At 36.6% G+C, this 56901-nt stretch overlaps 5 protein-coding genes across 10 annotated transcripts; 3 read left to right on the top strand and 2 right to left on the bottom strand.

Moving 5' to 3' along the window:
* The first annotated feature begins 3664 nt into the window (after positions 1 to 3664).
* Positions 3665 to 12642, top strand: LOC103715290 (probable U6 snRNA-associated Sm-like protein LSm4). 2 transcript variants are annotated; one of them, XM_008802873.4, is made up of 8 exons: positions 3665 to 3784; positions 3925 to 3947; positions 4148 to 4189; positions 4311 to 4409; positions 4511 to 4588; positions 11590 to 11632; positions 12054 to 12209; positions 12321 to 12642. In XM_008802873.4, the coding sequence occupies exons 2-8, from the start codon at positions 3945 to 3947 to the stop codon at positions 12341 to 12343; spliced, it is 444 nt and encodes a 147-aa protein (XP_008801095.1). In that variant the 5' UTR covers positions 3665 to 3784; positions 3925 to 3944; the 3' UTR covers positions 12344 to 12642. The 2 variants fall into 2 exon arrangements, with proteins under 2 accessions (XP_008801095.1, XP_008801092.1); XM_008802870.4 differs by having other exon boundaries at positions 3665 to 3947.
* A 7213-nt stretch (positions 12643 to 19855) lies between these two features.
* Positions 19856 to 29399, top strand: LOC120110227 (ubiquitin-like-specific protease ESD4). Its single transcript, XM_039124575.1, has 9 exons — positions 19856 to 21094; positions 24760 to 24836; positions 24925 to 25018; positions 25153 to 25251; positions 26230 to 26322; positions 26425 to 26544; positions 27086 to 27189; positions 28438 to 28510; positions 28832 to 29399. The coding sequence occupies exons 1-9, from the start codon at positions 20291 to 20293 to the stop codon at positions 28892 to 28894; spliced, it is 1527 nt and encodes a 508-aa protein (XP_038980503.1). The 5' UTR covers positions 19856 to 20290; the 3' UTR covers positions 28895 to 29399.
* A 1232-nt stretch (positions 29400 to 30631) lies between these two features.
* Positions 30632 to 34815, top strand: LOC120110228. Its single transcript, XM_039124576.1, has 3 exons — positions 30632 to 31048; positions 34250 to 34371; positions 34486 to 34815. The coding sequence occupies exons 1-3, from the start codon at positions 30715 to 30717 to the stop codon at positions 34591 to 34593; spliced, it is 564 nt and encodes a 187-aa protein (XP_038980504.1). The 5' UTR covers positions 30632 to 30714; the 3' UTR covers positions 34594 to 34815.
* A 1169-nt stretch (positions 34816 to 35984) lies between these two features.
* On the bottom strand, positions 35985 to 47540 carry LOC103715293 (kinesin-like protein KIN-13A). 3 transcript variants are annotated; one of them, XM_008802876.4, is made up of 14 exons: positions 47357 to 47540; positions 47200 to 47270; positions 46903 to 47124; positions 46218 to 46439; positions 44233 to 44412; positions 42722 to 42826; positions 42263 to 42340; positions 42025 to 42106; positions 40731 to 40893; positions 39542 to 39871; positions 39186 to 39404; positions 38519 to 39083; positions 38324 to 38389; positions 35985 to 36308 (listed from the first exon to the last, which is right to left on the bottom strand). In XM_008802876.4, the coding sequence occupies exons 3-14, from the start codon at positions 47056 to 47058 to the stop codon at positions 36126 to 36128; spliced, it is 2349 nt and encodes a 782-aa protein (XP_008801098.1). In that variant the 5' UTR covers positions 47059 to 47124; positions 47200 to 47270; positions 47357 to 47540; the 3' UTR covers positions 35985 to 36125. The 3 variants fall into 3 exon arrangements, with proteins under 3 accessions (XP_008801098.1, XP_038980502.1, XP_026663561.1); XM_026807760.2 differs by having other exon boundaries at positions 36167 to 36308; positions 38277 to 38389; XM_039124574.1 differs by lacking the exon at positions 44233 to 44412.
* A 3847-nt stretch (positions 47541 to 51387) lies between these two features.
* Positions 51388 to 55616, bottom strand: LOC103715294 (probable E3 ubiquitin-protein ligase BAH1-like 1). 3 transcript variants are annotated; one of them, XM_039124571.1, is made up of 7 exons: positions 55443 to 55616; positions 55133 to 55347; positions 53173 to 53417; positions 52693 to 52989; positions 52098 to 52235; positions 51879 to 51937; positions 51388 to 51799 (listed from the first exon to the last, which is right to left on the bottom strand). In XM_039124571.1, the coding sequence occupies exons 2-7, from the start codon at positions 55320 to 55322 to the stop codon at positions 51694 to 51696; spliced, it is 1035 nt and encodes a 344-aa protein (XP_038980499.1). In that variant the 5' UTR covers positions 55323 to 55347; positions 55443 to 55616; the 3' UTR covers positions 51388 to 51693. The 3 variants fall into 3 exon arrangements, with proteins under 3 accessions (XP_038980499.1, XP_008801101.1, XP_038980500.1); XM_008802879.4 differs by having other exon boundaries at positions 52693 to 52947; positions 55443 to 55615; XM_039124572.1 differs by lacking the exon at positions 55443 to 55616 and having other exon boundaries at positions 55133 to 55416.
* Positions 55617 to 56901: the final 1285 nt, after the last annotated feature.

The raw sequence follows: 56901 nt of genomic DNA, 5'->3' as shown, positions 1-56901 counted from the left end.
GATATCTTAGCCAGCAGCACATAGGCTGCTGAGCATTCTGGTGCCACAGGAAGCAAGCAGCGAGCTGCATATTTTCCCATCTCCAAGCTACCATGAATGTTATAAGCCCTAAGCAATGCCTGCCAAAGAAGTGGACTAAGCTCTAGAGGCAACTCTTCTACGAGTTCTCCTCGCATCATCCAAAAGTACTGTACGACCAAGTATATCGACAACACAAGCATAGTACTCTATCCTGGGAATCATCTGAATGTATCAGCTACCGGTGCCTGAATAAAGCAATGGAAGTTCTCTATCTTGCAACCAATGAATACATTTGCCACCCTCAGTGGACCAAGAAAACCTGCCATGGTCGCTAGGTATTGAGTTGATTCAACTGCAGCAACATCATCAAGCCGGTTAGTTGGTGCAATACCAACGCTACAATCTAGTTGGATTGGCATTGGATCCTTGTCGACTGGTTCACTACTTACATTGCTATCTGGTAGAGTATCCAAAACAGAGACCCACGTCCAGGTATCTCCAACTTTTTGCTATGGCACTAGTCTTGATGCGATGGAGGACCGATTCAGCATTACAGCCCTCAAATAGTTTTTGGATGTTTTTGAGCTGAGTTCTTCTTGGCTTTTGAGCTTTTTCGAGCTCTGGAGTCTCCTTTCATATTCCTATTGCTTGGCTATAACCCTTCTTTTTTTTTTTGCGTAGATGCCTGACTGTTAACCTTCTCTGCAAGGGAAAAAAAACCTTATTTTAGTCCGAGATACCAATTGCAAGAAAACATGTTTATTTCAAAGAACATTAAGACAAGATATTATGAACAACATGTGGAAGCCTCCACATATCAATGACTTAGGCTCTGTTTGGAGGAGCTCTTAGTAGTAGAGCTTTAGAAGTAGAGCTGTCTGAAGCAGAGCATTTATAAAAAGCTGTTTGCTATTTGATAACTACATTTCTAAAATGCTGTGGCACTTTAACATGTGTTTGATAAACAAACTGAGAAAATACTTTTGTGTGACAAAATAGCCATAAAGAACATTACTAGTATTATATAGTAGAGCATAATAAAATATAATATATATTAATACATAAATATATGATATAGTATAATATTAATGTAATATAATATTATATTATTATAATATAATATTATAACATTATGTATTATAGAATAATAATTTAATATAATATTAAATTATTTAACATAACATATCAATGTATTATGATATAATGTAATATAATATTATATTTATAGTATAATACAATAATAAATATATAAAATATTATAATTATTAGTGTAAATTAATTTTTCATCCTTCTAATTACCATTTATCTCTCTAACAAATTTTCTAGCTAAGTGATAAAATTAGTTAAATAATTACTAATATATATATTTATTTATTTATTTAGATCAGATTATTTGCCACTCACTCATTATTTTTTATTTATTTATTTATTTATTTATTATTTTATTTTATTGAAATATAGAGGGGTCTTCGGCCATGGATGGTGATCAGCATGGTGGCTGCCACCGTGGGCAGCCACGAGCTCCCAAAACAAAAAAGAAAAGAAAAAAAAGGAAGAAGGAACAGAGGCGGCGGCATTGAGAGGAAGAAGAAGATAGAGAGGGAGAGGGAGAGGATGGGTGAGAGAGGAAGAGGCGGGATGAGGGTTTTGGAAGAAAATAGTGTGATTTAAATGAGGGTATTTTGGTCCAAAAAATAGCTTTCCGATAAAGCTGAAAACAGCATTTTTGGAAAGCTTCAAATTGGAGCTTCTTCTCAAAAGCTGTTTTCAGCTTTCCGCAAAAGCTGAAACAGCTTTTCGAAAATTTTACCAAACATTATTTTTTTATTTAAAAGTACTTTTGGAGGGCTAGAAAATGCTTTTTGGCCCTCAAAAAGCTCCCCCAAAGAAGGCCTTAATCTAATTACAGGCTAATATTGCACGAGCCTAATTTATGCAACTAAAATAACTCTTTGTTATTCAAAGGAAAACAAGTATATGAAGGCTAAAGTTTCGAACAGGAAAGAATAATCTAAGCTGCAAGCAGATCCATTAGAACTAAGAGATGACAGACCAGCCTATGACTCGGACTCAGAGAGATTGAAGTTACAAACCAAAATACTTAAGGGTTCATTTGGTTGGAGTAGCCTGGCATGGGAATATAAATTTTATGTCAGATTACTATGAAAAGAGGATGTAAGAAATATTACTAGAAGGTTGATATTTTTTTCTTATACTAGATTATCGAATGAGATAATTTGAAATTATCGTTGCTTGATGGAAGTACCCCTACTTTTTTCATTGAAATCGACACATACCTATTTTAATATTGTCAATCCTAAAATAGTTCTAATTCATCCTAATTCAAAACATACCATTTTTGGTGTTTAAATATACTTGCTTAATAAGAGAATTAAAAATACTAAAAAATTTTTATTATAAAAAAATAAACTTTCAAATATATGTATAATTAATTTAAAATATTACTAACTCATGTAAATATATTTAATATTTGAAATAGTCGATATTGACGGCCTTCATGTAAGTAGGGCCATAAATGACTAGCAAATGGAATGAACAAAAAAATATCGTTACTTCAATTATTGTTGCAACATTTTTATATAACATTACCTCCAACCAAACATAATAATTTTTTTCTGGTGTCATTTTTTTGAGTAATTTTTTCACCAACCAAATGAGATAAGTTTGTTTTCCCTTGCAATTATTTTTTCAAATAAATAATTTTTAGAAATCATCAGATTATCCTGTAATCTAACATATCTTAACCAAATGAACCCAGAGAGAACAACTATACATATTAAATAACTAAACATATGTATATACATAACGGTAAGGAAAGGGACAATAAGAAAAACGGTGTGGAGGTTGCGGTTTATGTTTTGGAGTTCAAAGGGATTTCATGTAGAAAGTTTCCTTCTTTCTAATGTCCATTATTTGCAACTCTTGGATGCATGGCACATGATAGGTAGAGAATAGGTAAGCATATACAGGAAAATTCCTAAGAACATCAACACTACAAGGCTATGACTTAAAGAAACTGATGTTACAAACTAAAATTCTTAAGAGAACAATTTTAGATATTAAATAAATAAACATATGTGTGTCTATGCCTATATATATATATATAAGAAAATTTCTAAGAACATACCCATATACGTGTGTATTGATAGAAAAGCTCCATAGATAACGGGCTACACAATAGAGGAGAGTCCTCTCCCGATCCTCTGAACCTAGATTATTTGATGCAAGTGCTAAAGACTATACCAACTTGATGAGCAGAAATCACCCAAATATTTATTTTAGTAAGCAAAATGGATGTAAAGAGGGAAAAACACCATTAATCAATAAACACCATTAATTAATATATATTCGATGTCGTCAACTTAAGCTTCATCCCATGACTAACAAATTGGAAAGATCATAAACTTGGAAACTCTAATCCAAGCTAACTCATATGGGCCTTAGCATGCCAACATGCAGTCCGATTTTATATTGCATCCACTTAGGTCATTGGATTATTTCAAAATACCCGATTCGGATCGGACCAAATCGTCAAAGACCCGACCCGACCCTCAACCGACCCGTTACCGACCACGCCGATTTGAAGAATATAAATATACTGCACCCTTAGGGAAAATCAGAATGGAAGGCTCTAGTGTTTAAATACTTTCTTCCAGACCTCGCTAGAGTAATTTTTCTTCGCCTACCGCTCGTGTTATAATTAGGGCTTGAGAATTTTCGTTCCCAGAACCATAAATTGAGGGTTCGTACCCAATCTTTTTTCGTTGATTCTTGAGTTCTGAACCTCCGGAATCGACCCCTTCGATCCCTGCTCCCCGGGAGCCGGATTTGGGCAGTGGTTGACTTCTTTGTCTCTCTTCTAACCCGTGTTCTTGATTGCAGGCTTCTTAACTTGGCTGAAGATGGTGCGTAAAAATTCTTTCTGACCGATTTTTCATTTTTTTCCCTTTTTGAATATAAATTTGTGGGTTCTGTCAGGGTTCATATGGAATTAGGGCTGCAAAGATTCAATTTTTCCGAATTTTCTGTATTTTTTTAATTTTTTTTAGTCCTTATTGGTGGGTTATTCTGATTTTGTGATGATACTTTTGGCGCTGCTTTCCAGCTTCCGCTATCGCTCCTGAAGACGGCTCAAGGGCATCCCATGGTGAGATACCTGTGTTTGCTTTTTTCGGTTTATTATGCTGGGGTTTTGTTTCTGGATAAGTTTTTCGTGATATCGGTAGTTATTTAGCGTATTGATTGATGGCGTTATTGTCTTGCGACAGCTGGTGGAGCTGAAGAATGGGGAGACGTACAATGGGCATTTGGTGAACTGTGATACCTGGATGAACATTCACCTTCGTGAGGTCATTTGTACTTCGAAGGTGACTGCTTTGTCTTGCTTTATGTACTGATGTTTGTTTTGTTCAGGTGGAATTAGATAGGCTTTGTCCTGTGTTCCTTATAGGATCTCATTGTGGTGTAGGATGGAGATAGGTTTTGGAGAATGCCTGAATGCTACATTCGAGGGAACACCATTAAGTATCTTCGAGTTCCTGATGAGGTATGTAAGAGAACCTTTGCAGAAGAGTGTGCTTTTTCCTTTCCCCTCGCACTTTATTCTTGCGGTATTACTTATTTCAGATCCAACTAGTCATTTATCAATTGGAGTATCTCAAACCAATTCTGTTATTGTTTTCTTTTTTTATTTGGTCTGGACTTTTTTGCATGTTTGTTTGAAAATAATATGATGGGGGCAAAAGCCTATACCTGGAGAAGATTATGTGGAATTTTATTAAACCATACACAATTGGAAAAATGTGGTTCTTTTGCATGCGAAAACCCCCGCAAGTAACTAAGGGGTACATGTTCTTTCAAAATGATCCTTCCATATGTTCCTGTTTTTTTTCTCCTCTTCAAGTCCCTTGGTCCAAATACGCATTAGGTAGGACCATGTTGTTCTTCTCCATCATGGAATGTGTGCAATCCATTCTTATTTATGTTGTTCGCAAACCAGTGTGTTTTGGATAAAACGGGACATATACACTGATAAATTTGTTTGTGCTTATGTCTGTGTGTTTTTTTATGCAGACATGATACAAATAGTTATTTGTACTAGACATCTACATACATTGTTTAATCAATTGATGCTAATATAGCAGGCTACTGGTGCCATTACCATCTTGAGTTACAAAGAAGATGAATGCTTTGGGAAGATAATGTTCTGACGCCTATAAGCCTGTAATTACAGAAAGTAGCTTGTTTAGGGACCATATAAACATTACTGCCCAAGATAGACAAATCAACAATCTCCTTTTTTTTGATATTTTTCAAAAAGAAATATTCCTATTTTTCCTCATCTTTGAAGCAATCTTTCAGGTGAATATAATTTTGGGCAAGGCTTTTAAATTTCTGAAACTATGTCCTGACATTGTTCATTCTTTTGAAAAAATTGAGTTAGTATTAGAGTATAAATTTACTAGTTTCTATGTAGTGCATGTTGAACTAGATCAATTGATAAAATGCAATTTGGGCTGAGACAGGTTCATTAAGCAAATTGGGGTTAGAGTTTTTGTAGAAGGAAACCTAGCTGACCCAATGGTAGATACACTGTCTGATGGAACGGTAGCTTTTATTCCCAAAACATGTGCCAGTCCAAATGTGTATGAAAAGATAAAGTCATGCATTCAGTGATAGCATCTAATTAACAATAAAATATGAAGACCTAACGATTATTAATTGATCATGCATTCTTTTTTAGGGAGACATGAGAAATAAGCATCAAAAGTTATTGTTGTAGAGAGTTAGCCACTCTAACGCATGCAAGTTGTTTCTAAATATATTTATCTTGAGCAGAACTACTATTGGAGATTACCAAGGTGCCCCAAGATTGAGTATTTTTTGGCAGTTCTCATTAACGGAGTAGCTTCTCGGATGCGTGTCCTAAATTGTCAAATTTAAAGTTCATGGCAAGGGAAATTGGTGGTTGAAAGTGGAGGTTCAAAAGGCAACTAATGATAAGCTTGTTGATAAGAAAAAGTTAAAAAAGAAATATAGTAGGACAGAACGTTATCTTGATTTCTCAACAAAGAGCATGGTTTAGTGAATTTGATGAAATATGCAACCTTTAGTGATCTTCATAACACACAAAAAAAGGCAAGCAAAAAGGAAAGATGAAGGAGAAACTAAATATCTATGCTGTATTTATGTGCATGAAAGATGGTTATAGTATCACTTATATAAGCTAATACCAATTTGGAAGGAATTCAAGAAGTTGAATGAAGGAGCATACAGTTTGAGGGAGATCCATGAAGGAAAGTTGTTTGAGATAGATGAGGGAATACATGTTTGGGATATTTTTTGAAAGTTCAGAAAATGATAGGGGTCTGATTGAAGAAGAACATTGAGAGTTATGCACAACTGACTCACGAACACTTCCAAACTAGTGACTTGGGCTAAGACAAGGATCAATGGCGTAGTAGAATTCATAAAACCAAGCTGAATTTAGAGGAATGGAGCTCATATTCATATATGATACTCTTGGCTCCTAGTTAGCTGGCTTCTTTATGGTAAAGTTGTCTAGCGTACAATCTGTTGTTTAATAGTCAATGGATGGTTGCTTCATTACTGAGAGGATTTTCTGTTTATTAAGGTTGTCAGAAACAAAAACCATGCTTAAGGCAACAAGACCTCATATCGCCTGAGGTGCTAGGTGCTAAAAAGGCATCTGTTAAAGAAAGCAAGGCCCTCATCTATGAAAAAGTTAAATAATTACATTAAATATAAATATTGTTTGTATTTCAAAACAATACACACATAATAAAATTGTTTATTCAAGTTTAAACATCTTAAATCATGATCATCCTGAAAAATTAGATATCATGTTTCACATCTTTGAAAACATCATCAAAATACCACTTCCCATAACATGTTTTTAAATAAAAATCAACAAAAATGAACCAGTAAACATCCTAAAACAGCTTTCAAGTTTAAACATGATAGTGAAATACAATTTTCTAAAACATGTTTTATGTTTCCCAACAATGCATAATGTTAAAGAATTAACCACCAAACATCTTATAGTAGCCCTTCATTAGTAAACTCACCTTGCTTGGGGATTGTGAGGTGCTTAAGGGTTTCCTTGCCCTGCCCAAGTACCTAGAGCGCCTTTGACAACACTACTATTTTTTTTTCATTTTTTCAAGTTATTCTCAATTTTTGAGTGTGCAGTTACACATCAATACATTGTAGAGGGTTTAATATGTTTGTGGTGTTTTGTAGCAGTTTTAATAGTTGTATTTGATATTTTATTCAACTTGAATTTTGGCTTTTTCATGCTTCAAGCCAAGGCCATGTTCTAGGCCTTGCCTATGTCAATTAGTTAGAACTGTGAGATGTAGGCTTGGAATATGGACAGCCTTATGTTTGGATGTTGTTTTGGGAGAGAAAGGAAAAGATAAAAAGAAGGGTTTTGTGTGTGTTTTGTTTTTTTTTTTTGGGGGGGGGGGGGGGGTGGGGCGCGCTGGTTGTAACTGTACTTGCTTAGGCCTTGTTCCAATGCTGATTATCCGCTGGTTCGTAGTTTAACCAGCCAAAGAAGAGCCTAAAATGCCATGATACTTTAGTCGGTCAACGCCCTAAAAAGTAGACAAACTGGTTAACTTAATTCATGGGGGAGGGTGAGATAAAGTTAAGGAGGTCTCTCTTCTCTCTCTTTAATTCAGATTTTCACAATTTATCCCAGTAACCTCGGAAATGTCAACCAAACAGCAGATAACTTTTAACTGGAGGTGGTTACCAATTGTTAAACCTATCTACCCCCATTTAGCTATTCAGCGTGCAAGCATAGCCGTAGCCTCTTTTCTATTTGCTTTGTTGATATATATCATTTATATTAGATGAGTATTTCTAAAAGTTCTCATATTTTCTTTTCATCTTGCCTTATGATTTTGTTTTTGTGTTTCAACAACATTATTTGGTGCCTGATTGGTGCAGTTTGTTGTATAAATGTAAATAGGCCCCATAGCAGAACATATTTCCCTGCATGCATAGTGATCCAAGGAAAAGGAATTCAATGCGTGCAAAAATAAAAACTATTGAACCATATCTAGAAAAGTGACAAAAAGGAATTAGCTCGCTAGAACTTTTAAATGTGACTAGCTTGAATCAGCACATGGACTTGGACAACGATAAACTTGACCAAGATACAAATAAAATTTTAATATGCAATAGAATAGAATGTTATATATCTAGCTGCTTGTTTATTCCCATGGAAAGTTGAAAAGCTATCATTTCCTAGGATGGTGCATCACGCCCTTTTTTGTTCGAAAAAAGAAAGCACATCCTCTCTCATATGATCATATTGCTCTTGATCATCATTGATGGATTCTTTGTTTAATGTAATTGTCACATACTCGTAATTTAGCCTTGCCCATAGCAATGTCAACTCTTCAATTTTGGATATCAACGAGCATTTTTTGCCTCCTCATCAATGCTGCATGTGGAGATTTTTCTTACATAGAGTTGCAGGCTTGGGACCCAAGGGAATATTGACCCCTCCTCCACAAAGTTTATTTGCAATTTGAGTGGCTTGGAATAAATATAACTTTACCAAATGTTTGCAAACAATAGCTTGTTGAATTAATATCATTTAAATTACCAAACTTACTTGGTAGGTTCATCCAGTTGCCACAACCTTAAAACATGGAGAAACTAAGAGTCTCGTTTGTACTTTATGGCCAGCACATGCATTACCTTACCCATTCCTAGTCTCTTGTGTAGCCAATGAAATATATGTATGTTTTTATCCACATGGTTATTTTCTTGATGTAGATATATGGACTTTTACTGTCTTTTAGTAGGATTCTCATATCATTTCGTGTGACAACTTTGGTCTGTGCATTTCTAAAATTAATGCCCGATCTTTGATACACCAAGAGTGTGCGACTCCTTCAAACTGTAAGAAAGTGAATGATTATCAAATGATTTATTCTACAAAGAAATTATAAGTGCTTCTCTTTCAGTTGAGTAATGTCCCAAGGTCTGTCATCCATTAAACTAGAGATCTTGTCTTATAAATGCTGCAACACATGAGGTGCCAATACTTCAGAGTTCAATTACCATAGTAACCCCTGCTTAGTTTCCTGCTTGAGAGGGGTTTAGTGTGTGGTAGCAATAGCAACAGCTTTGGCAAACCAACATGCGGTCAAGTTGAACTAAGTATCACTCAAGTGCATTAATGTTTCCTGGACATTAATTTATGAGCGTTGGCACTTTTTTGGACATTTGGACACGACATAATAGGATGCAATACAAGTCAGCTGGAAACTCCACTTTCAAGTGCTTCCTGATACTTATTTTCGTGGAGTGTCATGTGAGAGATTCTTAGTTTTGAGTGCTAGGTACTTTTTGCAAAGTTTCATTATGCGTTTAATATAGAATTATCATGGTTATTTATCAACTTAAGTATCTTATCACATGTGAAATAGCTTAAGCATACCCAAGGAATAACTTAGGCTATGTTTTGTTGCTGACTAGTTAACCAAGGGGTAAATAGATTAAATTATTGATATCCACCATCTCCTAGTTCTAGAATTATTCATTATTTGGTTGATGTTCTGAGGGTTGTGGGATAAATTGTGGGGAAAAAAAATAAAGAGAGAGAAGAGACAGTTTCGCCTATCCTCCATGAAGTAAGACTAACCAGGCTAGCCTGCTTTCTGAGCATTTATCAATTAAGCTTATCATGGCATTTTCGGCTCTCATTTGTCTAGTTAAACAACTACCATCCCCTAATCCTCACATAACCAACATCTAGATAGGACATAAAACAACTTGCAGACTCAGGGTTGTCTCTACATTTTTTTAGTTTCTTTATTTTGGAAAACAATGGCTTTAGGACACACCACACACATGCACACACATATAAATACATATATATAGCTAGACTTGGCTACGATTGAGTGAATCTCTACTCTGATCGGGTCAAGTCTTGATCGAACAATGAAAGTCTCACATCGATGATCCAAGCCATTGGATATTATCTATTACTACCTTTAAACAACTTACACACTAAAAATCATGTGATTAGAGACGGTTAGCCTTAGCATCAAGTGGTCAAAAAATTTATATTATTTCGTGTCATTTGAACTGTCCAAATATTTTAACCACTTGATGCATAGTATAAGGGTCGCCAAGTTATATAATTTTTGCTTTGTAAGCAGTTTAGAGATAGTGAATCACATCTAATGGCTCGGATCATCAATTTGAGCCCCCCCCCCCCCCCCCCCCCCAAAAAAAAAAAAAGCGCAATCTAGACCTAACCAGATTTGGATCTTCTAAGAGCATTTGGTTTAAATTGCTTCCTAGTTAAAAATAATGAAGGGCCTCTCAAAACAAAAACTAGTACAAGGTGATTATGATTTAAGATATATAAAATACGTCGATATTCTCTTTTAAATTTTTGAGCTTTCTTGCATATGCATCAAGCCGAGAAGAAATGAACATAAGAAATATAATTACCGAGCAAAAACGCAGTATAAACTATATAATTTGCAATTTTGAATAGTAGATCTTGATCTAGATATTTTTAAAACATAAACGGATCAAATTTTTAGCTAATCCATATGCTTCTAAACTAAGATCGAACTGAAATGTGATTTCATATCGTTGAAATGGTCAATTTTGTTTTCACTTGTTTCAAGGATATAAGATCTCAAAGATGCATCATTTTTGGTTTCTAACCAATATAAAAATGCCGTAGATCATGATCAACGGTGCTGATTTTTCATTTTGAGATGTCCTTCATTGTTTTTGACTAGGAAGCATTTGAAGCCAAGTAGTCTCGGAACCATCCCAGTCAGATTCTCTCTCTCTCTCTCTCTCTCTCTCTCTCTCTCTCTCTCTCGTGTGTATAGATAATTCCCGTGCTTATATTTTTTTGGAGGTTGCCATTTCCAACATTGGATGAGACTTAGAAACTTGGCAGCCATGCCAAGTGGTTAGTAACTTATGTTTAGGGTAACACTAAGAACACTTTGTTGCTAACCAAAGTTTATGCTTAAATATTAGGTGGGTCAGAGTTTGCCGTCTTCATACCGGACCCCGTACCGATGCCACACTAGCATAGTGTCGGTACGGTGCAGTACAGAATTTTTTCGGCATACTGGTACAATACCGCACCCGTACATGTACCGGTACTGAATCGGTATGGTACGGTACACTCTATAGCGTCTGTGTTATCACATGATATTACACTAAACAGGGTCTGGTTATTGAGTTTGTTTGGCTGTTGTCTTTTAGATTGACTCGTATCTATGTATATTGTGCTATAGAGATGAATGCAATCCCCATGTCCATTCTTCTTTCTTCCTCCAAACTGTTGTCTTGGGAAATTATATTTTGCTTTCTTCTTAGATGCATTATGCTCTTAACTTGTAGTAGCTAAGCCTCCTATTAGTGAATATATGATTATGCAAGTATCTGGATTTGCAGTACATAGTTTTCCAATTTCTTTATTTCATTTGATGTGCCAAAAAGAAGTTATAACGAAAGCTGCTTTTCCAGGTAATTGACAAGGTTCAAGAAGAAACTACCAAGAGCCGTTCAGGTAGATTTCTCAAACCTATTATAGTTCTGATATTATGAGAACTAAAACCTCAAGACACTAGAAATTTTTGTTACATCGTGAGGTAATAGATCAATGTTCATCCCTTATAAAGGTGAAACGATCATGTCCTTTTTCAATATATGGCATAGATTATTGAATGATCTTCAAGACATACTACAACAGTAGCCCATCAGTTCATTAAGTTCTTTTGACTATTTGTCTGCTGTTGGATGACCACTTAATTTCTGATTGAGCAAACTTGAAGTCTACCCCCCAACCCCTCCTCTTCCTCCCAAAAGAGATGCTGGTGAAGAGTATGAGCCATGGCATATAGCTTGTCTTTGTCCTCGTTCACATTACTTTTAGTGGCCCACATATTTGGCACCATCCTGAATCAATTTATTGTATGTTCTCTCTTCAGACAGGAAGCCACCTGGTGTTGGCCGTGGAAGGGGAAGAGGTAGAGAGGAGGGTGGCAGTGGTAGGCCTGCCAAAGGCATTGGACGGGGCCAGGACGATGGTGGCAAAGGAGGTCGTGGCAAGGGAGGAAGCAGCGGTAAAGTTGGTGGTGGCAGGGGTACGCTTTCCCCTCTTCATATCATCACTGTTTCTTGTTAGTCTTGTGAGCTTTCTTCGTGCATAAAAACTGACTCATGCTTATCTCTATCTATGGAATAAATCTTGACAGGCGGAGGGCGTGGCCGTGGCTGATACAGGTCAAGTAAATAAAATGTCGCTTTTAAAGGCTTTTCTTTTCTGTTGCATGGTTCAACCTCAATGTGAAGAATGAATCAGTTGATGTAACTTGTAAGATTGCTTCACCTGTGTTCTGGGCCTAGTGCATTACAGGTGCATGATATCATTTGATGTGTGAGGAATCTTTAGAGGATCTATTTACTTGTAGGAAGACTGAAGGAGACTATTCTCGTGTTCTTGCTTGTTCCATGATTTGCTTTTCTATGAACACAGATCAGTTGGAATATATGACAGTTTCAGTGCTTTCCTTCCCCTTCTCTCTCTCCCTCTCTTCCTCTCTTGTGTAATATGACAGTTACAGTTTCAGTTGGAATATATTGTGTGTGTATAATATAGGATTTTTTGCATGGATTTTTTTCTAAATATCGGATTTCGCATGAATATTTTTTCAATATTGATATTTGCATGTATACCCTCGTAAAACTCTGTTATTGTACAAATGTCTTTAATATATTGGTTGTTTTAATGGTGTTATAAAAAATTACATTTATATAAATTAAAAATAAAATAAAATTTTAAAAATTACGATATTATTTCAGTTTTCTCGTGCTATTGGGATTGCGGCCTCACAGACGTTTGCAATCGCGATCGTGATCCTGCGGGCGATTGCGATTCCAATCCTGCGGGTGATCGTGAAGGTGCTTGTAAGATTCCGATAAAACAAAGTTTACGTTCGGTCAAGTTCTAATGTTGCCGAGGGAAGTGTGTGGTGTTCTAAAAATGGTAATTAGGTGACCCTCTATTATTTTTTCTTGGCTCCTCCACGCGCTAGGTGCAACCACAGTAGCTTTACAAGCGCATATTTAACACTTCAAATATGGAATATAGGAAAATTTAGAGTTTTGGTGGATTTTGAAAAAATAAATGCTCTAAAAGTAATATCTATGAGTTTATTTCGATTTCACAGTGAACCGGTCATCGTTATTATTGTTGCCGTCATTGTTTCCATCATATTGTTTTCCATCATATTGTCGCTGCCATCATCATTACGTTTGTTATATTGTTGGTGTTCATCATAGTTGTCACCACTATTGTCATTTTCAATACTATCATTACCTCTTCCTTCATACTATTATTTTGATTGCCGTCACCTTCTCTATACTATCATCCGTCACCTTCTCTATACTATCATCCGACTTACCGCCAATATCACTATCATTTTAGCTGATTTCATATTAGCTACCACCATTTCTACCGTCATCACCGTATTTGTTTAATATATATATATATATATATATATATATATTTGAAAATTTGAAAATTTAAAAATAGCAACAAATTTTTTTTTTGTTTAATAAAATAAAATAAAATAAAATAGCAACAAAATTCCTCCCTAACCTTCTCCTATGCGTCCAAGAATGCTGCATTATAGTTTTCCTAAACTGGCTTTATGCTCAAACATCCCTTTGCTCTTAAAATCTTCATGATATTGCACCTTTTCAGCTGAATTTTTTTATTTCTTTTCCCCATTCGCATTAACAAACCACATTAACAATTTGCCAAATTGGCGCTTATGAGTCTAATAAACTCTCTCTGCATTTTATGAGCACCTGAAATATTTCCCATTCTCAAATACTGCCGCCTCGCCGTGGAATGGCTGCAACCTCGCCGAGTTCGTGTTGCACTTCTTTTCTGTTCGTCGTGGGGATGGCCATTCCCCTCTCGCTCTCCCTCAAGGTTTAGGAGTTCTTCTTCGAATCATTTCCGTCACGCGGTTGAGGAGGTAAACTCAAAAGTTGATTTTGTTTTGGATGCTAGGAATAACGGACCGGCTAAGGACACTCCTGTTGCTGTTTTGGGGCATCGGCTTCCAAGCTATATAATGATAAAATTAGCTTTTTAACCTTTTCCATCCAAAGATGAGTCTCCCTTTGCTCACTCTAGAATTTGATGAATATTAACGCAGTAGTCAGCTGTAGCATTACTTGTATAGTCACTGCATGAATGACAATGAGATTTATCTGTCTAGTTACATCAAAAAAAAAAAAAAGGTTTATCCGTCTAGTTAGTTTATTAATACCATTGTAGCTTTCTTAATTGCTAATGCTGTTGCTGCCTATCTTTGGATCGCTAAGGTGGCTGCTTCTGTCAAACTACAAAGCAACAAAGAGGTGAGCTTTGCTCTAGCTAGACCCTTTGATGTTTAAGTTAGAGAGAGTGTTTATGTGAGAATGAAACAGGAATCACAGAGAGAGAGAGAGAGAGAGAGAGTATCATTCAACTATGATTTTTTTCTGATTACTTTTCATGGAGTATCCTTTATAACATCCTTGCACCTCCAGTTGCTTATATTTTCCTATATTATCATTCCTTAGTGGTTGTAATGGAGAGAACTGTAGTGTGGGACAGAGGCAGCCTTTTTGTATAGGCTGGATTATGCTAAAGCAAAGCCAGGTATTGTTTATGGATAAGGTCACAGCTTCAGTGGATTCGGAGACAGATAGTATGATTCACAATATACTCTTTTTCTTTTTTCTGATGAAAAGGAAGGAGCATGAAGACGCTCCCCCACCATCAAATTTATTAAGACTAGAAAACCATGTATATACAGGGATCTGAAAATATTAAAAGAAAGGAAAAAAAGAAAAGGGGAAAGAAAAGGGAAAAGGAAACTCGCAAAGAATAGAAGAAGAGTACAAACTAGAAAGGCCATAACTTAGGAACTTAAGCAAAGGATAATCCAAGAAGACTTCTCAGCTTGTACAATTATCAGCATTGCCCATAGAATACCCATAGTCATGGACTGTGACAGAGTTCTGGTCATAGATCCTGGTAAGAACTTATTTATGATTTCTTTTGCAGCATGGGTCTTTACCTCCATTGCAATGCTAATGGAAATCAAGTAAGTCATGAACTTTAAAATATATATTTATAGGTTTGTCTCTCGATCAAGAATTGTCTTTGGGTGACTGAGCTAGCCTTAGAAAAATTTTCTGGTTTAGTCACCAAGTCAGAAGGGTTGCATATTGTGAAGTTAGTTAATGATTTCAGTAGTGAGTCTTATTACACATTCTTGTTGCATGCTAGAGCTCCCTTAAAATGATTTGCATGCTTATATAATCTCTAGTTGATATTATTCCATATTCTTACTCAGTTGATGGCTCAGAGGGAGGGGGGAAAATTCTTACAAAAAGGATTCAGTTGAAAGAGCTTCTGAATGCTCTCTCTCTCCCCCCCGCACAGGGAGATTAATGCAATCACTTTGTTATTATAATTTACTCATTCTTTAGTAGAAATTTTGACCTTTCATTCAGGCACAAAAACAAAAGATTTTCCTTAGTAGTAGTTTTCACATTATCATCATCACTTTATTACCAAAGCTTGTGGGTGGCTATGAGGACTAATTATGTGTTTACCAAAATATGCGACCATGACATGTTAAAAAACTCATCTATTGTGTTAACTTATATTTTGAAGAAATGCTATTCTCACATCTAGGTGTAAAATGTTTTTTTTTTTTTTATCAACAATTTAGAAGTTGTCAATGCTTGTTTGTATTCGTGGTGTGTACCATGTCTGCATTCATTCATTATGTTTTGGGGTCACTATTTCGATCTGAAGCCTATTGACAATTCTTGATACCAAATTCCAAAATATGATGTCTTTTAATATAAATAAATGACATGGCATACACTGAAAGTACATGCTGCATTAATGGATTATTAGCGCAATCACCAGCTCCAATTTTTGAATTAATGTATCATATGTCATTAATTCAGCTTTTTAATAATATTACTTAAAAGGGAAAATTTCTTTCAGTTGAATATGAAAGTTTTGAAATATGTAACGAAGATCAGTTGTTGGAAGAAATGAAAATGTTGTTGTTTATAATACAAGTATAACATCAGTTATAAATAGTAATTCTTTTGAGAGAGATGCTTTATCAGCAGTTAATGAAGGTACAGTTCACTTTTTTAAAAAAACTTAAAAATTAATATATGTGTGTTTTGTAATAATATTTATTAAGGTTTAGGATTACTGTAATTTCAGTTGATGAATGCTTATGTGATCGACGATGTTCTAGGGCATCTTCATCTAAATGTTGGAGTAAGTGTTTTAGAAACAGTGAATTCCTTTCAATGATATTTTTCCAATCTACGATGATTCTGAACCGTTGTTTTTTCATGGTGTAGGAAAATTTAATGAACTATTAAATGTTGGATTGCTTGAATATGAATGCCAATTCTGTGGAGCATTATTTTGGGATAAAGAGCGTATGCGCAAATAACATAACACACCTAGGCCTATGTTTAACTCATGTTGTTGTGAAGGAAGAGTGTATTTACCATTGCTGAAACAGACTCCAGCCTTTTTGGATGCTTTATTCGATCATAGTGGAGAAAGAAGGGCTTCAAAGTTCCAAAAAAAATATTAGAGCATATAATTCGATGTTTGTATTTACATCAATTGGTGCAAAAATTGATATTGAGATTAATACTAAACAAGGGCTGTATGTATTTCAGATTAAGGGGCAGAATCATCACAGGATGAGTTCCCTCTTTCCAATTGATGGCCGAAGCCTAAATTTGCACAACTATATATATATATATATATATATATATATGATACTAAAAATGAATTCAGTAATAGAATGAAGGCATTGAATTCGAATGATGTTTTTTCGGATATAGATCGAGAATTTGTAGAAGGACAGATGCTGATGTTTGATCATGAAAATAAAATTGTTAAAGCTTTTAGAATGCTTAGAGATTGTTTTAGTCCCCTGAAATTTTTATTTGTGCAATTAAGATTATTGGGAAGACGTTGGTGAGATAGTGTGCAATTTAGTACTCCTTGTTCTGAAGTAGCATGTTTAATTGTTGGTGATCTAGGATAGACGAACCATCAGCATGATATTAGTGGAATATAAAACAAAAGGATTGAAATGCATCAACGACTTAAATCCTAGCTTCATGGCTATGTAGTACCCGATCTTATTTCCATTTGGTGAAGATGGTTTTAGAATTAATATCAAATACAAAGAATGTTCGCGCAGACATTCAACGATGAGCCAGTATATTACCATAAGAGAATTATATGCTTATAGATTTACAGCAGAGAACCAATGAAGGAAAAACATTAATAAGGAGAAGGTGGTTATTTCAACAATATACAGTCAATGCTTTTTCATACAATGAGGAAGACAGACTGGACTATATTAGAAGAAATCAAAAAAATCTTCGATCGAAAATTTATCAAGGTATCAAAGTGTAGTAATTAGAGGTGATGTTGATGTTGATGGGGCTGCAATTGCAAAAAGGATTATATTACCATCAAGTTTTACTAGCAATCTGAGATATATGATCTATAATTATCAAGATGCAATAGCTGTTTGCAATGGCATGGGCATCCAGATCTATTTATCACATTTACTTGCAATGCACAATGGCCAAAAATTCATGCGGCTTTGAATCTAATTCCTAGTCAAAGACCTAAAGCTAAACTAGATATTGTTAACAGCGTTTTTAAAATGAAACTTGAGAAAGTGATATCAGATATTACGGAAAAACAATATTTTAGAAATATGGTTGGGGGTATGAAGTTCTTTTTTACGATCAATTTTTCTGTACATATTTATGAATATGATTGCAGTTGATATTCCAATATAATTATTTTTAATGTTATTTGCAGCTTTGTACATAATAGAATTATAGGATCTTGGTTTGCCATATGTTCATATCTTGCTTTGGTTAGATCCAGAACATAAATTTCTAAGAACAATAATTATAGATTCTATAATTTTTATAGAATTACCTGACAAAACTACCGATCCAATTGGATATGAAAATGTTGTGAAGTTTATGAGGCATGGTAAATGTGGATTAGACAATCCTAAATGTCCATGTATGATCAAAGGATAGTGTTGAAAACATTTTTTGTGAAAATTTCAAAACGAGACAATGGTTGCTGAAAATGCATTTGCTATTTATAGGAGAAGAAATAGTAAACGATATGTTATGAAACATGGGATTAAACTTGATAATAGGTTTATTGTTCCACATAATTTGGATCTGACATACGTGCACACATAAATATTCAATGGTGAAATAAATCAAAGATTATTAAATATTTATTGAAGTATATTAATAAAGGTGCAGAGATGTCTTGATTGAAGCGATATGAAAAAGTTGACGAAGTTAAAGCCTATTTAAGTGGTAGATATTTGTCGGTGCATAAAGCTATATGAAAATTATTTCAGTTTAATATTTATTTTAGAAAACTAATGGTTGAGCGATTGACCGTACATCTCCCATCTATCAAAAGTAAGGCTGCAAATGGGTCGGGTCGACCCGTGACCCGACCCGCGTAGGCCCGATCCGATCCGAATTTTAGGACCCGCGGATCTGGGTCGGGTCCTAAAATTGAATCCGAATCATTTTCTGGGTCGGGTCTGGGTTTACCAAACGGACCCGATCCGACCTGAATGGACCAAAAGAGAGAGGAAAAGCAAAAGAGAGTCTTTTATTTTTTTTTTATTTTTTATTTTTTTGGTGTGGGTTGTGGTACCGTTGGTCAGCGTGGGAGGATAGCAAGTTAGCAACAAATAGGTTCACAGAATCCAAAGGAACGTCGGCCCGTCAGGATTCTCTCTCGATCTATTACACTGTTGATACCTCTGGTGTCCGGTAGCTGCCTTTTTTTTTTTTTCCTTCTGTTTTTTGGTTTTTGTTTCTTTTAACTTCAGAAGGGAGAAAGTGAGGGAACACTGCAACTGAATATGGGTCATGTGCCAGTTTTCTGTAATGGAATTGGATTTTGGAAGAAGGTCTGGGATTTTTTTTTGTCCTCGTTAGAGGGGAGCTGGGAGACACCGAGTTCCGTCCAATCAATCATATAGATAAAAAATAGTGTGATATGAAATTTGGCTTGTAGACCGACTTAGTTAGTAAGTCATTGGTCATCTGTTCTTACCGGAGCTCAATTGCAAGTCTTTCAAGTCATGGGTCACCCAGCACCTCATAATTATGATATGACCAAACTAGATTTGACCAAATTAGATTTGCCCAAATTTTTTTCCAAAAGTACAAAAAAAGATCCAATCGGACCTGGACCCGATCTGACTCGGACCCGGATCCGACCCGAATCCGACTCAGACCCAATCCGACCCGATCCGATCTTCAACCGGGTCGGATCCGGGTCCAAAATTGAGATCCGAACAAAAAATTGGATCAGATCAGGATCACCTAGGATCCGATTCGATCCGATCCATTTGCACCCTAATCAAAAAAATCATCTATTATTGAAGTCAGAGTGTGCTGGGAAAAACTAATGTTTACGGAATGGATGTAAATTAATGAAATTTTTAGGGATGCTCAAAATCTGACTTATACATAGTTTCCAAAGTGTAAAATTTTAAGGACAAAATTTGGATAAAAAGAAAAAAGAATTGCAAGTGTAAAAACTAAAAAAAATTCGTCTCGCCTGTACGGCGAAATACAATAAAACAGGAAAGCGCAATATTTTAGACCACCATCTCTGCTTCCTTCGCTTCGCCTTCCTCCTACCTGATAAGCCGCACGGGAACTCCCCCCCCACTGCTGCCGCTCGCGCGCTCTCTCTCTTCTCACATATACACCCACAATTCCTCACATATACACCCAAGCCCCTTCCCTGACCATATTTCCTCCTCCATCATGGACGAAAGAAATTAAAATAAAGTCCACCTTGTTCCCCCTCATTTCACCCTTCTCCAATCCCCTCCTTCCACTCCACTCCCTCCCCGCTTCCCCTCCCCCAAATCCTAGGGTTTCTGCTCGACCTCGAACCCCCTCCGTCGATCCCCCCCCATTTCGATCCTCAAACATTCGCATCCTCCGCTCATCTAGGGTTTCTCGCATGGACTCCTAGCCTGTAGATGGCCCGCTATGCTAGGGTGTATCCCGCCCCCATCGAGATCCCGACATGGGCGCCCTGACGGACCACCACAAGCGCTGCTTCGTCGACCTCTGCCTCCCCTTCTCCCCCTATTCCTTCTTCGATTCCTCCTCATCTCCTCCCTCCAAGAAGCCCAAGCTCCAATTCGTCCCGTCCACTCCCGATCGCGCGCCGGCGCCGGCGCCGCTGCCGCATAACCTCCCTAGCTCCTCTCTGTCCTCTCCCCTGCCCCGCCCGCTCCACGGCCCTCAGCGAATTCTCAAGGCTTTTGGTCTGGGATCGGCCCGAAGGGCCCCGCCGAAGTGGTTTGGCCGGACTGAGCGGAGCTTTGACATGGGGAACTTTGTTTCGAGGCTCTTTCAGCAAAAGAAAGAAGCTTGGAGCTCTTTGTCATCTCGCCGGAAAGGGGAGGCATCGGTGAGTGAGAATGGGAGCCATAAGAGGTTGAGATTGGAGCAATACAAGCGGTTGGTGGTGGGCTCGCAAGAGGAGCACTCGGGGGTAGTCTCGGATTCCACAAAGGTAGGTCTTCCGCGGTCCTTCGCTTCGGCAGTGTCGGATTTGACAATTGTGACTAGGAAGGATGAGGAACTGTCTGAGCCACATGTTTTGAGTCGGAAGGTGGAAGATGCGAGGAAAGTTGCATTGGAGGCCATTCCAGTGAGGGAGGAGAGGGCATGGGTAAAGAAGGGACCTTTGTACAAAGAGTTGTATGAGGAGGCGAAGAAGCATGATTCTAAATTGAGTAGATTAGAACTCGAGGTGAAGTTAACTGTGGAGAAGATCTCCAGGTTCCGCTTATTTGCAGCATGGAGAGAGAAACCCAAGGAGGTACGTTCTATTATCTTATGAGTTTTTAATTGCTAACTAGCACATAAATTTATAACTTGGGAACCTTAGTGGAAGAACAAATTTTATGTATATTGAGTGTTCAATGCAGACATTTCTGTTATGCTATGCTAGGACCTATTGTTGGTTCCCGGCAGCCATGCAATGCATTTGTTGGAAAAAAAAATGAGCACGGTAATGAGCTCTAGGAAAATGGAAACAAAACTGGGGAAAAAATGTGAGTTTGTGAGCAGTTGACAGAAGTACAAAGGAGCATCATTTTAAGTGGCTTAGTTAATTTTATAAAGCAAAATGTTCAGACTAAATGTAAGTTGAGGACTAGTTTGGCAAAAAAAAGAAACAATTAATATAGGGTACAATAAAAAAAAAACTTGTTGGCTTTATTTCCTAGAACAAATATTGAAAGTCCAAGCAAAAAGAGGAGAACTGCAACTATATCTAACAACTAGCATGAGTGTGAAGCCTTATTCTTATTGAATTGTTTGGAGATTTATGATTTTTTTTTGCCCAAGGACTTAATTCTTACTCAATGTCAGCTTTTTAATTCTGCGACACAACTTCCTTCTTGATACATTTGATCCCTTCGTCCTCCTTTTAGGACCCTATAGGTTATGGACTGCATTACAATTCATATTGCATCAATGGAACCTCTTATAATGCAACTTCCACTGTTGATTCAGTGTGTTTTCTATAACTTTTTCTCTTTACTTTGTCCATATCTCTATCTCAGCTCTCATTTTTGCTGCACTAGAGTTTGTTAAGGTGCCCACCTTGGCAGCTAGTTTGTTAGGTAGTTGCCTTTAGATGAAAAGAGGGTGACTAAAAGAAATACACAAGTAAACAAAAACTCTTGCATGGTGGAAATAAGAACCCAGCTAAAGAACAAGTTAAAAAGAAGAAAAAGAACCAAAAAGATTATGGCCCAATTACAAGGAAATGAAAACTACTCGATCAATCTATCATGTAATCTATATGCTTCATTTATGGTTGGGAATGAATGGCTAATAATAGGTGACTAACTTAGCCTTCCTCCTTTGCAAACACTTTTTCAATTTGTTGCCCTCCATTCCATATTGTAAGAGTTAGAATTAGAAGTTATATCATGGAGAAAAGATTGCTAGATGATAATCTAAAGACAACATAAAAATATTTGCAGTATAATGTAGTTATATAAGATCTGTTACCCAATTACCAATATTTTCGGTGCAGGTGATATTCTTGTTTTCCGGTGGAGTCAATGTTTTGAAGTTATTTAATTTGACTTTCATCATTTCTTGTTGATAATGGGTTTTGGTTTGAGGGCCGATCTTATATTGGGTGATGTATTTGGAATTTTGGAATTTATAGGAGTTGGATCAAGGTGTTGGTGGAGGCTGGATGATGGTGTAGGATAGCTAGGTCAGCATTAACTCTTTTGAAAAGATAAACTAAGAGTAATTAGGACCCAATTGTTGGGATGTTTGATAGACATTAGGAAATTATTCTACTAGAATGCTATTTTATCACTTATAGAGCAAGCATTATGGTTGTGAATCTACATTGTCTGCTTTTTGTGATATTATCAATTTTCAACTTATAAAGTTTCAATTTTTGGTAGCAAAGTTAAGTAAGATTTGTGGAGACTCTTTATAGAGGTGGGATATGATTTTTTGTTTTAATTCAAAGAAGTTGCATTTGGTTTACGGAGATATTATATGACTCTGTTAAGATCAATAGCTTCTCAGAATTATTGGATCAATAGCACCAACTGACTAGTGACATGTAAAAATTAAGTGCCTTTTTTTTTGTAGTATGGTTGAGCCAAAAGAGCACTTTTCCTATGTGGGATGCATGGCGGATGTTTTTGAGTGCTAACTATGTTCATATGGTAAAGGATTAGAAGAACTCCCCTCAACCTATTCTCATCATCATATAAGGTTCCTCTGCTTATTGATCATTGGTGGGCCTTCAGAACTTGCTCGCATGCCCTTAGGATGCTTCTGAGAGGAGAAGGCACTGTTTCTTCCTTGTCCAAATGTTCTTTGGATTGCAAGTGAGAAAGATATGATTCAATTGACTTCTTTGAGAAAATGTAGAAAATATTTATAAAAAACTCACCTTGATTTTAAATTGGAGATTTTGCATCATCATTGCATCCAAACTATGAATCAGGCCTTTAATGTTTAAAGAGATTCTAAATTTTACGGTGCTTATCAAAGTGCTGGTACAGACCGAAACAAAAATGATGTGGGCTAGAAAACATCAAAAAACTATATATTTGGAAAGGGGAACAAGGTATAGACCTTTATGACCTGTGTCAACTTTTATAGTTCTTATCAAAACATTAGCACAAACCAAATGAAAATGATGTGAGCTAGCACACTTTATAGTTTACACAACCTTATACACCATTGTACTGCATTCATATGGACACCCCCTTTCCCGTCCATCCCTAGTATCTTCCATATTTCGTGGAATAGAGTATGATTCTGAATGGTACTTAATCTATATTAGGGAAGGTACCATTATAAACTTGAGTTGTAGAGGATGCAGTAAGTAGAACAGACAAGTAATTTGATTGGTGTTAGTGATTTGAGAGGGCATTGCTTAAGAGTAAGGTGGTTGTGTTATTTATGAAACATAGACTGAACAAAGAGGAAGATTTATCTGAATGTGGTTTGATCCAATTAGTGCAATTAGTGTTAAGGATTGAAAATCTGGATCTGCTATTGAGAATTATGTATTGACATGATACATCAAGAACATGTTAGTGTCCTTAGTGCCACAATGCATCAGGGCTATGTCTTAAAGATGCGTAAGGCATAGCATGAGAGAGAGAGAGAGATGTAAATTCTTAGTGGCCTTGTAACCTCATTTAAGCTTTTGTCCCTTTTATCCCTACTTTAAATTCATTATGTCAAAGTACTTAATGAAAATAATAGCAATACTGTCAATGCATACTCCACATGGAAGATGTAGATAGTATTCCTTCAATTTCTCCCTGCAGCAGATTTAAATATTTCTAATATTGTAAATTCTGTTTCAGGTGGTAGATTTCTCAACTACTTTCCATCTTATTATTCCATCACTGCATATATTTTGGTCAGTAACCATGTCTCTGTTCAACCATTTGGCAAGTTATTGCTATTTGTCTCCACTGACCTTCATTGTGAAAACTAAGAAAATTTCTCGTTGAAGACCTATGTGGTTAAAGTGTTAAAACTAAATCTGCATTTGGTGTCCATCTAATTATATTCAGTACTGCATCAGCATCTTGCTTGATGTGCTTTTAATGAACTTTAGTACCCATTGCTTAGTCACTGTTTGGGTGACTTGAGCTTTATGATCTCTTGGAAGCAGTGACCAGGCTCAATGAATTATGAACTACCAACTACTAATCAGAGCATTACTGTTAATTGTTCAGAGTTCTGAAACATGTTTTCCTAGCTTCTAGTGGAATGTGAATCTTCATACTGCAGAAAAACAGTAAACTATCGCCTGGTGATGAGGTTTTTTTTTTTGGTTTAGCTGCAGTGAAATTTGTGGTGTTGTTTTATTTGTTTGCAATCAGATTAAGATTGTGCAGTGTTGATTGCTGGGTATTGCATATTTTCTGCCTTCTTTATTAGGCTTTGGCACTCATCTTTCTACATCCATAATATTTTCAGGATCTGCATGAACTTTTTACCCCTCTTACGGATGAAGAAGAGAATGAAGTCTCTCATGCATTGTGGGGTGGTAGCAGGTACCTTTGAATGTTATATGTCAATCTTAACATGGAGTTCTTTAATGGACTAATAGTTGATTATCACAACTCACTTTTACAAGTGCAGTCATGAAGTTCTGGTCACACATGGGGCATCTAATATCGAGATTACAAGAGAGGTCTTGCAATGCTTGAGTAGTGGTGCCTGGTTGAATGATGAGGTGATTCTATCTGTAATGTTTCCAGCTTTTTAACTATTCTACATTCTACCATATGGATAATGATAGTGCAGCTCAAAATACTAACCTTATTTGGAGTAATTTTTTTTTAAACACATGTTTTGCTATTTTTGTAGGTCATAAATGTGTACCTTGAGTTATTGAAGGAAAGGGAAAGAAGAGAACCTGGAAAGTGTTTGAAATGCCATTTCTTCAATACTTTTTTCTATAAAAAGGTTAGCTGTTTTATTACTTACTAGAAACCTTCTATTCAATGTTCTTTCTGTTTTTAGCTAAGTACTGTAAACACATCATTCTTTTTGATAAACTTACTCATATCTTGTGCTTCAGCTGATTCATGGTATATGAAGTATAAAGTTATTCTTTCAGTTGTTTTATAGATACCAACAATAGGAAAACTTAATATATGCATGATAATATTTGTTTCAATGGATGCAGAATTGGAGAAAATGTATTGTGAAAGTACATGTGATTTTCATGATTCTGTTGTGAATGTATTTTATTTTGTGTTTGTACTGCTTGGATGGTGTCATGCACCTTCTGCTACAAAATGGAAATCATTTTAAATTTTTGTCTACAGATCTACTAACTATGAAAACAACTGTTATGCGTCAACTTCAATCACAAATACTTCATTCAGAATTTATTAAGTGCCTAAGAACAAATAAAGGAATGAAGTACCTTCTTAATGTGCAGTATAATTGCTATGATTGGTTGACCAAAGTATATAGTTGATATCTTATGAACTATTTTCTTCACTAGGACTATGGTGTTTTCAAATTATTACCGAAATTCTTATTAAAATGTTGAATCTACACTGCCATTTATATGATGGCCATTTCATGACATGATAGAGTAATACATGCACTTATCCTATCTTGTTAACTTGGCAACCATCTTGGAATTTGTATCAGTCTTAGCAATACTCCTCTAGCTTGTTGCAAATCAGGAAAAAGAAGTGAACTGTAGAGTTGTAAGTCTTTCTTTGTCTGTTGTATGATTTTGCTTGCATGCTGGAACTGGACATACTTGTCTAAGTATCAAGTTATAATGATCTTTTCCTTTTCTGTTAACTAATTGAACTATTTATTATAGTTTTTGACCTTTCTCATAGGTGGAATTTTAGTTTTGAGTACAAATGAATTTTCCCAAACTTTCTTATGAGTTTCAGTACTTTCTTGGTTACTCTTCAGCTGAACAGTGGTAGAAATGGTTATGACTTCAAGGCTGTAAGAAGATGGACTACCCAAAAGAAGTTAGGGTATGGCCTTATCGAGTGTGACAAAGTAAAGTTGTTATTGGACCTTATATTCCTTTTATAAAATTAATCGACTCTGTTATTTAATTTGCCATGCTGGTTTCTCTCATCTTCAGAATTGACTGTGCAGATCTTTGTCCCTGTACACAAAGATATACATTGGTGTTTAGCGGTTATTAATGTAAAGAATGAAACCTTCCAATATCTTGATTCACTCGGTGGCATGGATACTGTTGTGCTAAGAGTGCTGGTAAGCTTTACTGATATATGTCCATTCAATAAATCAAGATATGTATTATCATTGGACCAATTCACGTAAGTGATGCCTTGTCCAACTTTAAGATACACTATTGGTGGAAATCTATATCCTACAAAAAATTGAATCCCCACCCTTGCTCAGATCTAGGTCAATGGATTTGTAGTAGCCTTATCCTTCTCTTTGGAAGCTAATTCGGGTGCAGCATGCAATATGGCACATCAATGACTATCAGGAATGGCTGTACTGGTGTCTCTTTGAGCCAAGGCCAACTGTTTAGGCAACACGTGGAACTTTGGGATGCTATTAGAACATGTTCTGAATCTTGGCAGGTCTATAATCTCTAGCGGAGACCTTAGTGGGATTCTACTTATTTGGTTATTGGGAACATCCCAATATCTACATTCTAGTATGCCAAACTAAAGTGTTCTGAGCACGTAAAATTAGTATTGTAAAATCTATTTCACATTTAGCAGTATTTGACTAAGATTGGGTGAGAATTGTATTTATCTTAGTATCTTGCTATATATGTCAGGCTACATATTTCATGGATGAAGTGAAGGACAAGAGTGACAAACAGATAGACACGACATCTTGGAAGCAAGAATCAGTTGATAACCTTCCTTTACAGAAAAATGGGTTAGTTTTCTTATTCATGGTTTCAGTTGTAAATATTTTTCTCTGATGATCATGATTTTGTGGTACTTTTGCAAACTGCTAGTGCACGTGTTAAATAATATAGGCCACTCTCATATACACTAGCTCTGGTTTGTCCTTTTTATATCTACTTTAGCTTCTAAATTAAAGAATATTTTACTGTTAATCTTACATTCTATAAAAAGTAATGTTGTCAAATCGGGAGCCATTCATTATCAAAGGAGACAGTAGGCCTCAAATTTTCTAATGAGTGATCCCTTTGCTTTGTCTGTTCATCCTGTATTTAATCTGAACTTTTCTTAACAATGTCATGTAGAAAAAAGTTTTTCTTCAATGCTGTCTTTATGTGCAATAATTTGAATATAGCCTTTAGTTTATGATATCCTTCTATTTCCATACAGAAAAATAAATTTGATAACCTGTTGAAGTTCTAACTCCATTATATTTTGGCAATGAATGACATCTTTAGAATTAAATAGTAAATGATAAAATGACAGTCTGATTGCACATTAAGTCAATACCTGGCACTGGCATTACAAATAAAATACCTGGAAAATACTTGTCAGCATCATGTGGCAAAGGCAAAATAGTAGACTCACTCATAAGAGGGATGGAACATGGAAATTATAATAAAAGAAATCTTAGTAATTATTTGACATTAAACAAAATACTTGTTATCTGCGAAGTTAACACAGCAGATCTGTTTGCACTTTGGTTGGAAAATCAGTCCAGTGATATCCATTACTTTGAACTGCATTTTGCATCTTAGAAGAGCTCAAAGGATACGAGCATAGTTGAGATTGCATAAATGGTGTTCAAAAAAGGGATGTGGAGTTAATGAGGGATCAGATAATATGGAAGTGAGAGAACATAAACATTGCCATTGAGGGAGCATGCAAGTAATTCATGGCACTCGTGGTAATTCATGAATAATATGCATTAAATATGGTTATGTAATCCCAATTCAGCACCAATAGATTGAACTAATGTCACCTATGCTGTATACTGTAACATGTGACGTCTCATTCCCCTACTTCTTCCAAGTGTAGGCCGTTATCCTTAAATTTTTTTAAAAATTTAGAATTAGAAAATTTTTATTTATTTCTGTAAGGGCATTTTTAGCTGGTGGTTCTTTCCCGAAGTTTTACGAAGTCATAGACACCTTGCCTTAATATTTGAAAACATTGTTATGATATTATTGAAGTTTCTATGTACCTTGAATGTCAACAGGTGGGACTGTGGAATGTTCATGCTTAAGTACACAGACTTCTACAGTAGAGGTTTGAGTGTCTCTTTCAGCCAGGTTAGCAACATGCTATTGTGCCATCTTAAGTTTGCCCCATTTATTCGGTTAAAAAGTGATTGGTGTTTTAATGCTTCAGAAGTCTATCATGTCAGTGTTACCATGCTATTTATTATTCTGTAGTTGCCAGCTGAAGTAGCACAGCTACATGCTGGCCTGCTTGTTAAATTTAGACACATGACTGATTCAAGTTACAGTAGGTCTACCAAGCCCCTGCTCGGGCTCAATGAGCTCCTCATAACAAGGCAACTGGTAGTGATTGGAAGTTAAACATTTAGTTTTTTTTACAAGTAGCTAAACCCATTTCTTTCTTCTTTGTAGGAACACATGGAATATTTCAGGAAGAGAACTGCCAAGGAAATTTTGAGGTTGAGAGCCGAATGAATCCAAGAACAAGTCCTTTTAGATGATATCCAGCCTCATGTTTGGTGGATGAAAAGATGGTTAAAGCATATGCATGCATATGGGTCGGTTTTGAGTGTTGGCATTTTGAATTTCTTAGTGCTTGATATTGGATTGGCTTCACTGAGGTGGCTAAAGCTAAAATGGCGTATGCTGGTGTTTGCAAATTTGTATAGTTTTCTCTATGGTTCTGTAATACCAGCTAGGTGTAAAGTTACCAAGGTGTAAAGTTACCGCATTCTTATAGTAGTTTGTATAGCATGAACATCGAGGGCTGGGAAGTCGTAGTTTTGTTTCGATTAGTGTTGTGGGTGGGGTGAGATGCTATCTTTTTCTTTTGTTAGCCCTGCTCTGCTTTCAAAGATTTGTGCTGATTGTTTTGTCAAATCCAAGGACGCTAGTTTTTTTTTTTTTTTTTGACTGCTTGGATTGTAGTAAACCTGAACTGTGGGAGAGCATGAATATAGCTTCATATCATTTTCGTTTATTCGGTCTCGAACAAGTCCTCGAGTTGGGAAGGGTAAATAATGTTTTAACATAGTACTTGACGGTGGGCTTCCCTCCTGTCTCAATCAGCCAATGAGGGTGGCATTGTAAGGCATACACAGATGGCACCACATATAGACCACTGCCTTTGGATAAAAGGGAGACTCAGAAAATTGTCATCAGTTGGATCAAGAAATATTTGGAGGGGATGCCTAATGCTGATACTCTTCTTGCAGATACACAAAATGCTACAAAGTGTTGCTACTTCATGCGTGCCATGTTTACAGGGAAGCAAACTGTATAGCTCTTTGGCTTTCCAAACAACGGGTTCTGTATGCAGAACTGCTTGCATCTTTGTGCCTACATATCATATGCACCTATATATTTATTAATTTAATGCATCCAATGCTTGCATACACCACATTATCTCGCATAAATGTTTAAGGTATGCATGTACATTAGCGTATATTATGCACGTACGTATTGTGCATGTGCATGGTTAAACGTTTATTTTGGGTTAATATGTGCAGGATGTGGTTTACATGATCATAGTTTGGGAAAATCCTAGACTGAAGTGTTTCAAGTAAAATATCTGGCAAGTTGTATATAATCTGGAGAAATTATAAAATAGGACTTCCAATGCTCAAGTCTTAAACAACATTGAACGGAATGTTTCCCAAAAGTTGACTATCTATATAATAAGCACTCCACACAAGTAAATAATTATGAGTTACTTTCGCTCATGGATGGTTTCACCTTGATGTAATGCACTTGTTCAATTGCTGCGATGAGTAATGTAGATCCATCTCTGTCTAGTCTAATAAAAAGTAAAAACTCTTGGTCTAAATACCTTTTTGGCCTAAACTAAGTCTCCAAATCTCCTAGTAAAACATAAATAGTGCTGAAAGTGTATGCCAAAAAACCCCTCGAGCAAAATTGTTAGCACGTAGGTTGGCTTGTCTAACAAACTAGGCGAAAATTTCAGCTAAAACCTACTCATTTCTCGAGATTATGCCATCCTTTCTGACAGGGTTGTGCGAAGAGATACCAAAAATGTAAGGGGCAATATGTAATATAAATTGCCACGCATTTTCGCCCAAAAAAAAACAAACAAAACTACCGCGCAAGAGTTATCAATTTTCTTTTGTTTTTGGGGAGCGATACATAATAGATTACAATTTGAAGGACTTCATGGTAAAGTGGTTTTATTTTATTTTGGAATCTCAGATAAATTGTTAAACCCTCTCTCTCGGAAACACCCTCTCAAAAACCCTAGACAGGGGGCGGCGGAGAGGTAGAGATCTCGAGAGACCGCCATGGCTCGATCGCGGCGGAAGTACAAGAAATCCAGGACCAAGGTCCGGGTCGGGCTCCCCAAGAAGAAGCCCGATGTCTTCAAGCCCGCTGTCAACATTCCGCCGGCTCTCGCCGCCGCCGCTGCCGCCGGGGGAAAGGGGGAGTGGAACAACAAGGGCACCGTCATCCGCAACTACCGCTCCTTTGGCGTCGTCGCGAACCCTAACCTCCTCGGCGTCCGCGCCCGCACTCCTCACATCGTCCAGAGCTCCTCCCTTCAGATCCCCGACCGTGAGGCGCCGCCCGTCTCCGAGTTCGATCCCATTGACAGCGGCAGCGATCTCGAATCCGACGGTCAGTTCCTATTTCAGTACCAAAATAGAAATAAAGATGATCGTAATCTGCATATTTTTAATAAAAAAATTGTTTTCGTTGGTTTATTTCTTTAGGCAGGAATTGTGGTTATCTGGTTAAAAATTGGAACTTTTTTTTTTTCAGATTTTGGTTTATGATTCGTCAATTTAAATGTTCTCTCGTGGCCCGTATAGTCTTAGATTTTTCCATGCTTTTGATCTTCCCTCATAAATAGCCTTGTAATATTGTAAAATATTATCTGATTTGCTGAGCTGATCTTGCTGAATTAATCTTAAATGATGGCCTTCATGTGAAACCTTTTGTACGGAAAAAATCTGATTAGTAATTTTCTGCCAGGAGGTCATCGGAGTGGATTTGAATTTTTATCATATATCATGCTTATATTGAATCCTTGATTAACCCAGGTGGAATCATACTATATAAACAATATCGTACCATGTAAAGTAATGACATGGATGGCATGGAGCGACAATGGAGACAGAGAAAGAAAATAACATCCAGGTTTACCTATTTATCATAAAAATATTTTTCCAACGGTGGATTATTTAACATTCCTTGAGTTATAAGCATCATCAATAGGCATCTGTGAGTGCTAATTATGTGTCTTGATATCAATAAGCATAGGTACAACAAAACATAGCCTATCATTATTGACCATCTCGAATTAGAAACTAGCATTATGCATCTTCAATAAGTTGCAAGTTGATGAGCACATGAAAGGGTTGAAACTTTGTTATATACGGAGGAGAACATCTTGAGAATTTGTTAAAGAATGTTGACTTTTAATGATAATATTATTTAGTGGCTTAGAATAGATTTTTTTGATAAGAATGTAGATGCTGGTGCTAAAGGTGTCATGTAGGTGCAAGCACAATTCGAGGGGTGCATGCTGTTGTATGGTGCATATTAGTTTGTGCTAATTTGTATAGGTCAGTGTCAGTATGTCAATTGACATGGATATGTGTAGACCAAAGATTTAAATACCGCCAATTTTATCCAGTACTGTACCATTCTAATAGAAAAGGTACTGATGTGTTTGCAAGAGACTAGTTCGCTTGAACCAGTCCGCACCAGTCATATTGGCCAGAGCCAATTACACACCGACAGTCTATACTAACCATATCGGCTATGTTACTGGTTGGTTACTAGTTGTTTTTTATTCATATTGAAATTGACTATTTCGGTCCATCTGACTTATATATACAATACCAGTATTGTATCTTCTGGGACAAAATCGTAGGAGACTCAATACCAGTAAACCGTCTTTTTTTCGTGAGATCTTTAATGTGTTCAGCAGAATAGTGTGGTACAATATGGTATGGGTGTCACATCTTGCCAGCCAGTGACTAGCCTGGATTGTATACCTGGGATTAAAAGGAGAGCTTTAATTTCTATGTATAGTGTGCCTTTTTGTGCTTATAGAGTATAACAGAATTGCAGGCAAGTAGGAGAGAGGCTTAAACAGGGAAAAAATGAGAAAGCATTTAATATATTGAAATAGAAACCTTTCTTAAGCTTTGTTAGCCTGCTGGTTTCCTGCAAAACTATATGTGGATGGACTTATTATTGTGCTTAAAGATTAAGCCATCCATCCTTGTAAATGGGTCCCTCTTTGGAATATTTGTTGAATGAGGTTTGACGCATTGAAACTCCTTTTTCTCCTTTTCACCTAGTTGGGTCTCTATAATATGTATCTTAGGCATAGGGGATTGCTTGAATAAGGTTTTTTTAACTGGATTCTGGGCAAAGAGGATTTAATAAGCTGATGATATTTGATCACGTTTGATTTTGATGATGACTTCTCGATTTCTTATGATAAAGGTAGGTCTACAAATGACTTAAAAAGTTTCATGACAAAGTGGCTGGAGTGTAAAAGATCTATTTGTGTGCAACGATAATAGAATTCATGCTTTCTAATTCCTTGAAATACATGATCTTTCCTTTGATTCTTGCAACTTGTACAATAGTTGAGCACCTGCGTCTAAAAGAATGAGGAAATTTGCAGGCCAGAAAGGAAAGTACCATTTGTTGAAAGGTAGGATCTCCCTTACCAAAACTTTTCTTATGAAAAGTCCCAAGTGGTATGCGTCCATTTTATGGAATCCCCATATGTGGCTCGAAATGCTAAATCTATCGGAAATTGTTTTTTCAAAGAAGGTTTAGCAAAGCTTGTAAAAAGAAAAAGGGAATGATAAACTGGAAACTATTTAAATGTGTGAACTTATCACCCTTTTTTGGAACATCTTTTTGTTCTGGAGAGTGATCTTTTGACAAAAATCTGGTCAATTTCAGGTTAAGAAAATATTTATTTATTTAACTATTATTTGAAAGGTTTTTATAGTATATATGAACAATAACAATAATAATAATAATACTAAGAAGAGTCTTTCATTAAATTGATAAAACGGCATGTGACAGCAGGCTCAACTAGCTGTTATAAGCTGTTCTCCAAAAATTTAGATATGTTGGTTGAAATTTAGAGACCAGTTGCTATTGAAGTCTAAGAATACCATCTAAAAGATGTTTCTTGAGTCATTATTTTGTTAGGGATAACGTCAGTCTTGGCTTGATTATGATTGAACATTATGATTGAACACTAAAATTATGCTTTAGATGGCTTTAGGTGGCTTTATATGTAAGGTTCCATGGGGATCTGACTTTGGTAACCTTATGAGTGATTGTTTGGGTTAGTTCAAGAGTCCACATAGTTTGGCAACCCTATTTTAGGCTGGAAAGATACAGAACTGATAAATAAGGCGAGAGTGCTTGATAATTTTAGAAGTAACAAATTTTCATTTCCCTCTACTTTTCCCTCTCAATCTCAACTCTAAAACCACCATGTTTCTCAGACTCTAATTTGAGTGCCTTGAATAAGATGAACATGATTTCAGTAAAGGGCATTTCATCTCCATCGGGTCATTCTGTGGAGGAATAATGATATGAAGGAATCAAGGAATGCCCTCCAAATTGTTTATTGCTACGGCACTTCTTTTTGGGAGATTAGCTAGTAAAGGTGCCTTGCGGCTTTTTTTTTCTTTACCCAAAAAAAAAGGTTTTTTTTTGAGATATTGGTGTTTGGTTTCTCTAGATGATACTTTGATGTAATATAAACTTTGTCACCAAATGCTTTATGTGGACTTTTTTATATGTGCTGATACATGCTCATACATTTTAATGAAGATTTGAAGTCTGCACTGAGGAAAAAGCGAAGGGATGGAAAAACAGCGCCTTTGCAGCCCCTGACCAGAATGCAACGCGTTTTTATTGGGAGATTGATTGATAAGTATGGTGACGACCACCAGGTAGTACTTCATTTCTGTGTGATTAATTGTGGATGTAGTTTTCCGTTGCCAGTGGTCAGAATCAGACTGCTCTTTAAGTACATAAATGATAGTCGAATACCAACTCTTTTGCAGGCAATGTTCCTGGATACAAAGCTGAATTCAATGCAACATTCGGTCGCTACCCTGCAGAAGCTATGCCAAAGATATTATGTGCAAGGAAAGCATTTTATCACATCCTAGAGATTTTGTAAGAGATGCTTATGAGGGCCTTGTTTTTCTTTGGGTATCAGGAGTCTCATGGCTGTTGCATGAGTGTCGTGCGCTTGTTTTAGAAAATGACCTTGATGAGAACATAATTAGCGGATTTTAAAGAATGAGTACTCGAGAATTTGGGGCTCCTTAACTTTGTAATGTTGTTAGAAAAGAAAATTTAACGAAGTGGTAGTATTAGTTGGTGTCCAAGGGTGCCTGCTGAGGAAGCAAGAATGGGCTGCTGTGTGATTTTTGTGACGAGTTTGTGTTTTTTTTTTTCTTAATCCCTATTTCATGGGATGTCGTTCTTGATTTGGTGGTCCTTATCACAGGAATTTGGTGCAGATTGTTAAAGAATTTATGGGAAAGGGATCGCAGCAAGAAGTATAGGTTCCACGGGAGCCTTGCCCTATGGAATCCAATGATCATTCCCTTGCTGCGATTGTAATTTTATCAAATCCATTTAAACTGAGGTACTGGACAAGTTTGACAGACAGCACCATCCAAAGTTCACCTCTTTCTAAGTGGAATGACTTTCCTTTTTGATCCCTGAAAAAATGTTAGGCATTCAATTAATTTATCATAGAAATCCTTTGGTTTTATTGGAAAGAAAGAAAAACTAGAATTGTCTTAAATAAAACTTCATCTTAGAGTCGAATTCCTTGAATAAGCATCAGGTTGTTCAATGAGGCAATCAAAAGCAGTTATTAGGCTTTACTAAGCTTGGGTACAAAATTAGAATTCTAGCTTGCTAACCTATTGTACTTCTTCTTTTTTTCGTTTTTTTTTTTTTTTTTTTTTTTTTTTTTTGATAAGAAAGAGAAGAAGGGGCGAGGAGAACCTCATCCGCGTAGCAACCCCCACTAACCTTCTCCCGCAGAAGCATGTTCGATTTAGGTTGCAAATTTCTGCATGTCCTTCCTATCCATGGTTATTCATGTGTGTCATCCCAGCACCATCCGATTACCAGCGGATCAATAGCACTCCCACCAGCAGCGTTCAGACGTGGGGCATCCGGTCTTCGAATTCAATCGACGCCCGCACGTTTCGAACCTGAACCACCCTGGTAGAAGACATACTCCGTTCCCACTGAGCTACCACGGTGGTTCCTCTTCTTCCTTTCTCCTTTTCTTGCCTTCTCTTCTTTTCAGTCGGATAATTCCTTTTTAACAAAAGCAAACATGTCAGAATCTCAGGTCCCAATGGACCTTTCTGTCTAAGGAGGATATTGCCATAGCAACAAGTACGGCAGGAGATACAAGTCTTCCTGCATTCATTTATGCCACCCTCCCATGCCCAATCAGGCCTTGCATGGCAATTGAGCAGCTCTAAGCTGGGGATGCGAACCAAGACAAAGGCTCTCCTCCACAGTCCAACCATTAACTCCACCTATGGAGTTTACAAATGATTTCCTTAACGATGAGATAATATTTGATGTTGACACATTGAGAATAAAAGGATTACAAGCCAGGGCCAGACACAACTGGCCAATGGCAACAATTGCATCTGAAGAGAGACTACTACTGCAGGGCCCTCTTACGGCTGAGGATCTCCTGTTCTTTTAGGCGTTGTTGAAATCTGGCCAAGCGTGCCTGAAGGCTGACCAGACCAGCAGCCTTTCGTGAGAGCACGAAGCTTAACTGGGTAACATAGTTGTTGATGGGGCTGCCTGGTTGGCCTACTGCTGCCAACAAATTCATCTCCTGATAGAATGGAAATCAGACTTGAGTTAAGTAGCAAGTTCATGAATCAAAGCCAACCATGAGAGAGAATTTTAAAAAATAAAAAATAAATAAATAATGGTGGCAAGCATTATCAGGATCTTTTTGCTTGTCCCCTTTATTCTGAATATATGACTTATTAAAGAAAACTTGCCAATCATAAACATCTATGGAAAATCATTAGCAAACACTGAGAAACCAGGAACTTGGATCCAATACAAAATGATGCACTAAGCTGATCAACTTTGCCAAATATATGGAATAGTGAAAATTATGCATTGTGAAATGATCATCATTCACAGCTTCGAACACATAATGGAACTATTATCAAGATTTCAAATGCTGATACTGGAGCTCGTACTGGTTATTTGCTGGAACAGTATAGTACAATGTCCTGGCACAGGCTACAGGACTGTGAACCACACTGACATGCTGTGTACCAGTGCCGGGAACCTTCCTGGAATGGTACAGTATTATTTGTACCATCCTGTTCCGGCAGTATTTGAAACCTTGACTGTAGTAGCTTTGTCCATAAGATAATTCAGTCAACTAGCATAGATGAACATAACAAAATGGAATGGGGTACTGCTCCTTATCTACTGGTGTTCTATGTTCTCTCCTTCCCAATAGGAAAGGTGTAACAGAAGTCAGCTTCCCTAGTCAAGCAAAGATGATGCAGAAGGTAGGCCGGAATACTCGTACAAACCAATCCACCCAAACCTAGTACCCTATTTGTAGCAAGACAGTCTGCTATTCTACGTGTAAAAGCAGTCCACCCAACAGGTCTCTGGTTTTTTCCCCATGAGTATCTATAGCATGATACATTACCCAATAACAATGGTTATGTCCTTCCAAGAAGGTGTATAACTATTGGTGGAAAGACAGTCTGGTATTCTACATGTAAAAGCAGTCCACCCAACAAGTCTGATTTTTTTCCCAATGAGTATCTAGAGCATCATACATTACCCACCAAATCAAAATAACAATGGTTATTTCCTTCCAATATGATATTATACACTTGGTTTGTTTTCTTCCAAGATGTTGTACACTTGGTATATTTAAAGTGCCTGGCACAATACAAGTCAAAAAGCTCCAACTAATACAGGAGTTGGGAGAAGCCTAGCACCCCTCTATGTAGATGAAGGGTGGGACGAATTTACCGCACGTAAGAAGAAAGAAAAGAGAAAAAGGGGCAACATTCAAAATTGAAGAACAATAGGAGCCGGTTGATCATTTAATCTCCTCAATTCTCTTCTCTAATCAATCTATGCCCGAGAATCATTTTCTCATTTAATCTAGACCTTTGATTCCCGTGCACCATAGATCAAACAGGAAAAAAAATCTAACTAAACTGGCATCTAATTGATGCACCACAAATTGCATAAGAATGCCAAAAAATATAAAATTTGAATAGATAACTAGCTAAAGCCTGAAACTACCAATGGGCCCACAAAAAGTAAAATAATAAGAGACAACTAATGCTAAGCTACATCACACCCCAACACATTTCAAGAGGAGAAAGCATTTGAAAGAAGGCATCATGCATTATGTCCACTTTTTGAATCCATAGGCTGATACCAAAAAGTGGTTTCTCATAATTTTATGAGATTTAAAAATATAGATAAAATACACTCCTTTCTAGATTCTCATTATATATGTGTCACTAATAACAAGGCACGCAAAGAACAACTTCACAAGCCCAAAATTTTGAAGCTAGAAGTTTTTTCAAAATTTTCAAGATAAGATGAAATTAGATTTAGACAAAATTGGAACTCTTGAAATAAAGTAACATGACATATTCCCCAGATAAGTACATCCATGAAAATCATGGTTGCATTCAAGCATAAAAAATGACTTGGCAATCATAAGCTTCTCGAGTAAGGACAAAAGAATGATCTGAGCTAAAACAATATTAGACATATATACACAACTAATATAAAAGATCTTTACCTAATGAAGATGTAAGAAACTAACAAAAGGCCAGAAGGTAAACTCACTTCACGCACAATCTCCATTGTATTTTCAATTTCTTTTCTGTGAGTTGATATTAAAGCCTCTTCTTCCTATACAAGACAGAGAAAGTTAGAGAGTCTAAATCAAACAGATAGAAGAATAAAATAACTTCCATGACTTCGAAATTTAAACATGCAGAAATTTTTTAAATTCATATATACTTGCAGAGGTAAGTGTACCTCAAGTATTGCATTGATTTTCCCACCCTGACAAGAAGTTTCCAGCTCACATTGCTTTGGTGCAGCATTAGCACCAGAATCATACATCTGCTGCTGTTTATAGTTTTTGACATGCAATTCAGGCCCACTGTCTTTTCTGGGCCAATTATTTTGTTTCTCATATTTTTCTTCCCTACATGATTTTCTACGGGGGAGTGGAACCTTTGGTACACTTTCTTCATCCTGAGTACTAAATGAGTTCTGGCGAGAAGAATATAATTTATGACTAGAAGTACTGATATAATTATTTTTCATGTCAACCTGACCCCTCTCCAGTAAACTGGATGTAGCCCCACTTTCTTGCCTTCCATTAAAGGAATAATGTGACATCAAACTGGACAAGTGCCTCTGAGTCTCAGACATTTCTGTTGCCATCATCTCTTGATTTTGCTCATGGTCATAGGTATCTTCTAATTTAACTGATAAAGGAATTGCCAATGCTGAAGATGATTCCTTGCTGGAAGGTACGTGTGAGCTTGCAGCCTGGTCCCTTCTGGAACTGCCACTCTTGGAGAGACTTTTGACCCTGTTCAGTTAATAACTACCATTTATTAAAACTTAAACACAACAACCCACATTTCTCAGTTTTTGAATTGCTTTGCATTTTAAAAAATGAAGCTAACCTTACCTATCAGCATATCTCAAAGTATTTAGTGTATGTTCACAAGAACCTGAATTTGGGGAAATGCAGGAAATCATAACAGTCCTGGAATTTCCAACAAAGGAGTCACGAAGCACCTCTGTTAGTTTGCTCCCACGAAACGGGATATGAATTTGATCATTGTCTAGTGCACGGATGCATTCTTTTAGGGCCAAAAGACTCTTGTTTATTTCTGCACCCTCAATCCTGAAGTAAGGAAAACAAACAAGCAGATAAACAATCCAGAGAGAACCAAAAAGAGTTTATCCTTACTAGATGAGTCACATGTTAACATAGTAATAAACAAAAATGCTAAAAGCAGCACTTCTGAAATAAATACAGACCTGGTCTGGCGGTCATTGTCAGTAGTATCAGCCCCACGCTCACTTCCAGCAAGATCTATAAAAGATATCTTCCCAATAAGTTTGCCACCCTTAGACTTACTGCCATTATTGTTCCTTTTCATGTCATTTACCTCACTGTGCTTCTTAATGGCAAGTTGTAAAATAGCATGAGATCTAGATGACTCTTCATTGGCTCCTGTGGAACCTGTACTTCTTGCTGCATTCCCCTTTTCAATGAATTCTTTAACAATCTGCACATCTGAAACCTCAAATTCCTCTAATCCAACAATACACACTTGTTGACGCCCATCTTCTCTCATGCATAGTTTCCTGATAAAAAGAATCGGAACAAAACCTTATTTAAAGATAAATATTATGATTTTATATGTAGAAAAGCCAAAATTGCATGAAAAAAAAACAATAGGAGAAGCTTATGAACTAGCCAACAGAGTAAACAATATCAAAAACTATATATATATTCAAAGAACTTCATTTGTATTTAGCAAGGAAAAAGCAGTTTTCTAGCAACAAATTCAACGTAGCCATGACCAAAAGAAATTTTATTTCAACTATTGGTGCTGGTAATATGATTGTTTCTTCATCAACCTTCCCAATTTTGCAGAATGACTTCAACATTTGGCAAGTTTGGCATATACTTCACGTCATTGTTAGTCCACCTAGCATAACAACATATCGTTAGCATTATGTTTTTCTTCATGGCTATCCACTTAATTTGCAAGGTTCTATCAAACTTCTTGGCAGTCAGTTCATTTTGAAGATCAATGAATATTGATAATTTAAGTGCATTGCAGCAAATCTAAAATAAAGTGGGGACAGACAGCAAATATACTCAGATTGCGTGAGCACGCGAGATTGAGGAAGTCGGGATAGAGAGGGGGAAAAGAAAATAAACAGCGTTTTCATGACAAGATAAATAAACTGTTGAATCCTAGGAAACAAGTTTGAAGGACAAAAGGATAAAAAAAATTAAAAAGTGCATCTACGAAACTCTGTTAAGTTTTATGGTCAAAAATAAAGCCAGTCTCTGTTGAGAAGAAACATTAAGGCAAAAACAAAATCATTGTATTGATTGTTTCCGGGTATCACTTGTAGCTGGATAAGACATCATAATTAAGACTAAATGCAGAGCACAAATAAAATAAGAATTGGAGGTCAGGAGGACATTGACCTCCTATCACTGAGAAGATCAAATAGCTTTCCACCATATATCTCAAAGTAACTAAGCCACAATCTGAGTTTCTGATTGCGGTAGTATGGTTGGTGCAACAATCGAACAATATCTTCCGAAGCTCTGAGTGGTAAAGGTTGCATTGTGTAAGTTTTGCCACTACCTGAAAACCATTTTAAAGCATATGCTAGAGTTATTCAACCAGTAATAGTTGAGTTCCAATAACCACTAATAGCACAAAAGTCAAAAATAACTGCAAAAATTATACCTTTAGTGCATTCAAAACAAAAATTGAGTGAGTTTACAAACATTACTACAAAGTACAAACAGACTAATGAAGTTATGTTTTCTAACACTATAAAAGGATTCAGTATATAAAATAGATCAGCATGAGTATTAGGGCAACAGAATTAGAAAGACACCTCCAGAGGATGGAAACCTAAACAGACCAGTATAGGATATTTAAATCTGCAACAAAAGAAAGCATACCAGCCTCCAGCCAAGTGTCAAGAGAAGGTGTATGTCAAAATATAGGAGCCATGAAACAGGTTCGAAGCAAGCATCGCAAAAACAACTTGAAGCTTTTACCATCAACCAAGTTAGTTGCCCAGATGCTTAACAAGAAGGGCATGAGGGGTGAAGCCAGAAATTTTTTAGGCTATGGCACCATTTGGCAGATGGGTAGACCTGCAGGTAACTCAAGCCTTCTTCATGTCTACTCAACGTTATTTACTGACCTCCAAATTATGGACCCAGAATAAAGCTTAATCTGATATCGTCGATCATTGACAGTGAATACCTGAACTGAACTAGGGTCCGGATAATCATTTGGAGTAGCCGGTCAGGTTCATTGTCAGAAGGTTTATTTTCCCATAAATTTTCCATTTAAATGGGATGTAAGACTTTTTACTCCCCCCCATCAGGCCTCATAGTTCCTAACTTCAATCTGTTCCCCTCCTCCTCAACAAACTCAAGTATAAGATCCATTGTGACATTAAGTTTGTGCATGATTTTGTAAATTTGTCATAACATACTATTCCCATACTTGTACTGCTTGCATTGCGCATCCTGTTCATTTCTTTTTTTTGCAATTATATCTCCATATTTAGATACACAGGTCCACTATGTCCACATATGCATAGCTATATCTCCAACTCTTTTAACCAAACAGCGAGTTCCTATATTAGATGTCCATAACATCTCAGATATTTAGATTTAGAGAAAACAGTTTAAGGAAATGCATGCTTGAATTGTCAGTACAGGTAGATAATTTAATTCCCACATGTCAAAGCACCTGTTTGACCATATGCAAAGCAAGTGGCTTTTGTTCGCTGAAAAATGGTTGGGATAATTGGCTGTACAGTGACACGATATACCTGCCAATCAAGTATAAGAGAATCAATATTACCACAGAAGATGCCAAATGCAATAAAAAGTTTCCTACTAACTGCACAAAAACCACAGAAACTACTGGGAACAAGCAAGTGGACCAACAAATCAACCCAGGAATAAGATACCGAGAGATGACTTACCTCATCATTAGTCACATGCTCATCCAGAACAGCATCAAAACAAAAATCATGCTTCTCCACATATGCAGTCAAATCCACCTTCCAGGTCAAAGAAATTTATCAATATGCTAAGTACAAAAGAACAGAGAAAAAAAAATGCGTCAAAAATGTTATTGCAGGGAAGTTTTGCAATTTATAATAGCAAGACACAGTTGCACAAGATTTACCAGGAAACTTGCTTAAGTATACTTCAACAATTTCAGATGGCCTCATTCATATAATGAATTGATAATATCTATCAAAGCGATATGCTTTATACATAGTAAACTAAATTCAAATACTAGAGCCAATTCACAGCAACAAAAGATATTAAATACACAGCAAAATTCATTGAAGCAATAAAGTGACAGAATACATATTGACCTCAGATACAGCATGAAAATTGTATAAGTTTAGCAGCTGTAGCAAGGAAAATCAAACCTTTAATTTAGGTTCATGGACAATTAAATATGCATTATCATTTACAGTGACAATATCATCCTCCTTACGAGAAATCTCCTTCTTGTTCAGAGGTCTTTTGCGAACCTACAAGACAAGTAAAAAGACATATCCATTAAACTTTACAAACTTCATAGACATGTAAAAAAGATGCAGAAAATTATATAGTGTGCTGGAGAATAAAATGATCACAATTGCAGCAGCTTCTCCTTAACCTTGTTGACATCGTTGAAGTATAAAGTAAATACACTTTAAAGTTTTATATGATAAATTGGCCTCATAGCCTGAATTTGATCCTATCCCCATCAGATAACAAAATGTCAACACAGAAAAGGATATAAAGCTCTATGAGGTATGTACCAAAAAAAAAGCACTAGGAAATGTTCACAAAGATGCATCTTCTTACATATCATTTTCAGTTTTATTTCATTGTTAATTTATTGGCTGACATATGCACTGCTCTACTAGTTTTAAAGTACCTGTACACAGCCTGATCTTGAAATGTATGCAGAGAAATACTAGTACTTTTCTAAGAAGAAAAAATATTGATCATGCTATTGCTTTGGCACATAACCTAGAACATTTCAGCCGTCCTTTTTGTTCTTCTGAGCTTAATTTGTTATCCTCCACAAATTCAGAGGGCAACTGAAATACTTCCTGCATTTCATTATCTGCGTCAAATCATTTTAGTCTGATGAGGCTGGTATAGGCATTCCTCTGTATCCTTAATACTAGATTCATATATAATTAGACAGTCCAAACAATTTAATAAGAAAGCAATGATATATTCTCATTTTTCTAAAAAAAAAGTGTCGAGCTAATTGTCCAATTGAAAGGCTGGAATAGAGCCCACCGCGTAAAGGATTGAACCACGAAGTACACTGGTCTAAGGAAAATGGGCTGGTTATGACCCAGCTAAAAGGAGCAAACCTATTTCAAGGGTATCTTCGCAGCTATCCTGAAAACTTCAAACCTATGCCACCATGTGATATACATAAATTGAAATACGTATAGAAAATACTGCAGCTGGTCCAAAATGTGCTCAGACCAACAAGACCTCAGTCGCCAGATGCTGAGCATTACGCAGTTGCGTGATGGCCCCTGCTACGATGGCCATACCCACTCTCTTCCTAATCATAAACCCATGAAACATGAAGATATAAACATAAGCTTGCAAAAATGAAAATAATGGATTATATGTGCCAATCCTGCAGAAAGAAGTAACTTCCACAGAGAATACAAATGGCATTACTTTCAACAAACAGATTAGAAAGATTGTTTCTATTAAAATATAGCACACAATGCTAAGTTGCAGCTTAAAAGCTAGGTGCGAAAAACAACCTCCAAGTTGGTACAGATGTATGCAAAATACAGAGCATGATTTAAGGGGGAAAAAGGCCTAATGTTAGAAGCAATCAATAATCATAGCCTGTTGTCTGACATATTCAAATGGAACATATACTATCAAGTAACATGAGATGCACTCAGTGTACCACAACTTTAATCTTGGCAACATTGTTCTCCTTTATAGTTGTCTCCTTTACACTAGCTGATGCTATAATGTTGCTATCCATTTGTCCTCGTTGCTGTTTGTGAGTCATTGCATCAAAGTTATCATCAAGCCCGTTAGAAGGCATGAACTCTGGCAGCTCAAATGGTTCAGACATTACATGCTGCAAGTAAGAAAGCAAACTACATCACAGTCATTGTGTGAAAAAAAAAAAATCTTTTATTGAAAAATAAGAAAAGGTTTATCAAAGTCAGAAGGCAGCTAAGGAAACTCTAGACAAAAAAAGGGTTTTCCATGTCCATTAGCATACATAAAAATGATGCATGAAAAATCTTCTTCAGATAAGCACCACCTGAAATTTACTTAAGTGGATAAAACAAGTGGAAGGCCGAGCAAAGGCACCAATCTAGTTCCACAGCCAACATCAATGACATCAACCTAGACCATGCCAATATCAATGATACCAATCTAGTTCCACAGCCAACATCAATGTCACCAACCTAGTACCATTGCCTCAAAAAGCAAGAAAATGGAGCACCTTATCTTCTTGGTTAATCAACTAAAAATGCACAAAAGTATATCGTAATTTATGAGCAGTAATCAATAATCTTGAAAAAGTAGGCGCCCTAAAACTATCAGAAGATAAGCAAAATATTACAGCTTCGATTCAAACAAACAAAAAACTCAAACTCCCATCAACTTTTTTCTGTTTGCAATTCCTCATTCTAGAAGTAAACACCCAATGCATAGGTTAGTGTGTGTTTGTGTCCCAAATCATCCACCAAACCAGATTCCTCTAAACTGTTATATTAGTAGTTAATGAGCCAAAAATATAAACAATAATTGTTACTTAATGCAAGATGCCTTATTTGAGCTTGTATATCAAAAATTTACAATGTAAGATTATGCTTGACCATTGACCATAATTCAAAATGTTTAAATATGAGAAATTTGAAACATTTTAACATATTTTTTTTCAAATAAAAAAATGACTTACAAAATAAGGTCTATAAAGCCTCTGACATATACAAATTATTAATTGTCTATGATGGCAACTTTTCTTAGACTTAGGGCTTGCATTGCAGCTGATAAGGCTAGTCTTGTTACCAAATAAATGTCCTAAGTTTCATTGAAGGCTCGTCTCTTGCCTAAAGTTTTCTTTGCCAAGAATCTCTCATTAATTCTCAAGCTGTTGATGCAAGTTCATAACCAGTCATAAATCCTTCCACAGTACTTTCTTGACCTAGCTATGTGATCCATATCAAAAGCAGTTATAATGGAAGGCTTGGATGATGATGATCAAAACTCCAACAAAATTTCTCAGTTCCTTTGTCCTTATTTTCTCCAGGGCTTAACATATCCATCTCACATGAGATTAAGAAATTTTTTTGTTGTATTAATTGGGCAAGGAACTTGTTCAAACTATTTGCAACCAAGTTGGGTAATATGTGCTCTTAGTAAGTTGGTGAGTTTATGAAGCCTAAGATAATCATCCAAGCCCATCTATATAGACCTCTCAACTAGATTAGGCATCAAACTAGGCACAGTAATCATTAACTTTTTCACTGGTTTACAACCCAGTTCATCATATAATGTAGATTTCTAATAGTACTCCAATATCTTGTTTTCCTTTTTCTTGAAGCACATTGTTTCTTTATTCTACTTTCCAATGTTCCTTTCAGTTAGCGACTTAATGTTTAAAGTGAAGGTTTGTTTAAAGCAATATGCTAGTGATTTTAGCCCTGTACTAAATTAGAAAAGCAACAACAATAAAAAAGTTAAAGGACTAAAAAGTCTAAGGCAAAGTAAGTTTAACATTTTCTTTGAAAGAGATAAACCGATAAAGCCCTTGGCATTTCTCTGAAAGTGATGTATTAACCCTAAGATTACCATAGAAGAAGGCAAGATGTGTAAATGTCGTGAGTGTAACTTGAAGATAAAGCTCTCAGCATTTATCAACGATCATACCTCAGAAAGAAGCTCGGTATCATCCATAGCATGAAGATCCAGAAGCCCGGCTCCCAGCTCACCTCGCAGCTCAGGTGAACTAAAGCCATCCATCACACCTGGTGCTCCTAAACCTTGTGTTGTTGGAGTGCATGCTTCAGAGCGAAATTCCCCATTGAAGTTCAAGCTTCTCAAAAGTTTATAAAGCTTCTGTTTCTCCTCAGCACTCTGTGTCCCATAGCCCTACAAGCCACATCAACAAGCCCCACTTCAAGAATTTATACTTGAACTTTAAGCCATCTAATTCCACCAGCAAGAAAAGAACAAAGAAAGGCAAAATCTCAAAACATTATTTCAAATGAAAAAAAATGTCAAATTAACTATTCTACTCTACCAATAACAATCAAGTATTCAAATGACAAAGAAGACACCAACAATAATACGAGCAGCCAATATAAGAAAACATGTCAAGAAACTCAATTAACGAACATGTTAATTTATTGCGATCATATGGTTTTAATTCCATAATGCATACCAAATATCCTAATGAAGTGTAATAAAGCAAATAAGTTTTCAGCGCAACAACGAGTAAGAAAAAATCTGCCTTTTCTCAAACAATGCCTTAAGGAGAAAGAAATCAACATATCTTGACAGCAAAAGAAGAGTCTGGGATCTATGCAGCAAAGAAGGAGATGCTCTCTACTACCTGCATGAGGGCATTCGGGGCAGAAGCCAGCGGCGACGCCAGATGCTGGAGCCCGGCGGACTGGAGCCACCGCGCCATGACTGCTTCTCCGGCATCCCCAGGCCCCACGCTAGGATGGTGGTCGTAAAGAGCCGCCCCGGCGTTGCTCTGCTGCATGCCACCGGCGTGGCGCTGCCCCTTGCGTTGGGGCGCCAATTTTCACGCCTTACGGAATGCAAACCGCTGCAAAAAAAGAGATGAGATCTTCCAAAACCCCCAAATCCGAATCCAACGCAGAGAAAGAGTAGAGATACCCACAGGGAGAGGAGAAGTCGGCGATCGAGAGAAACATTCGATTGAGGCGAACCGGAGGGGATCCGCCCGGAACCCTACATCAAAACCGGCAATGTGGGTGAGAAGAAGATCGGACTGGGACTGGAATCGGCAAATCGGGAGAGGAAGAGAGGCAGCTTACCAGATTCGTGGATTCGACCGGAAGAGGAGGAATTGGGGAGGGAGAGGTGGGGCCGGAAATCGGGAAACGAAAGCCTATTCTGGGCCCTTCTGGATTCGAGAACGATGGCGGGGGGAAGAAGGCGGGAGGGCGGCCCTCCCCTTCCGAGAGGGTGATATGATATTATTTGTTCGCGCTTGGGCGGTCCGCCTCTCAAGCAAAGAGTTTTATCATGCTTCTCGGTGAAGATAAGGAAAAAAAAAAAAGGTTCGTTTCCTCCACGTTGGATGTTCACCCCTGCAAGGCTGCATAAAGACATGCATGCCCTTGGAATGAACGTCGGAATTTTATAATTTTCTTTCTCTTTCTGGTAAGCTTAATTAATTATTAATTGTAATTTAAAGTACTGGCACTGCACTGCCCTCTCCTGCTTAAATATGAAAGTTATCAATTAAAGTCATGATTGTTGTTGCATCCCGAGTATTTAGATTTGGACGATATACCAAGTGAGTCTCTCTCCCTCTCTTTAAGAAAAGTAATGGGAACAAAAAAATCTAATCCGAATAATCATTATTTGAAGTGGGCTACAATAACACCAACATAATTTTTACTTCATAAAAAATACTAATTAATTAGCAAAACTACGAAGCCTATGTGCCATCAATGTCGAGAACAGCAAAATCGATATGGAGCACCATACCGGCTATCTAACGAAACAAGTCGGTACAGACCCGTATCGCACCGTGTCGGACTGTACCAACATATCTTCTACAGCAGAAAAGAGGGAGAAAGAGAAAAAAAAGAGAGAGAAAGTGAGCGGAAAGGAAGGAAAGAGAGGCCAGCTTTTTCCGCGCTCTCTTTTTCTCTTCTTCTTCTTTCCCTCCAATGAGGCATCTCAATTTTAATGATAGAACCGTCTCGATCCGCCGCCGGTACGGCTCGAGACTTGAACGGTTCGGAACAGTTTGTGTAGAGCTTGATAAATATTATATTATATTTAGATCAATTTTATATTTTTTATTAATATTGTATTAGGAGCGAAGAATATATAGAAAATAAAATCCATAGGATGGCCGCATGCAGAATCATATAGGTGCAGCATGAGACATGATAAAAGAATAGATGTATTCAAACGATAACATGGGAAGGAGAGTGCCGAGCATCATGTCATTTGTCCCAAAAACACCAGTTGATAGAAAGTAGAAATTTTTTATGTACATATCCTTCTAAATATTAAAATTTATATGAATATTTTTTTAAAATTAATATATATATATAATACTTGTTTTGTGTGTATACCTTTTATTTTTTTCTTGCATATATATCCATCCCGTCTAACGCTGTTAAGAAATTAATGGTTTAAAATTCAAAATGAGTAAAATATCCTTAATAGGTAAATATGCAAAAGAAAATATCTGATAAGGGTATATATGTAAATAATATCTTGTAAGGGTATTCATGCAATTTCATATATTTATGAAAGTTTACATGCAAAAAAATCTAATTTTATTTTTTCCATTTCAATTCATTTTAGTTTCTAGTGAGACTTGTTAACCTGTTATCCACTTTAGAAATAAAAAGATACTTTAATAATTTTAATTAAAATTCGATTAAAACAAATATAATTTTAGCTAATTACATTAACTAAATTGTTATGTCAAAAGTATTCATACAAAAATAGTATTTTGTGAAGAAAGGTAAGTAAATATCAATTTGGAGGGCATTTGTGCAAATTTTAATATTTAGAAGGGTATTTATGCAAAAATCTAAGAATTTTTTTTTTTCCATCTATATCTTCCTAAATATATTAAATTGCATAGATACCCTCCAAAATTGCTATTTCATGCATACCTTTATAAACGTTTTTTTTTTTTGTATGTTTATCCATTAATAATATTTTTGTCATTTTAATTTTAAACTGCTAACTTCTTAACGGCATTAGATGGCATGGGTATTCATACAAAATACTATTTAGGAGGGTATTCAAGCAAATTCTAATATTTAGGAGGATATGTACGTAAAAAAAAATTTTAGAAAATACTATGGTCCCCGCCACTTACCTTGGTATATTTCATGTTTAGATGAAATTTCGTAGTTTGGATTCCAAACACAGAGCCAAAATTTAAAAGCTCGGGTCAGTTCGGGACATTCACGTCCTTCGTCCTATCCATCAAATTCACCCACCAAGCGTCCTCTTTCACCCGGGATTCTCTCTTCCTCGCTGGTGAAAGCGGTGCCCCTCTGTCTTGACGTGCATCAGCACTGCGAGATGTTTTAGCCATGCTCTTTGTTGGGGGGGCAGGAGGTGGCTGGATTTTTGGAATAGACCTACTAGACTTGCCCCCACAAACCCTTCGACATTGACCTATCTCCCTGAAGAACAGTTTTACTACTGTTAAACGACTCTGTCTCAATCAAAGGCATGCATGTTTAAAAAGGCTCAGCCAGTGGATTACCTTGATCTAAATTCTTGAGATTCGAAGGAGGCTGGAAACAATATTAATATTCGAAGCTTAAAACAATGAAGAAGGGCTGGGGTCATGGAAACTAGTGCAAGTCTCTACAATATAACATTGGCAACTCCATCCTAACCAGTAGTGCAAAAAGAGGATAAATGAACACATCATCACACTCACGCAATGCATCATCCCTTAACTTGTTGGAGAACCACAAATTTTCTGTTCACGGCATTCCCAGCAACCCACTTCACTCAGAATATTGTGTTCGTAAATGCAAGGTGTCCTTCGGGCTCCATTTACCATCATAATTGCCAAGCATGGTTAAGAAGAAGTATTGTCCAATGGAGAAGCTAGGAGGAGCCAGGTGAGGATGGGCCCCTCCCCGGCGGAGGTTGGATGGAGCAGAGCGGTTTGAAGACTGGTAGAAGAAAGTACCTTCCATGGAGATTTATTCTCCCCAAGTCCAAGGTAGAAGAAACACCTTAAGGTAGAAAGACCTGCCGTAAAAGAAAGATGAAAGCTTTCACGGTTTCGGTGCCTTTGGGTGTTTTGGAGGTGGAAGGAAAGAGTTCAGAGAGTTCAGAAAGTAGGCACCTGGATCATGCCACAAAAGCCTCTTAGCATGAGCTCTAAGCCAAGTCCATAATCAACTAGTGAAGCAACTTCTGGAATGCTTGGACAAGGTGGTGAATACATTCACTCTCAGAATCAAATTCACAATTGGAAATAGCACAAGGGTTGAAGTAAAGGGTTGACTTCAGGCTGTACTTTGAGAGCCTACTTAGATACTATTGATTTAGAAGAGAAATGTCTGAAGGCGAATGATTTGAAATATGCCAATATACCTTTCGAGGTCAAATTCTTCATACGGTTTCTTGTCAAAAACAGAGTTCTTACAACACCTATTGACAGAGTCACCAAGTGCATCATGTACCAGTGTCAGGCCATTCAAGCAAAGGCATTGCAATTAGAGCATCACAGTCACTAAACCAAGCCATTGCACACTTAAATCTAATTAATCATGGCCAGCAGATCGCAATCATTCTATAGATCATTTTTAACAATTGCCAATAAGAAACAAGATATTGCAGCATGAGTTTTATTAGTATGGTGCAAACCAAAGTCAGCATAAACAACCCAAAACTCCCAATTTGATTGCTGCAGTATTCAGTTTGGGATTGCAAAATCCAAATTCACCTTGAAGTTACAAGAATAGATTGTCATAATTGCCATCACACTCGTGCTATACAAAATATATTTGCAAGAGTGGGTGCAAAGCATGGTCAGTATTTTAATATGTCTAAAATAATAAAGCTTTATATACATCAATCTTATAGTTCTGCATCTGCTGATTCTCTGTAAGAATAGCTTGATAAGCTGATTTGCATGCACACCAACCATAGAGAAAGGGGTGTTTAAAATATCAAATTGAATTTTGCTGTACTATAGCTGTCACGAGAAGATATTGATGGGTGATGAGTTTGTTTACATCCCCAGCATATATGTATTTTGACATGAATTGGACAAGACCTTGTGCGCTAAAAAGAGAGGGTCTAAAATGTGTTCTAGATGAATCTTCCAGCACCTAACACATGAGGAAGCTCATAATTCTAGATTTGAGGAATAAAACATTCTAGAATCATCAATCACATCATCCCTTCTCAATGTAACCACACAACCATTTAGTAGAGAAACCATTTATTACAACAAGATGGCTTGAATCGGTTTTCATGCTTCATGAAACCTGAGCAGACCAAGTTTAAAACTAGCAGAAGGCTATAAAGGTATAATCCAACTAGCCATAGTTGCTCATTTATTTACAGGTGGCAATAGGAAGTGATAGTTAAACCAGCAAAGGGGCAGTTCATGCAACGCCAAAAATAATAAGCCGACCTACTTTCAGATACCCATGAATGCTCGGCACTGGGATTGCCAGTGCTCTTTGGTCTGGCGAACACGCTCAACTCTTTCAGCCTGAAGTCGCTCCTCCCAGTAATCAGGGCAGCTGTTTGAGGGCATGCAGTGAGAAAATATTCTTTGGAATTAAAGCAAATCAGACTCAAAGAATTTTAATAAAAGTATACCTCCGGCTTAACAAGATGTTTAGCTCATCTAAGTGTACAGCACCTGCATATACTCCTGCCTGAAATTACGAATGAAGAAAATAGCAGCACATCATGTAGATATTTTTGTATATTTTCTAAATGATTTAAGAAAGATTCCACTCTAATACAACACCGTAGGCAGATATAACGAGACATTGCACATATTCAAACATAGAAGAAATTAAGCAAGAAATGTACCAGCCGACATAAAGGACATTTTGCTTTAGGATCCACTGACTTTAGCCCATCAACTATTGTTGCAGATCCAGCAGAACAACAACACATGTAGCAGAATATATGGCCACAGCTGAGAGAAACAGGATCAAATACAGTGTCCTGTAGAATGCCAATATAAACTTTAATAAGAGGAAATTGGACTGCAAACATGTAGGTGTCTTTTAATGATAAAGAAACCAACACAGAAACCAACTTGGGCAGCAAATAAATTTTCTAGTTATCCATGTCTCAAGAACATATACTAAGCAGAGTAACATTGCATCACTAAAGAAGGATACATACCAAATAGCAAGTTATAATTACTTTAGTACCATGAATAAGGACAAGATTGCAGCCTTAATCAAAAATACCGCACAGTTGATAAAAAATGCAGGCATAGTGTAACTATTGTTTCCTGCTGTTAGTCCTAAAATTGGTAAGGAGAGCCATGACTTAGACCGGGCTGCATAACTCTCAGAACTCAAAACAAGAGATTTCTGTCTCAAATATAGATTATCTAAATGTTTGAAAGTAGTAATGAGGCAACAAAATCCATGGAGCAGAATCACAGACTCACCAAACATATCGAACATGTCAAATCAATGTCAACCTTCATAGAATCAAACAGGCCACAAGAGAGCGTCGGCTTGTCATCATCGAATGTGAGCGAGCAGTCTTCAAATAGCCCCATGACAGCCCTATTGTTGGCCTTGCTTTCCCTCAAGTTGATGTAGAAGGCCATTAGCTCACAGAGCCATGGAGACTGCAGGATCTCAATATGCATTCTCTGGGCCTGCGATCTGAATGCCTGCCCTTGCTTTGAGTAATGAATCTGTATATGAATGGTCCGTATTAAGCAAATAGAGTAATGAATCTGTATATGAATGGTCCATATTAAGCAAATATTGGCGTTAAACTAGAAGTGATATCATATACTGATAACCTTTTCAAATTTGAGGTTGTGGAATGGAATCAATTTTCTATGAAAGGAAGAAAAAAAGAAATTGACCACCATGTATTTCCACTAAAACAAGTTACCTGAGATCAAGAGGCATACCTTGTCGTATTTCTTTAAAATCTTTCTCATTGCGATGGAGTTTATAATAGCATATGTGACCAGGTCTTTTCCTTCTTGTATCAGAGCTCCATGATTTCGGTGAGACTTGCTCCCAAACCACATAAAGTACTTTCGAAATCCTGAAGCTAAATGAAATTCAAGCAACTTCTGAGCTCGTTCATTGAAGCAGCCAACAACAGCTGACATCTCCTCGAGAAGGGAGGAGAAGAAAGTGCCATAACACACTACATGTGAATAGAAGAAACAAGTCAATTTAAACTAAATAAAGGCATTATTATCCCATGAGATTATATAGGGTGCTAAAATGAACCAAATAACTCCCTTTTCCTATAGATTGTGTACAAGAATTATAAGACTACAGGAGATGTAATTTCAGTTGGTAGAACACCCATACAGACTGACAAGAAGACTAGTTTATGGGCCAAAACATATTATTCCTAAATATAAGAGAATCGTCTGCAAATAATTTGTTGGCCAAAAAAATATTAGTTGGGGAACTTACAAGCAGATAGAGGATAACAAATGGTAAATTCATCCAAATTATAAAGTTTAGGAATAGCATAAAGCTTAGAGATGTTAGAACTTGCCATCAAGCATGACAATTGTAGCAATCTCAAGGCCCCAGCAGTATCAAAAAAAGCATAAAACATCTGATTGTATATCACAATTGATGTGTAAGGAGAAACTATCAGCTTCTTCCAAGATATAACAAAAGATAAAGAATAAAAGAAAGATAATTGGGTGTTCTTCTATCTCGATGAAATAATAGACCTTACATAGTCAGTTCTACTATTCACTTGCATTTTCAGAACCATCAGAGTGACTCATTATTGAACAAGGGAAAGGGAAAACAAAAGAACAAACCCGATATGTTATAACAAGCAAAGAAAGGAAGACCAATCAGAAACAGCCATTAATTGGCAATTTTCTCTCCTTTGCTTCTCATAATCTCTTCAACATAAAAAAAATCAAAATCTACCAAACAAGATAATAAGAGAAACAGAAGCATAGTCAACAAAAACACCTTTGCTTTCCCAAGCACGAGTCATCAGATTTAAAAGCTTTTCTTATTACCATGCACTGAGAGGAGGGAAAAACAAGAAACATTATTTATAGTAGTTTAAGGTGCTTCCTATGACTTCAAGATTGCTAATAACCATGCCATGAAACTGATCTATGACTATGACCCAAAAGAAACAAAACTAAAATATTAGGACCAAAGTATTGCTGATAAAGAACAACATTCAAAGGGAATATTACTGAAATATATTGATTTCAATTTCGTGGAATATGTAAAAATCAAAATATCCATTTCCATGCATTCAAGCTTCTCTTCAAATTCCACCATCTCATCATAATAATCGATGAAACAGAATCATGGATATATCACTCAATATTAACAAAACCAACCAAAATAAATAAATAATCCGAAAACCAAATCCAATAAAAATTATATAAAAAATACAAAATCATCAACCAAAAAATTATACATAAAAATAGGTTTCGAAGAGATGGAAGGATATTTTCACCAAAAATAAAAAAAGAGAGATTGAAAATATGAATTCCCCACGGACACAGCTTCCCTCCTAATATTACCATCTTAAAACAATAACCACAAATTGTCTTGTAAATTAAAAAAAAAAAACTTCTTTTCATTCAAGACAACCAAAGACCTGCATTACTGGCAAAACAAAAATCTAAAAACCCAAAATAGAACCCAACGTAGATCAGATAAAGAGAATCCACGAGGCAAAATTAAGAATTGCGCCTTTGTCTTTAACATTAAATTCCATTCGAACATCGATCGCACCCATTCCAGTATTCAAAACCAGAAACAAAAAAACCTTTTTTTTTTAATTCATCCAAAGGAAACCGAACAAAACTAAACCAAAATCAAAGCAAGCATCACGCCTTTTTCATTCGAAAGGTGATCAAATACCTGGGCAATGATCAGGGCATCTGTTGCCCCCGTGCAGGCCTTCTCCTTCCTCCTCTCCGTTCTGGTTCTGGAATTGCAAATCCCTCGGGCACCGCTTCAAGATCTTCTTGAGCTTCTTCAATCCGACCCCGGGGAGCTCCTTCTCCCTCCTCCCCTGCATGTACTCCTCATACCTCTTGCAGAACTTCATCTCCTCCCCCCACCATCCAACCCACCTTAAGCAATTAGATCACAAAATACGATCCCAAGATCAATAATACAAGGCGAGAATTGGATAAAATTTCGAAGCGAAACACAGAGAAATTGTTACCTTGGAATCAATATAAAGAGAGAAAGAGAGATTTCTTGTCGTCGTCTCCTTCTTCTAAATTCGCCGTGTTTGGAAGCTATTTCGTTTTTGTTTTGGCTTCGAGCTGTTTGTTCGTTATCCGACGAAATCGACACGAAAGCTCCCGGTGGATGCAAGCGGAAACAATAAGGGGAGGCGAGGGATGAGATGAGATAATAATTAATAGCCGATATCTTGGCGAGGATTCGGCGATTCGGTCCTGCCAAAACGGGAAACTATTGATTTAATAAATCATTAAATCCGGACTTGGGCTAAGAGCTAATGGTCCGTGGAATCACTTCATGCCTCATGATTCGTGCCTGCACACGATTTGGGATACCCAAATATTTATGAGGGATGTTGGATCACCATAATGAAAAATTGTGCATTTGCAAGCTAAACTACATTCTGAAGCGTTACTCACGTAAAAGGCATCATGATACTTGTAAAAATAGGGATCGATGATTGTGAGATGCATGTATTTCTTCTTTAAAAAAAAAATTATTTACATAAACCATCCTTTGCATGCACAATTTTACAGTACGTGGTCGCATATGATTAGCCACTCGTAGGAAAATATCTTGTTTAATTAGTTGATTATAAGTGCATCAGAAGCTTGATTAGTTATATTTGAGAATACGTGGATCAATGATATATGACATGCATGACATGTGTCTCTTCTATAATAAATTTGCTATTTCTGTGGGCAACCTTGTACGTGCATAGTTTTGTGTACTGAATGATCATGGAGAATTCACCACAAGTTGGAAAATATTCACTAAATTTAAAGATTGATAAAATGCATGGATCAATTACATGTTATGTATAACCATCTTAGCCTTGCATATAAGTCTCATTTATTGGCGACTCAAACCTTTTATAAAAGAAAGAATTATTACTTGTGAGCTTCTATAAGGATAGCATGGTTGTTATCGATCGTTGATATTTTAGTTATGAATGAACCTTTGTTCTATATAGAACAAGAGATTATATATTTTGAAATTAAGTTTTTTTTATAATTGATGAATCACATCTTTTAAAAAAGGGAAACATAACCATGACATAACAATGGTGTAAGATAAGATTATCCTTGTAGCCTCAAGATCTTATTAAAAATTTACAATAGAAACAGCACTGCTCGAGTGAGCCTTCCTGCTATTAAATTAGGGTTTTTAAGTTTAGGGTAGGACGTAGCCTATACAAGATATCTTTAAATTTCATAATCAATCTCTTCTTGGAATTTAAGCTTAGGATAGAAAAGCTTAAAGTAGTTCTGTTGCACCAGAACAATACATTTTTTTGGCTTTCAGTCTACTATTAATGGGTTTCCATGCATGCTTTAGTTAAAAGAAGGTTTTGCTCACAAGTACTGATTTTAGTGTTATCCTAGAATTTGATGATCAACTCAAAAATTTTAACTAAATTAATTTGTTCACTTACG

This window comes from Phoenix dactylifera, chromosome 3 (assembly GCF_009389715.1).
Source record: "Phoenix dactylifera cultivar Barhee BC4 chromosome 3, palm_55x_up_171113_PBpolish2nd_filt_p, whole genome shotgun sequence".
Classification (NCBI taxonomy): domain Eukaryota; kingdom Viridiplantae; phylum Streptophyta; class Magnoliopsida; order Arecales; family Arecaceae; genus Phoenix; species Phoenix dactylifera.
This window is presented reverse-complemented; position numbering and strand designations above follow the sequence as displayed.

What these genes read in the sequence shown, in the direction of transcription:
- LOC103715290 (XM_008802873.4), top strand. An exon ending in CGGCTCAAGGGCATCCCATG is followed by an intron (nt 4,190 to 4,310) that starts GTGAGATACCTG and finishes GTCTTGCGACAG; the next exon opens with CTGGTGGAGCTGAAGAATGG. An exon ending in ATCTTCGAGTTCCTGATGAG is followed by an intron (nt 4,589 to 11,589) that starts GTATGTAAGAGA and finishes CTGCTTTTCCAG; the next exon opens with GTAATTGACAAGGTTCAAGA.
- LOC120110227 (XM_039124575.1), top strand. Translation starts at nt 20,291, where the DNA reads ATGGGCGCCCTGACGGACCACCACAAGCGCTGCTTCGTCGACCTCTGC. An exon ending in GGAGAGAGAAACCCAAGGAG is followed by an intron (nt 21,095 to 24,759) that starts GTACGTTCTATT and finishes TAATATTTTCAG; the next exon opens with GATCTGCATGAACTTTTTAC. An exon ending in TGAGTGTCTCTTTCAGCCAG is followed by an intron (nt 28,511 to 28,831) that starts GTTAGCAACATG and finishes TCTTCTTTGTAG; the next exon opens with GAACACATGGAATATTTCAG.
- LOC120110228 (XM_039124576.1), top strand. Translation starts at nt 30,715, where the DNA reads ATGGCTCGATCGCGGCGGAAGTACAAGAAATCCAGGACCAAGGTCCGG. An exon ending in CAGCGATCTCGAATCCGACG is followed by an intron (nt 31,049 to 34,249) that starts GTCAGTTCCTAT and finishes ATTTTAATGAAG; the next exon opens with ATTTGAAGTCTGCACTGAGG. An exon ending in AGTATGGTGACGACCACCAG is followed by an intron (nt 34,372 to 34,485) that starts GTAGTACTTCAT and finishes ACTCTTTTGCAG; the next exon opens with GCAATGTTCCTGGATACAAA.
- LOC103715293 (XM_008802876.4), bottom strand. Translation starts at nt 47,058, where the DNA reads ATGCAGCAGAGCAACGCCGGGGCGGCTCTTTACGACCACCATCCTAGC. An exon ending in CCCCGAATGCCCTCATGCAG is followed by an intron (nt 46,440 to 46,902) that starts GTAGTAGAGAGC and finishes TGTGGCTTGTAG; the next exon opens with GGCTATGGGACACAGAGTGC. An exon ending in ATACCGAGCTTCTTTCTGAG is followed by an intron (nt 44,413 to 46,217) that starts GTATGATCGTTG and finishes TCTTACTTGCAG; the next exon opens with CATGTAATGTCTGAACCATT.
- LOC103715294 (XM_039124571.1), bottom strand. Translation starts at nt 55,322, where the DNA reads ATGAAGTTCTGCAAGAGGTATGAGGAGTACATGCAGGGGAGGAGGGAG. An exon ending in TTTTAAAGAAATACGACAAG is followed by an intron (nt 52,990 to 53,172) that starts GTATGCCTCTTG and finishes ATTCATATACAG; the next exon opens with ATTCATTACTCTATTTGCTT. An exon ending in AATGTCCTTTATGTCGGCTG is followed by an intron (nt 51,938 to 52,097) that starts GTACATTTCTTG and finishes TCGTAATTTCAG; the next exon opens with GCAGGAGTATATGCAGGTGC.